The sequence below is a fragment of the Sitophilus oryzae genome, unplaced genomic scaffold, assembly GCF_002938485.1.
Source record: "Sitophilus oryzae breed Bouriz unplaced genomic scaffold, Soryzae_2.0 scaffold_154_pilon_pilon, whole genome shotgun sequence".
NCBI classification, from domain to species: Eukaryota; Metazoa; Arthropoda; class Insecta; order Coleoptera; family Curculionidae; genus Sitophilus; species Sitophilus oryzae.
Window position 1 is genome coordinate 1,488,979 of NW_022146225.1, and position 72,089 is coordinate 1,561,067.

The 72,089-nt window shown below is 31.9% G+C and overlaps 6 protein-coding genes and 2 long non-coding RNA genes across 12 annotated transcripts in view; 3 read left to right on the plus strand and 5 right to left on the minus strand.

Annotated features, from left to right (window-relative positions):
- Positions 1-10,590: 10,590 nt before the first annotated feature.
- On the minus strand, positions 10,591-13,271 carry LOC115878979. Its single transcript, XR_004049648.1, has 4 exons — positions 13,036-13,271; positions 12,215-12,346; positions 11,830-12,032; positions 10,591-11,099 (listed from the first exon to the last, which is right to left on the minus strand). It is a non-coding gene; the product is annotated as an uncharacterized LOC115878979 (long non-coding RNA).
- Positions 13,272-14,890: 1,619 nt separating this feature from the next.
- LOC115878959 lies at positions 14,891-15,584 on the plus strand. The gene is made up of 3 exons (XR_004049646.1): positions 14,891-15,030; positions 15,084-15,290; positions 15,353-15,584. It is a non-coding gene; the product is annotated as an uncharacterized LOC115878959 (long non-coding RNA).
- Positions 15,585-15,587: 3 nt separating this feature from the next.
- LOC115878956 lies at positions 15,588-24,345 on the minus strand. The gene is made up of 11 exons (XM_030895562.1): positions 23,955-24,345; positions 23,562-23,821; positions 23,314-23,503; positions 23,075-23,258; positions 22,869-23,014; positions 19,981-20,211; positions 19,712-19,916; positions 18,248-18,403; positions 17,926-18,112; positions 17,527-17,778; positions 15,588-16,567 (listed from the first exon to the last, which is right to left on the minus strand). Exons 1-11 carry the CDS (start codon positions 24,213-24,215, stop codon positions 15,730-15,732), a joined length of 2,910 nt encoding a protein of 969 aa, XP_030751422.1. The 5' UTR covers positions 24,216-24,345; the 3' UTR covers positions 15,588-15,729.
- A 327-nt stretch (positions 24,346-24,672) lies between these two features.
- LOC115878957 (protein germ cell-less) lies at positions 24,673-30,902 on the minus strand. Its single transcript, XM_030895563.1, has 8 exons — positions 30,412-30,902; positions 30,194-30,350; positions 29,915-30,135; positions 29,707-29,858; positions 28,810-29,107; positions 28,543-28,744; positions 28,256-28,474; positions 24,673-27,192 (listed from the first exon to the last, which is right to left on the minus strand). The coding sequence occupies exons 2-8, from the start codon at positions 30,328-30,330 to the stop codon at positions 26,958-26,960; spliced, it is 1,464 nt and encodes a 487-aa protein (XP_030751423.1). The 5' UTR covers positions 30,331-30,350; positions 30,412-30,902; the 3' UTR covers positions 24,673-26,957.
- An 86-nt stretch (positions 30,903-30,988) lies between these two features.
- Positions 30,989-32,677, plus strand: LOC115878958 (cytochrome c oxidase assembly protein COX18, mitochondrial). Its single transcript, XM_030895564.1, has 5 exons — positions 30,989-31,675; positions 31,734-31,905; positions 31,964-32,236; positions 32,295-32,411; positions 32,464-32,677. Exons 1-5 carry the CDS (start codon positions 31,227-31,229, stop codon positions 32,626-32,628), a joined length of 1,176 nt encoding a protein of 391 aa, XP_030751424.1. The 5' UTR covers positions 30,989-31,226; the 3' UTR covers positions 32,629-32,677.
- Positions 32,678-32,711: 34 nt separating this feature from the next.
- LOC115878961 (TP53-regulated inhibitor of apoptosis 1-like) lies at positions 32,712-33,523 on the plus strand. Of its 3 annotated transcripts, none has more exons than XM_030895567.1 (3): positions 32,712-33,027; positions 33,087-33,173; positions 33,231-33,523. In XM_030895567.1, the coding sequence occupies exons 1-3, from the start codon at positions 32,881-32,883 to the stop codon at positions 33,249-33,251; spliced, it is 255 nt and encodes an 84-aa protein (XP_030751427.1). In that variant the 5' UTR covers positions 32,712-32,880; the 3' UTR covers positions 33,252-33,523. The 3 variants fall into 3 exon arrangements, with proteins under 3 accessions (XP_030751427.1, XP_030751426.1, XP_030751428.1); XM_030895568.1 differs by having other exon boundaries at positions 32,714-33,027; positions 33,087-33,167; XM_030895566.1 differs by having other exon boundaries at positions 32,713-33,027; positions 33,087-33,523.
- On the minus strand, positions 33,506-35,151 carry LOC115878960 (UPF0046 protein C25E10.12). The gene is made up of 4 exons (XM_030895565.1): positions 34,433-35,151; positions 34,114-34,375; positions 33,802-34,028; positions 33,506-33,753 (listed from the first exon to the last, which is right to left on the minus strand). Exons 1-4 carry the CDS (start codon positions 34,704-34,706, stop codon positions 33,626-33,628), a joined length of 891 nt encoding a protein of 296 aa, XP_030751425.1. The 5' UTR covers positions 34,707-35,151; the 3' UTR covers positions 33,506-33,625.
- A 10,618-nt stretch (positions 35,152-45,769) lies between these two features.
- LOC115878963 (Krueppel-like factor 7) overlaps positions 45,770-72,089 on the minus strand; it is a 441,498-nt gene continuing 415,178 nt past the window's right edge. For all 3 annotated transcript variants that reach the window (XM_030895570.1, XM_030895571.1, XM_030895572.1), the window contains one exon: positions 45,770-49,282. In XM_030895570.1, coding sequence (XP_030751430.1) covers positions 49,101-49,282 — 182 coding nt within the window. In that variant the 3' untranslated portion in view covers positions 45,770-49,100. The remainder of the gene's footprint in view (positions 49,283-72,089) is intronic.

A 72,089-nucleotide genomic window follows, 5' to 3' on the forward strand; every position in this document is an offset into this window, starting at 1 on the left:
AAGACCTGAAATACAAAAAAGAAGAAGAACGCTAGTGGCGCCATTGTGAAAAAAGTGAGAAAATTTTGAACTAAAGTATTTCCAAGGTTGCCGAGATATTAGCGAAATCCTGAAACTGATCTAAATCGATATTTTTGTAAGTCTAAAATGAATTGAACCGTTACGAAATCATGATAAATCTAATAGAAATTTAATAGAAACTGTCATTCAGTAGAATAAATAACATATTTTCCTTTAGCTGTGTATTAATCGTGAAGCAAAAAATGACTTCTGTTTTACATGTGTTCAATCTGACAACGTTGACGTCCGACATTTTACGTTGTTAACTGCAATTGGTTATGTCGGTCTTAAAATTTTTCTGATTTTTTGATAGAAAAAGTGATTTTTCTGTGCACTATTTGAGTTTATTCTGTTTCTTAAGGCTTGTTTAATGTCCTGAAAATGTAAGTACCCATTATTTTGCCTGTTTTCTATAGGTTTTTTCACTTTGAAGTATTTCAATTACATCACCATATATTTTCCTAATTTTCATCATTTTTCTTTTCAAAATCGGGTATATGGAAATATAGATACATTCCTTGATGTCTCTATTGTGTACATATATTGTATAATAAAAATGAAGTTACTTAGAATATTTTGCTTCATACTTAGAAATATTCCTTATTTTTTCGGCCATTTTGGTAAAGATGTTTTTTTGTTTTTTATTCCTAAAGATAATTTTTTAGGTGTTTGTTCCTACTTTTCTAGAATAAATCAGTGTTAGTCAAAGGTGTTAGTTATGGGTGTTAGTCTCTGGTGTTAGTATACCCAAAGGTGCCTCCATTCTCCACAATTACATTATATAAACAAGGATAATAATACTTTTAACTGCTTTTAGATTCATATTTAGATTAAAAAAAAACTTTTTCTGTTCTAGTATTCTAATCTGTGGTTAGTCTATGATAGTCAGATTTGCTGATGTGTTTTGTCGTTATGTCGGTCTTAAAATTTTTCTGATTTTTTGATAGAAAAAGTGAGTTTTCTGTGCACTATTTGAGTTTATTCTGTTTCTTAGGGCTTGTTTAATGTCCTGAAAATGTAAGTACCCATTATTTTGCCTGTTTTCTATAGATTTTTTCACTTTGAAATATTTCAATTACATCATCATATATTTTTCTAATTTTCATCATTTTTCTTTTCAAAATCGGGTATATATAGATACATTACTTGATGTCTCTATTGTATAATAAAAATGAAGTTACTTAGAATATTTTGCTTCATACTTAGAAATATGGTGGAAATATTCCTTATTTTTTCGGCCATTTTTTTTTGGTAACGATGTTTTTTTGTTTTTTATTCCGACGTTCGACGCTCTCCTCAGCCTGAATGTACTTTTTAAGATAATTTTTTAGGTGTTTGTTCGTACTTTTCTACGTCTTTAGAATAAATCAGTGTTAGTATACCCAAAGTTGCCTCCATTCTCCACAATTACATTTTTAGTACTTATACGCTGTCGTATATGTTAGTCAAATTTGCTGTGTTTTAATATAATGCTTTAATTATAATTTTCTTTTTTAGGAGTGTTATTAATAATACACACCCATCCTGCAAAGACCATTTAAATGAAGAGACCTGTAAACATATTTCCTGTCTAATGACTCATCAATCGTATACAAATAGCAAAGGCTGGACCGAAAATTTTTTGCACCGAGCTTACAGAATCCCACTGCTTGGTAACCCCTTATATAATTCGGATGTTTGGCTATCATTCTAGTTAACAAGATTGGTTTTACGTTATCCAGTGAAAAGTAAGTTTATTATAAAACAATTTTAATAAATTTATTAACTGGCTAACAATATTTTTAGGTTATATTTAGTATTAATATGAAACAAAAAAAAACAATTATTATTATAGCATGCCTAATTAATAAATTATAATAAAACGTAACACTATTTATTTTTTTTACAGATTTTCCACAACAGATCGTTGGATGCTTACAGTTCCAGGGCAGTACATTTATTCTTTTGATTAATATTATCAACAATGCATCAGGACTTATAAGTATATCTAAAATTTTATTCCTTTTGGCTAAATAAATTTTTACTGGTTTTTAATGTTCGATCATATCAGTGGATTTCTTAATTTTTACATTTCATTAAGGAAGGAAAATTTTCTGTTGAGTCTCTGAGATATATTTTAATGGTTCCTTATTATCATTGACAATTTCAGACCATCTATTTTTTACTTAGGCCAATTTTTGGCTTTTGGTCACTTCTATTTCTTCTTTCTTCTTAATAGAATACCATGTACTTAGAATTTTACTTCATGTGGTTTTTGGTTTACTTTGGTTTCTTTATAATAGCTTGACTGCCATATTTCCTCCATTTTGTGAAGAATATCATTTTTCGATTCCATTGACTGTATTTTTATAAGTCTTTTTTGTATTATTTTTTTATTGAGTTATTTTTCTAAAACTTTTTTGGTTGTGTAGTTTCTTCTACAGAGATAGTTTTGATGGATTCCTGTTCATCTCATTTTTCTCAAACAATATGCCATGAATTGCCATAATTTTACGGATTTTGTTGGTTTGGTTTCCCTGTGTATAAATATAATTAAAAAACAATAATAAGGACTAATTTTCCATCAATTTTTTGCTCATTCGCCATTTATTCAAAAAGCCTTACTCGGCCACAGATGATGTCATTTCTATTTTTCCTAGCATCTTTTTCCAATACATTTTCCTGAGTAACATCGACTCCAGAGCATCATAGCTAGCCTCCCCTAAGAGGAGGAGACCCGGGTCGCCCCCTAACCCTGATGTTCGGGCATCGATGACCTATGTAGCATGCAAAGGTACCCAAGGGAGTCACCACCCTCTGGTTTACGAGCTAGGTGTTCTAACGCTAGAGGCTTCGGCCGGATACGACCTGGCACCCGAGCTCCGAGACTTCTTCGTGCACGTATTCCGTGACCCTCGAAGAGGCAGGGGGCGGGATATCGGACACATTGAAGATGATGAGGGGGGTCCGCCTGTAGGGGGTTCCGGTGGTTGTCCGCTCGATGGGTGACGAGGGTGACCCGAGACGAGGCTGCTTAGCTGGGATGGGAACTGACTGGTGAGGCTTAATCGTCGGCCAAGGGTCAAATCTGATGAAGGGGGGCGAACTTATATGCTCTGGAGGATTTTTCTTTATGTGCTTGAGTCAAATTTTGACTAGATATTCTTTGGAGGTGGCTAAGCATTACTTTTTGTCAGTTTTTCTATTGACCACATCCTTCTCTATTTTGTATTATCATCTAATACTTCTTGCTTTTGGCCTACCTCGTTCTATTTTTGTCTGCCATGTTTTCTTTATTATTGGAATATTATTCATCAATTCTATATATTATGCACTTCTAACGACTGACTTATATATTTGTTTATTTTTATGCAATTTTCACCCAATTTATCCTTCATTTTCATGCCATTTTTTCAATTCATCTTCTCTTTCTCTATTTGTCTCCCATATTTTCTTCATTATGGGGATGCCATCAGTTATCAATCCTATTAACTCTTCCATTGGTTGTATTTCTCTAACTTTTTATATATATTTGTATACATTTTTTATGTCATTCTTCAGAGACTCTTCTAAGATATATTTCGCCATTTTTATGACTTGTATAGAATATAGTTTTTTTAATTTATTTTCATAAAGTAAATAGTTTTTTAAATAATTTTCCCAATGCATCATATCTCCATTTCATTATTTGTCTCCCGTATTTTCTTCTTAGCTTTATTTTTCTCCCATATTGTCTTGATTCTGGAGGGGTGCAAAGCTAGTTCGCCTCCTCGTGGTGCACCCTGGATAACGCTAAATGAACTAGCAAATACTGGCAGTCGACAATCCCCAGATTTCCTGACCATAGGACACATTTCACAACGTTTCACTTTTCTTTAAGAGATATGATGCTATCAAACAAGGATAACAGTGTTTTTCTTTATTATTTTCTTCCAATTGATTGTATTTCTAAATCTCTTCTATTATGTGTATTATTGTTTATTTTACTGCTATCCTTCTAAGACTTTCAAGTCTTTCATTTCATTTATTTTGGTGCCTTCCTGGAATAGTATGGTTTTGAAGTTATTTTCTAATTACTTTCTTTCTATTCCGTTTCTACTTCTTTCTAAAATTGAGTTTTTCATTGGGATATTGTACTGCTTTGGAACAAGGATTTTTTGGAAGAACTGTATTCCAAGTAGACCACCCTCACCAAGATGACATTATGTTGATGAAATTCAACATTCAAGAGTGGAATGAGGATGAAATTCATCATTGAAAAGCACCTAAATAATTTGAGGTAAATGATACTAAAAGTTTTTTTAATAATTAAATATATCTTTATTAAATACATATCTAATATTACTGTGTTTTTGTAAAATATGTAGATATAAATTATAATAAAACTTAATGCTATTTATTTCTTTTTTACAGATTTTCCACAAGTCGATGGATGCATACAGTTCCAAAGCAGTAGATTGTAGATTTATCCGTTTGATGATGTTCCTTCTGTTCATCAGCGGATTTCAAAATGTTTACATTTAAGCAAGAAAGAAATTCCAATGAGCCTCTGAGTTATATTTTAATGGTTCCTTATTATAATTGACTATTTCAGAGACCATCTATTTTTTACTTAGGCCAATTTTGCTTTTTATCTTTTTTTTACTTAGAATTTTACTTCATGTGGCTGGTTTACTTTCATTTCTTTATAATAGCTTGACTGCCATATTTCCTCCATTGTGGCAAGAATATTTTTCAATTCTTTGCAATATTCCATTGACTATTTTTGTAAGTCATTTTTATTTGTATTCTTTTTATTGAGTTATTTTTCTAATACTTTTTTGCTTGTGCATTTCCTTGTACAGAGATAGTTTTGGTGGATTCATTTTCATGTAATTTTCAGATAATATGCCATGAATTGCCATAATTTTACGGATTCTGTTTCCATTTTCTGTTGATTTGGTTTGCCTGTGTGTCAATATAATTTAAACACAATAATAATACACTTAAAAATCTCCAAATAAACTAATTTCCCATTAATTCCTGGCGCATTCGCCATTCATTCAAAAAACCTGATGTCTAATATGTCATTCTGTTTTTCCTAGCATTTTCTCCAATACATTTTCCTGAGTAACATCGACTCCAGAGCATCCTAGCTAGCCTCCCCTAAGAGGAGGAGACCCGGGTCGCCCCCTAACCCTGATGTTCGGGCATCGATGACCTATGTAGCATGCAAAGGTACCCAAGGGAGTCACCACCCTCTGGTTTACGAGCTAGGTGTTCTAACGCTAGAGGCTTCGGCCGGATACGACCTGGCACCCAAGCTACGAGACTTCTTCGTGCACGTATCCCGTGACGTCTCGACAGTAGAGGGGGCGGGATATCGGACACATTGAAGATGATGAGGGGGGTCCGCCTGTAGGGGGTCCCGGTGGATGTCCGTCCGACGGGTGACGAGGGTGACCCGAGACGAGGCTGCTTAGCTGGGATGGGAACTGACTGGTGAGGCTTAATCGTCGGCCAAGGGTCAAATCTGATGAAGGGGGGCGAACTTATATGCTCTGGAGGATTTTTCTTTATGTGCTTTAGTCAAATTTTGACTAGATATTCTTTGGAGGTAGCTAAGCATTACTTTTTGTCAGTTTTTCTATTGACCACATACTTCTCTATTTTGTATTATCATCTAATACTTCTTGCTTTTGGCCTACCTTGCTCTATTTTTGTCTGCCATGTTTTCTTTATTTTTGGAATATCATTCATCAATTCTATATATTCTGCTCTTCCAACGACAGACTTATATATTTGTTTATTTTTATGCCATTTTCCTCAATTTATCCTTCATTTTCATGTCATTTTTTCAATTCATCTCCTCTTTCGCTATTTCTCTCCCATATTTTCTTCATTACGAGGATGCCATCATTTATCAATCCTATAAACTCTTCCATTGGTTGTATTTCTCTAACTTTTTATATATACTTGTATACCTTTTTTATGTCATTCTTCAGAGACTCTTCTAAGATGTACTTCGCCACTTCTATGACTTGTATAGAATATAGTTTTTTTATTTATTTTCATAAAGTAAATAGTTTTTTAAATAATTTTCCCAATGCATCATATCTCTATTTCATTATTTGTCTCCCGTATTTTCTTCTTAGCTTTATTTTTCTCCCATATTGTCTTGATTCTGGAGGGGTGCAAAGCTAGTTCGCCTCCTCGTGGTGCACCCTGGATAACGCTAAATGAACTAGCAAATACTGGCAGTCGACAATCCCCAGATTTCCTGACCATAGGACACATTTCACAACGTTTCACTTTTCTTTAAGAGATATGATGCTATCAAACAACACTAACAGTGTTTCTCTTTATTATTTTCTTCTAATTGATTGTATTTCTAAGTCTCTTCTATTATTGTTTATTTTACTGCTATTCTTCTAAGACTTTCAAGTCTTTCATTTCATTTCTGTTGGTGCCTTCCTGGAATTGTATGGTTTTGGATTTATTTTCTAATTACTTTCTTTTCATTCCGTTTGTAATTCTAAAATTGAGTTTTTGATTGGGATATTGTACTGCTTTGGAACAAGGATTTTTTGAAAGAACTGTATTCCAAGTCAACCGCCCTCATCAAGATAACATTAGGTTGATGAAATTCAACATTCAAGAGTGGAATGAGGATGAAATTCATCATTGAAAAGCACCTAAATAATTTGAGGTAAGTGATACTAAAAGTTTTTTTAATAATTAAATATATCTTTATTAAATACATATCTAATATTACTGTGTTTTTGTAAAATATGTAGATATACATTATAATAAAACTTAATGCTATTTATTTCTTTTTTTACAGATTTTCCACAAGTCGATGGATGCATACAGTTCCAAAGCAGTAGATTGTAGATTTATCCGTTTGATGATGTTTCTTCTGTTCATCAGCGGATTTCAAAATTTTACATTTAAGCAAGAAAGAAATTCCAATGAGCCTCTGAGTTATATTTTAATGGTTCCTTATTATAATTGACTATTTCAGAGACCATCTATTTTTTACTTAGGCCAATTTTGCTTTTATCTCTTTTTTTCTTAGAATTTTACTTCATGTTGCTGGTTTACTTTCATTTCTTTATAATAGCTTGACTGCCATATTTCCTCCATTGTGGCAAGAATATAATTTTTCAATTCTTTGCAATATTCCATTGACTATTTTTGTAAGTCATTTTTATTTGTATTTTTTTTATTGAGTTATTTTTCTAATACTTTTTTTCTTGTGCAGTTCCTTGTTCAGAGATAGTTTTGATTCATTTTCATGTCATTTTCAGATATGCCATGAATTGCCATAATTTTACGGATTCTGTTTCCATTTTCTGTTGATTCATTTTCATTCTGTTGATTTGGTTTGCCTGTGTGTCAATATAATTTAAACACAATAATAATACACTTAAAAATCTCCAAATAAACTAATTTCCCATTAATTCCTGGCGCATTCGCCATTCATTCCAAAAACCTGATGTCTAATATGTCGTTCTGTTTTTCCTAGCATTTTTCCAATGAATTTTCCTCAGTAACATCGACTCCAGAGCATCATAGCTAGCCTCCCTAAGAGGAGGGAGACCCGGGTCACCCCTAACCCTGATGTTCGGGCATCGATGACCTGTGTAGCATGCAGAGGTACCCAAGGGAGTCACCACCCTCTGGTTTACGAGCTAGGTGTTCTAACGCTAGAGGCTTCGGCCGGATACGACCTGGCACCCAAGCTCGAGACTTCTTCGTGCACGTATTCCGTGACCCTCGAAGAGGCAGGGGCGGGATATCGGACACATTGAAGATGATGAGGGGGTCCGCCTGTAGGGGTCCCGGTGGATGTCTGTCCGACGGGTGACGAGGGTGACCCGAGACGAGGCTGCTTAGCTGGGATGGGAACTGACTGGTGAGGCTTAATCGTCGGCCAAGGGTCAAATCTGATGAAGGGGGGCGAACTTATATGCTCTGGAGGATTTTTCTTTATGTGCTTGAGTCATATTTTGACTAGATATTTGGTAGAGGTGGCCAAGCATAATCTTTAGTAAATTTTCCAGTTTTTATTCACCACATACTTTTCTATTTTTTTAGTATCATCTAATACTTTTTTCTTCACCTTCCTTTTGGCCTACCTCTCTATTTTTGTCTGCCATATATTCTTTATTATTGGAATATCATTCATCAATTCTATATATTATGCTCTTCCAACGACTGACTCTTCCATTCTGATTACTTCTGACTACTCTTCTAATGACTGTCTTATAATATATCTGTATATTTTTTGTGATTCTATTCTATTTTCTGTCATTTTACCCACTCTCCACCATTTATTTATTTCACTTTTTTTTCTCACATATATTCTTCCTTATGGGAATGTCATCTTTCAATTCTATGAACTCTTCTTTTGATTGTATTTATAAGTCTTCGTATAGTATAATTGAATTTTAATTCCCCATACCTCTAATTCTTTTTTTTCTACGATATTATCTTCATTCTATGAAAATTATTATTTTAAGTATTTCTGAATTATCAATTATCATTTACTTGTATCATCTCGTTGTGTCAAGACTTCTCCAAGGTATTTTATCTGTATTATCATTATAGAATTGTAATTTTGGAATCATTTTCAATCACTTTTTTCAATTAATCAGACCATACAGAGTAAAACTTAATTATTCTTAAATGTAATTTATTATTTGCCTTTTGTGTTTGTACTTATAAATCTCTTTATTTATATTATTGTTTATATTACTGCTATTCTCCCCCTAAGGATTCCAAGTCCTTCATTTCTATTGATGCTTACACAGAATTTATAATTTTGGAATTATTTCTAATTGATTTTCTCTTCATTTTGTTTCTAAATCCATTTAAAATTGAGTTTTTGGATGCGATATTGTACTGCTTTGGAACAAGGATTTTTTGGGACAGCTGCACTTCAAGAGGCCATCAGACTGATTAAATTCAAGATTTAACAGTGGAATGAGGATGAAATTCATAATTGAAGAGGAAACTAATTAATTTTGGGTAAATTACACTAAAATGTGTATTTTTAAGGTCGAATATGTTTAATAAATACCCAATAATTATTGTCTTTTGTAAAATATGTAGCTATAAATGTTTAATTTTAAATAAAATATTTTGGCGCACAATTTACTTTAGTTTTATGCAACTGTAAATACATTATTTACATAATTTTTTGTTTTAGGCAACCAGAAATACCTTAACGTGTATATAGAGTTGCCTATAGACTTAATTTTTAATTTAATTTTTAACTGTTTTTTAATTATTTTAACGAAAATATTTCTTAATTACCAATACAACTAACTTAACCATATTTTTTTTTGTTAAGTTAAAAGTTATACCGTATGATCGAAAATACTGCGTTCGGTTGGTTTGGAAATGATGATTGATGACATTCCCCATATAATTTTACATAGAAGATGACAGCAATCTTCATTTCATAGCCATCGTTGACGCCGTTTTTTTTTCGATCATGTTGTAATCAATTAATGTTAATTATTTCTTTATTTTTTCTTACAGATCCAAGATTTTCCACAAGGGTTGTCGGAAGATTTATTTACCTCAACATAGACATCAGCATCTCCATCAAGACCTGGGATTTTAATATAGTTAATACAAACTAATATGTTAATAAAGAGTCGTTAAAAATAAATGAGTTTTATTCAAAAAATATATTCGAAATACCGTCTAATCACGTAACAAGTTGTTCAGGAATAGACAGTATTTTATATAAAAATAATAGCTACTTTTACCTCCTCACTCTTATGCACTCCTAATACAAATCCCTGGTATTTCAACCTAGCAAAAATTGCATGAAAAATTTAAAGTATATACCTCTTCGCTCTTATGTACTCCTGATACAAATCCGCGAAAATTCAGCTTTTAACAAAAATTTAACGAACATATTTAATCCTTATTCAAAATTATGATTTCTATCAGGAACATATAAGTGTGAAGAGATAATATTTACCTAGGCGCTCTCATGTACTCCTGATACAAGTCCGAGAAAATTCACTTTTTGACAGACTACACGAAAATTTTTAAACCGGCTCAAAAATCGCCGATTTCTATCAGGATAGCATAAGCGTGAAGAGGTAAAAAGTAAATTTAGTAGCACACCTAAATAAAGCATTAATCAACGATTTTTCTGCTATCTCTAGCAATTCGACCTCGTTGGAAAAATTCAACCCCTAATATCACGGAAACTATAAGGGTTGGAGGGGAACGGAACAGCGCTATCGATAGGCATTTCAACCCTCTATAAGGGCGCAAGATGAGGGCGAGATCGGAAACAAAAAAAATTTTTGGCGAAAAATGAGGTAAGGGGTTAACCTTCCTTCATTTTTGCCGAGAAATTTTTTTTTGCTCCGATCATCCCCTAAATTTGCACCCTTATAGAGAATTTAATTCCCTATCGATTGCCGGCTTCCGTTCCTCGATATCTCTTTTAGTTTAGAAGTTATGGCCGTTTTTCCAAAAAAATCTAACTGTTCGAGCTCGTTGGTCAGGTTCTCCAAAATTTGCTGGTCAGAAATTATTTTGGGCAACTTTTGTTAAAAATGAGGGATCTGGAATTATTTTCAGCAACATATGAGAGCGAGGAGATATATTTTGATACCAGGGAGTAAGCAGTTACATTCACCATTTAGTTGAAAATTTTTGATCTAAATATCTGAGCATTTACCAAGTCAAATATGCTCTGATAAACTTTCTTTCGATCTCTCAAATGTTGGATTTTGAAGGGTAGGAATAGATATTATAGAATACTGTCCACTCCAGAACAACTCTTGTTAAGTAGTTTAGTATGAGAATATATTATTTATTTATAATTGTGATAGTTAAAAGCATTTTCGATTTGTTCACGAATAGACAGTATAATATATTTTAGTCCAATAAAACTCATTTATTATTAATTATTATTTATTAGTATATTATATTTTATTAACAACAGTAATATTAAAAGTGTCTTCAATCCAAGGTCTTGATGGACATGCTGATGCGTATGTTGAGGTGAATAAATCTTCTGGCCATACTTCTGGAAAGTCTCGGTTCTGTAAGAAAAATAAAAAAAAATATAATTAATTAATTGTTCACTAACAAGTTTGATTAAAAGCTGTTACATCTATGACTAGTTAATTGGTAGGGACATAGATAACTAGTTAATTGGTAGGGAACATGTAGAATGTGGAATGAGTGGGAGTTATAACTCATCATATACGGGGATTTTCATGTTGTAGGGGGGACAGGGTATTTCCCATCCTCCTCTTACAACAGATGTTCTCCCTCCAAGGAGTGGACATCTACCTCCTCGGAGGGTAAACATCATTTCATGATGGGGATTGGCCATCCGAGATCTTCACAATCCAGAAGCTTATCTCCGGCTGAGATACCCATAAGCTGGAGGTTGGAGGATATGTCTCCATTTTCTCCACCTCTTTAACTTGGTCTCTCCTTAGACCTGATACCGCTGTTATCCCGCATCTATAATAGAGGATATATCCCATTTTCTCTATGAAAGTAACCTCCTTGGAAAAAACTTGGTTAAATTAGCTGTTTTTGTAATTAAGAAATATTTGAATTATTATAATTAACAAACTGTTACAAATTACAAAATGTTTATCATCTTATAGGCGATACACAGTTAAAAGTATTTATAGTCGCCTTAAACTAAAGAAAATCAGATGATAAACTATAATTATTTGAAATTAATCATATATTTTACAAAATACAATACGAGGTTGAATATATTTGTTAAAAAAAACACCCTTTATTACAATTTACCTAAAGTTATTTAGTTCCTCTTCATGATGAATTTCATCCTCAATCTACTGTTGAATGTAATCAACATAATGGCATCTTGAAGACAGAGTGGTTGAATTGAAGTGCAGCTGTCCTGGTGCACATTGTTGTTAATATGATATTCACCAAAAGGATAAATGTACTGCCTTGGAACTGTATACATCCATTGATTTGTTGTACAAAAGCTGTAAAAAAGAAATACATAATATTACATTACATTTCATTAATTAGGTATGCTATAAATTGTTTTTTTTTGTTTCATTTTAATATTAAATATATCTTAAAATAGGGTTAGTCTAGCGGTTAAGAAAGCCTAACCAGTTAAGAAATTTATTAAAATTGTTTTTAAATAATAAAATAAACTAACCTTTATTTGGATAATGTGAAATCAATCTCGTAAACTGGAATGATAGCCAAACATCAGAATTATTTAAGAGGTGATCCAGATCTCTTCTATTTTAGGTGGTCTTTGCAGGATGGGTGTGTATTAATAATACTCCTAAAAAAGAAAGAAATTAAAGCATTATATTAAAACATAGCAAATTTGACTAACAGATGACACAGTCTGTGCAGATCACGATAGTGATATACTTATATACCGTATGATCCAGAAAAAACGGCGTCAACGATGGCTATGAAATGAAGATCGCTGTCATTTTATATGTAAATTTATATGGGAAATGTCGTCGATCGTCATTTCCCAGACAACTGGACGCCGTTTTTTTTTTCGATCATACAGTATTTAAAACTTAAAAATGGTTTATTAATCTGAAAGTTTTACGGGTATTAGTAAACGTGGAGAAATGGAGGCAACTTTGACTATACTAACACTGACTTTAATCTAAATGATGTAGAAAAACTTGATTGTCTGTAAGGTCTGTACGAACAAGGTATGAATTAACAAACACCTAAAAAAATTACCTTTAGGAATAAAAAGCATCTTTAAACTCTACAGAGACATGGCTGAAAGAATACCAAGTACCTATTTCTAAGTATGAAGCATTAATCTAAAGTAACTTTACTTCTATTGTACAATAGTGACATCAAGGAATTATCTATATTTCCATATACTCGATTTAGAAGACGAAAATTATGAAGATTAGAAAAATAAGCTTTTAATGATGATGCAATTGGAATATTTGAAAGTGAAAAAATCTATAGAAAACAGGCAAAATAATGGGTACTTACATTTTCAGGAGATTAAACAGGCCTTAAGAAACAGAACAGACTTATATAGTGCACAGAAAAATCACTTTTTCCATATAAAAATCAGAAAAATTGTAAGAATGGCATAACAACTTCCTCTAAAAAACGGAAAAATGTATGGCGCCAACGTTGTCAGCTTGGATGCACTTGTCATTTTTTGCTGCATGAATAATGTCGTGTCTAAAACAAAATATGTTATTTATTTTACTGAAAGTACTGAAACAAAGTTTATATTAAATGTTTATTAGATTTATCATGATTTTGTATCGATTCAATTCATTTTAGACTTACCAAAATATTGATTTAGATTAGTTTCAGGATTTTGCTAAGGTCTTGGCAACATTGGAAATTCTTCTTTTCCGTATTTCAGGTCTTAATAGAACCGTAACCACAGAATCAAAATAAAGTTTCTTCTTCTTTTTTAAATTTAAGGCTTAAAACATCTACAACCACAGATCTGGCATATATTTCCTCTTCTTTAATTTTACATGGCTTGAATTGATACGGGTCATCCAGCCAGTGTCCTAAAAAAATAATTAAAAAGAGAGATTCCAGAATATAATCTATGGTTAATTATTAGACAAAGACAACAAAAATAAAGAAGTACAGCAACATGGTACAAAGAATACAAGGTATGATATAGGTATGATCGATAGCGGCTCCAATTTCGTTCAGTTCGCGCATACCACCTGTGACGTCACCAGGAAAATAATGAATAAATAAAAAATAAAGAAAGTTGACAGGAGATCTGCATTTTTTAGGGTTATGGTTAAGAATTGTTTATTTTTAAAACTTTTTAGTTCGTTTAATTTAATAATTACTAAAACCAGCAGTTCCAAAAATATATTTAAAAATAATTATCTATTAACATGGATTTGGACGATAATAGGTAAGAATACTGAATTTATTTCTATATTCGGTATAAAATTGTTTATTAGGTTTTTAGTTTGCGATGTTTATGGTAAATAATTTTCATGTTCATTGCCTCTGAATTCACATGAGGACAGAGATGAGGATATCTATGGAAAAGTAACCACAAGAGGAATTGTTACATCATTTAAAAAATGTTGGGAAGTTGAAGTTTCCCATCGAAAAGTAGAAAATGCCAATGCAGATGAATGTATTGTAATTGTGATAGAAGTAATTCCAAGGGTGAAGTCTATTATAATTAGTGACCTGTGCTTCTTTTTATATGTAGATGTTTCAGGTTTTGAGAATAAATCGGTTGAACGAAACCCAAAATTTAGAGGAAGTATTTGCATACCCAGAATATGACCATCAAGGATTATATAGCTCAAATTTCCTTTAATGGTAGGCAATTATTCAATGCAAATTAACTTTTTAAGTGACTGAAATATTAAATAGTTTACAATATGGTATATCACTAAAAATATATTACTTTTAGGTACAATTAGTGCCCGATACATTTCAAAAAGTAGAATATTATTTTATATTAAATGAGGTGTTGTACCAACAATCAATTTATATTAATACCGGAGATTAAAAAATAACAGAATAAATAGTTCTTTTTTTTATACTACAAAAATAAACTATAGAATACAACAGTATTTAAAAAATAAATAAAAAGTTATGTCCCGGCCGAGATTCGAACTCAGGTCTCTCGCTTCCTAGCCCGACTCCTTACGCACTGCTCCACAGTAACTTGCTTAGCGATAATTCAATGACGGTACATAAACAAAAAAACAGGTTTATAACAATATCTTGACGATTTGAACTGGCGCGCGGAGAGTGCTGACCAATAGCGCCAGTTATCACCTGTGACGTAGCGACCAACCTGCGCAATATCATACCTTGTATTCTTTGTACCATGGTACAGCAATAGTAAATAAAATTCAAATATTTCTATTTTCTATCCAGAGACCAGCCAGAGATTTCGAGATTACTGAAAATATTTTTGGTTTACAAGCTAAAGAATCCAAACCTTTTATATGAAAAACGCTCAGGATTCAAGAAAAAGTATTCACACTAGTTTTATTATATCCTTATACACACTAATGCTGCATTTTTAGTTCACTCTTACGGGAAATAATTTGGAGGATTAAATCAGTTTTCAAAAACAAACCCACTTACTGCACTAAATAAAATGGAATGTTTGTTGTACGTTGTATAGAGGCAGATAGAGGATATGATTGGAAATGCTAAAGCATAATGCCCTAAAATGGAATGTTATTGTCAAGGGACAAAGAAAGCTCTTACTGATTTATTAGACAGGACTCGTAGGAATTCCTATACTTTACAAAAATATCTAGAATACACTAACAAAAATTATATATTCTAGGTTTAAGTTAGTAGAAGATACAGAGGTGACTTTAACGAATTTATAGCTAATATGGTCAAAATAATGGCATATCTTTAACTGCTTTTTTCGATAGAAAAAATAGCTGAGATTTTACAGGTTCATTTACAAACCTTAGAAGAAATTGAACTTAATACTGAACAAATTTGTGGAATATTAGAATTTTTGTTTATCGCCATTTATGTATAACTTATGCAAATATATGAAAGAATATTGATAGAAATTTATTATTTTATTAGAATTATTTTATAGAAATAAGTCATTTATACGTCAATATACACCTAAACAATTACTTAATTTAAACTATATCATATCACAGACTTTAAAATAATTATTATTACACAAAACACTTACAATTACTAAACATACTCTTTCAGCAGCTGGTCTCTCATCCGATCCTTCATGTTTTTCCTCTTCCCATACAAATCCCTCACTCTCTGGTTGTAATCGCTCAATGTCAGGTACCTCACGAGCAAATTTTGCATGTCTTCCAACAACTGATCCTTGCAACCCAACCGAAACAAATTCTCGAACATCGAGAATCGTTCTTTCTCGTCAACTCTGACTACCAGAGCGTAGGCGACGCTTTCCACTCTTAGGAGGTTTGTAGCGGACACGACACTCCAATTGTAGATCATTGGAACTGTTTTGGTGGTTATCCGGTACTGCTCCACTGAATCTGTGAGCGCCATACATAGTTCTGTCAAAAGAAACCGATCGCACAGCATTATAACGTCCAGCAAAGCGTCCAAGTCCAAATCTATCTCGATCGTCTCAGTTCTATCGACGTTCTCCAACAAATGCAGCAGACATTTGAAGCTTTTCGAGTCGACTTTGGCCAGTACCACCTCGGACTCGGTACTTTCCTTGAAATGTCCGTTGAGGAGACCGTTAAAAAAGTCGGATTTCGCACTGAGGAAGTCTCGGTCGGCTTTAACGACACTTTCATCGTCCAAAACGAAGCTGACGATGTTCTTGTGCGGTTCCGGAGGTTTGTATTTGTTGGCGACGATTTTCGGTTTGTTTAGGGTGTTGGACAGTTCCCTGGGATTGGCTATTAAGAGCCTGTGGCTGGCCATTTGACACAGCGTCTTCAGGCTGCGTCGATTTTCTTGTTCGTTTCTATGACGAAGCATCGTCATGAGGATTTCAAGACCGCCACAGTTCAGCATGAATTTGCCGAGAATCGAACGATTTCTGTGAAAAAGTAATAGAGATTAGCATGTTTCCCTGACTATTATTAAATAAACATCCTCAAAAACGCCTTTCGTCATTTCTATATCCGCAAAATTTATGTAGCAGTAGTAGCACCACTTTGAATAAGAAGACTAAGGAAGGAGCGTAATGCTATCCATGTATTCATGCATGGTGGGCGGAAAAAGGACTCTAGGGTGGGGATCCTTGACAGTTCTGTTTGACGATTCATTTGACACATTTAAATTTGATTTGAAATTTTGTGGATTTGTCAGTCTTTAAGGAGCTTATTTTATATTATTTATTATTTATTCTACTACTGATAGTTGTATAAAGGTAGGAAATCTTGATGGAAATTGTGGCAGAACTTAAATTAACAGTGACACTATCGCGGTTTATCGAAAAAAACTGTAAAATAGTTGGTTGTGTAGCGTGCGGTAGATCTCGGCAAAAATCGAGTGAAATAATGGAACAACTTTTCGCTAGTAAGTGACTATATAATATACATACGTGTAGTAAACCGATCATTTATGAAATTCACTTAAATTAACTAATTACATATTTTTTCTTGCATTTTTGTTTTTATTTAATCCTTGTCAAAGATTATATGTCAAAGAATTTAGATACGTCAATTTGACTTACCTGCTTCAGTAGCGTATCGGATGTTTATGGTTATAAATAATTATTATAACTTATCTATTTTTATTTGAATTTTATATTTTTATAACAATTTTAATAACTACCAACATTTATTCACAACGTAAAATAAAAAAAAACATTGAGTCTATCCTACGTCTACCCTACAACATAGTTTTACATTTTTTAAATAAAATTAGAACGGCACTGATAAACCGGAATTTAAGTCGGCCATATTTGAGGCCCATCGCGGTGGACCTAAGATTTTTGATATGCCTCTTCCTTAGTCTTCTTATTCAAAGTAGCAACAACATAACATAACCTACCTTATGATGTAGGGAATGACCATGACAATTTTCTGTTTCAATTTGTTGTCGCCCCTCATCAGTTTGTGCGCGATCTCACCCCTACCCGCTGCCGATTCTGCCACCTCGGATATTTTGTTCAAAATCGATGCGGTCACGTGGTTATTTATTGAACATTTGAAGCAGAATTCATGAGCTGGTAAAGAGTCTCTAATCGAGCATATGATGTGGACGAAGTCGGTTTGCATTAGAGGAATGATATACTCGTGATTGCTGCAAGATATAAATCAAAATAATAAGTAAACATGTATATCGCAGTATACAGAGATCTAGCAAAATCTGATATTTAATGTAGTGTTTATCATAGATAAGAGATCAAGACATATAAAATAGGCATCTTTGAGAAAAAAATTAACTTACCTGAGAAGGTCGCAAAACATTTCCAAGTCGTAGGTATTTTTTAAAGCGCACTTAGTGAGCTGCATGAACAGATCTAGGTTGACCAGTTGAGGAACTGCGGGCTTCAGCTGAATGTAACTCTTCACGAGTTTCATTATTTCCATCATGAGTTCGATTTTTAAAGTGTCGCACACTGCCTGGTTAGATTCTGGAAGTAAAGAAGCACTTATATGTGAAATTAAATATTTTAAATATTCCATGTGAAATAAAAAAATAAACCCTAAATTTTTGATTCAGAAATATCAAGGGATAGGACAAAAAATACAAGTGACAAATATCTTACCTTCAACTTCTTCTAAAGTATCGTCATTGTCCATAGAATCGTCCAAATCTGGTACAGGAGGCGCTGGATCTGAATAATCATCCAAAGGATTTGGTAGGGGAAAATCTCTTTCGTCAGATTCACTACATACTGGTGAATAGTTATCAGAATCTGATTCTGGAAAAATTCAAAAGAAAAACAATAAAAATAACTATTTTTTAAATATAGAAATCGACTTTTAGCGATATTTAAAAAAATCGATATCGATAATTAAAAATCGATATCGATATTTACTATTTCGATATTTTTGTACAACCCTACTATAAATTAACGCAAATTACTTCAAAAAAAGATATTTGACAAAATATAGATTGGATATTTTTTATAATATTTTAACAAATTTAATTACGCTGAATTAAAAAAATCTATATTTTGAATAGGAATGGAGAAGTAAAAATTTCGGTGTTGAAAAAAATCGATATCAACATTTAAAATATCCATATTTTTGCACGACCCTATTATTTTGTATCGCGAAATTACTTAAAAATTCGATAGTTTCATATGGAATTTCTTTTATATTTTAACGGATTTGACAAATTAAAATTATCGATATTTCAAAGAACGACATCTTTGCGCGTCTCTATTATTTAATTACACCAATTTGAAAAATAAAAGTTTTGATATTTAAAAAAATCGATATCAAAATTTAAATATCGATATTTTTGCACGTCTCTACTCTTTAGTAACGCTAAATTACTTAACAAGTCGGTATTTTAATAACTAGGGACTAGATAGTTTTTTATAATATTATAATCGATTAAAAAAATATCGATACCGATATTTTAAAATCGACATTAAAATATATAATGACTATTTTTTATATTTTTGTTTGATTTAAAAAAAAATACCTACACTTTCGAAGGCCGATATCGATATTTAAATGTCGATATATTTGTACGTCCCTCCCTATTTAATTACGCCGAATTGAAAAATCTATATATTATGGAGAAATAAAAATTTCGATGTTTAAGAAAATCGATATCAACATTTAAAATATCGATATAGACTGGATATTTTATATTTTCACAAATTTGACAAATTAAAATTATCGATATTTCAAAGAACGACATCGATATCTAATTTGACGACATCTTTGTGCCTCTCTAATTATTTATTATTTAGTACACATAGACATTTTTTCTAATTATTTAATTACGCCAAATTGAAGAATAAAAATTTCGATATTTAAAAAAAAACCGATATCAAAATTTAAATATCGTTATTTTTGCACGACTGTACTATTTAGTAACGCCAAATTACTTAAAAAGTCAGTATTTTAATAACTAAGGAGTAGATAGTTTTTTGTACAATATTATAACGGATTTAAAAACATTTGAAAAACAAAAAAATATCGATAACGTCGATATCGATATTTAAAATATCGATACTTTTGCACATCCCTACTATTTATTATCCGCAACTTACCGTCGACTAGGGAAGGTGCAGGACTGCAACTAGAACTAGCTTCGCCCCAAGACAGCGGAGGATTACCGTCGGAAGAATTCGAACAGGAACTTGGACTTCGGTCGTACCGGTTGCAAATACGATTCAAAAACCTGTCGTACAGCATATCCGTTTCATCGTCGCTCGAAGATGGCGATGGAGACTTTAGAATGCACTCCCTAGGCAGCTAAAAAAATAAAAAAGAAGCCAATAAAATCTATTTAAATTGCAATTTTTTTATTTCTGCTTACATCACCCTCTATACGCTTCTTTTTAACTTTAACTATCGGACTGCTGTGAGCGTAATACTTCCGTTTTTTCTCGCTGAGATGTTTCAAGTTCAAACTGTCCGGAGCGCCGACCAACCAGGTCAATTTCTCGATCAAAACTGGCACAATGCCGTTTTGTAATTGGTCCAGTAACAATTTCGGATCGTACTTGAATTTGTTCAGCGTATTCAAAAGCATAACACAAGATTCCACCTAAAAAAAACATTTATTTTATCTCTACTAAGTAAGGTGTCTCTACACCTTGAGTAATACCACAGAATATCTAGCTACTCTACAGAAGCCTCGTTGCATGTATAAAATTGTAGGTAACAAAAGGAGACAGGCTTTAAAAGCCTGTCTCCAAATCAGATATTTTGATGTGGTAGTTTCACTACTACATAATAGAGGGCAATAAATTTAAAAGAAAGCAGTTTTCTACAAACAAAATTTAAAAGAATTTTGTGCAGTGTTGCCATTGTGTAATTCATATCGTAATACTTCCTGATAAAGCCTACCTTCAAATTTGCTACATCATTTAAACATATTAAAATAGATCAGGAGCTGTTTCATTGTAATTCGGCGACAATATAATAAGTATTGTTCTACTATTATGATACCACTTCCTGACGTTCGATTGTGTTACCAAGTTCATATCGTACAATCGGGAAAAAACGGCGTTAGCGATAGCTATGAAATGAATATCGCTGTCATTTTATATGTAAATTTATAAGGGAAATGTCATCGATCGTCCTTTTCCAGCCAACTGGACGCCATTTTTTTCAGAAGCATATCAAGTGATACCATAATATAGTAAGTACTATATTACGATACATGGCGTTCGATTGGGCTTAAACTTGGTATACTATATCTTCAGTGACATTGTAATATCATGGTACCATGGAGCATATAAAGTGGTACCTTCTATAGTACCATATAGCAATATTAGGTACATGGCGGCAATAGGGCTTAAACTTGGTATACTACGTATTTTCGGTGACATTGTAATATGATGGTACTATGATGCATATCATCTGGTACCATAATATAGTACCATATTATGTACATGGCGTTCGATTGGGCTTAAATTTGGGATGCTACGTATCTTCGGTGATATTGTAATATTATGGTACCATGGAGCATAATAAGAGGTACCATAATATAGTACCATATTACGATACCATTTCCTGGCGTTCGATTGGGCTCAAACTTGGTATACTACGTATCTTCGGTTACATTATAATATGATTGAACTATGATGTATATAAAGTGGTACCTTAATATAGTACCATATTACGATACCATTTCATGGCGTTCGATTGTTCTTAAATTTGGTATACTACGGATCTTCGGTGACATTGCAATATTATGGTACCTTAAAGCATACCGAGTGGTACCATAATATAGTACACTATTATGATATTATTTCCTGGAGTTCGATTGGGCCCAAATTTGGTATACTTGCGTTTCTTTATAAAGATTTGTTTAATTAATAATTTTAATTTATTTTACGAATTTTAATTTATTGTTCGATGCCGTGACAGCAACTTTTATGCCCAACTAATATATTATTAATTGTACCTGTGTCACTTTTTAAAATCTACCTAGGTCTATATAAATAACGTGGCAAACGGAAGAAATTTGTTATTATAGTATTTTTAGTCAGTTAACATTTTTTGTACTGCATTTTAATAAATTATTTCCATTATTATTAAACTTATATTTCATTACTAACGTTCCTGCATTAATAAATATCACTGCCAATCGCCCTGTATGTTATTAATTTTAAAGGTAATTAAAGGTATTTTCTTAGTTAACATTATAAGGTAGTGTATATAAAAAATGTATATGTTTTGTAATAATATACTTAAAACTATTTTAATAGCCAAAGGAATAATTAATATAAGTGTATCTGACAAGAAAAGAAGAATAGAAAGAAACACATACTTTATTATACACAATAAAAAGAATGGGATGCCAATTTAAGTCTTTTTGAATCTGGCAACTGTGCATATTTAGCCGAGCTATAAGGCCGTCCACGAGCCGTCGATCCAAAACCGAAAGTTCAAAATTTCTAATTATATTCTGATTATGATATTGTCGCGCCATCTAGTATTCTATTTGTGCAATTTTAGCATTTCGAGTATTTTTCTGTTGCGTAGCTAGAAATTCTGTGGTAATACTCTTAAGAGTCCATTTCACCAGTCCGAAAAAGTATCAAAATAAGCGTTCGGCATTTAACGTTTTATGTAAAACTGACTAGGTATTTTTTACACAAATAAAGAAGGAAATTAAAGATAAAGGATTATACTATATCCGTATTGTAGCACATTTTTAGACAACTTCTTTATTTTTAAGATTTTGATGGTCAAACATCAAAAAATATTCCTTATGTTTGTACTAAATTTTCTCGAAAATAAAGACATAATTTAAAATTTTGTTACAATAGTAAATAGGTTGAAATTTTGTGATTACAGTGATGTATAATTTATATGGTTTTGTAACAAATTGCTCGCTATTTTATGGCAAATGCTGAAGCTCTGCAAACCTTAATCAAGCCTTAATCAAAGCACGTGTGCTTGGAATTTCGGGCGTGGCTTAATACGACAGGATCAATATAATAAGCAAAAATAAGCCTTAGCCAGATTTCTGAAATATAATATATATTTCCTTCAGCCACACATCCCCTTTACCCGAACCCTGAGAGCGACACGAACAGTACAACGTAATAGACTCTTAAGGCCCCCACAGACGTTCAGTTTTATCGCTCAAGTCGCCTGTGCTAGCCTGGTTTGTGCAGGTACCATACGATCGAAAAAAAAAACGTCAAAATGAACTCTCTAAGAAAAAATTTAAACGAAATTTCGACTTACCACATTATTTGAGGGTTGATCTAGTTCTTTAAGGACTTTTATTAGCAACGGCACAGCCTTGCCGCATCTTTCGGCATTTCTATTAGCGGGATGGTCGAGTAATAGGCAGAAACACTGCAAGTATTCAGTGTAATTACTAGGAAGCTCTGTAAAAAAAAAGAGTATTAAAATTAAACTGTTTAATAAACTACTTAAGACATTCTTACCCTCTGTAATCGAATGATTTTCTAAAACTTCAATGAATTTTGTACATATCTCATTCACTGGTAGTTCAGACTTTAACTGGCAACTCTTTATGAAGTTCATAATTATTTTAACTATACGTTTCGGTGCCAGAATCAACACCGTTGTCAAATGGAGTAGCGAATCCCCTCTTTCAGTATTCCTCATCTATGTATAAAAATGTCTTCCAAAAGGTACATATTTATCAAATAAGACTACTTACCTCTAATATAGAGTGATAATACTTATATTTCGAATACTCATGAATTACTCGAACAATATCCAAAACTATCTTCTCATTTGTCTTGTTTTCCCTCCAATCGTTACTGTATTTTATAAATAAACACCCAACAGCTTTCAGAACACCCATGTTCTTAACTAAAGTCATTACCGTATTACAATTAAGCAATTCCCTAAAAATATTAACAATTAAATTTCGAGAATATATAAAAAAAAGGTAGAGAGAAATACCTAAACACCCTTAATGAAGTGATAATAGTCGCTTCAGATATTTTGTCACCTTCAGAAAGTTCATCTTTAGATGCTCGATTAACTATATCAACTGCATTCACCACCAATGCTGGTTTACGGTCTATAATTATATTAGCCCACTGATCTCTATGTTGACACATGTTGCCTATGATTCTTAACGTTCTTCCATTTATACTGTCATCCTTCGGGTATTTTTTAAGCAGTTGGTTTAAAACAGATAAAATATTGTGTTGTGAGCCCTACAAAAAAAAACAATATATTTTACGATGTACCCTCGTATTATTAAAGTCCTTTGCAACGTTGTCAAGTTAAACAAATAATTCCACATCTGCGTCTTTTAAATACAGTACAAAAACATGTAAATAAACTTACCACTTCGCTTGTACAGGCTCTGTCCATCAGGCAATTTCCTAAAATACTCAACGACGTGTCTATACAGCTTTTATGGGGAGATTTAACCAAAATATGCGTAAGTTGTTTCAAGCATCCCTTCGAGCGAAGTATGGCAACGTTTTCTTGACCTCTGGGCCAGTCCACTTTTTGTCGAATCAATATGAGGGCATTTAAAACGTTTCTTGAAGTTCCACACACTTGCAGAATGGAAATCGCACTTTCTAGTTCACTTTCGGACATGTTTTCGGCAGTATTTTCGAAGATTTCACCTAATTTCGTTGCATTTTATATGCGAAACTCTCGTCTTGTTTTGACAGATGGCACGAACTACGTCACTTCGATGACGCGTCGATCGATGAAAGTTCTTTTACGAGGGGCCATTAAAAAATTATAAGAGGGATAATTTTTATTTAAAAATAATCATTTAAATAAGATTTGGTAAATAGACATGGATAATGTCGGCGTTCTTGACGATAGAACGAGTCTAATTGAGCTGTCCTTTTGGGGGGTTTTATCGGTTCAAAGTATATAACAGAGCTGTTGGTAATGGTGGGAAAATGTCTTTTCTGGGCCCTTTTCCAATCATGCCTGGGAAGTTTTAAAATCGAAGTTTCTTGATCGTAAATGTCGATTTTTTCTACAAAATTAAGACGCAGAATTTGTTTAAAGGAAATATTAAAGGGTTTATATAGTTTACCTCGATTTCTTGCCATTGCATGACAGTGAATTTGACAGAAAAACGATCAGAAACTATAAATTTAAGATATATACAGAGTGGTCTAGTTTTTCTTAATTTTGTTACTTTGTGAAACCCTTGCTAAGCCTAATTAGAATTTACACAGAGAAAAAAACATAAAGATTATTTAAGCAGGGATGTGAAAGTAAAACACTAGTTCTTAACGTGTAAAAACTATTTTCTACGTGTAAAAATAGTTTTTGACGAAATATGTATGCCAACGAAGAGAAACGAAGTGAAATATTCTTGTTCTTTTTTTATTTTTTACATTTTTTACGGGTATTTTGAACAAAAACGTAAAAAAAACAAGAACAGGCGCATATTTACGCAACCCTGGTTAGGAAATATAGAGATTTTATAATCTAAAAAGGGGGTAGTGAAGCAAATAAAACAACTTATTTCAATTACCATACTTTTATTATTAACAGTGAATATAAGCGTTAGAAGACTAGTTATAATAAGAGCACTTATATATACTTTTTAATAATTTTATCCGTTACAAAAATAATATACATAAATTCGTATCAAGTACTTATACAGGAGTCATAAAAAAATAACACACCATAGCAATATAACTAATATGGTAACGTGTGCTTTGTCAAAACTTTTTCTTTCCTTTGGGAATCCAAAAAAATACTAATTTACAGATAATACTAACAAAATTTATCTGTATTTATAAATACAGGGTGTTTTTTATTACATATAGTAAAAAAAACGATAATTTTATACTTAAATTTAAGTGTTATTCCCCTGCCAAACAAAAAATGGCACTAAAAACCTCTTTAAAAAGAAAACTAAATTTTTCAACCCCAAAAAGATCAACCTACAGCTAAAATTATACCTATTTATACATTATTATGTATATATGTGAGAAATAAAGATGTGTATTATCATTTTGTAACATCAATACAATACAAACTTAGGTAATACAAGCTGTACAATCTGACTAGAACTGTAAGTGACATAAACAGAAATCTGTGTTTATGTAATGCTGTTTGCTTGGGTAAATGATTATTACAGATGTAGAGAACGTTTTTGCTAACGTTTTTAAGTTATAACATGCCACAATAAAGAGCTGTATAAAATAAAAATAAATAATTAATTGATATATAAAAGTTCCTAAAAAATTATAAACATATTTTGAGAGCTTATGTGATTTTATTTTTAAATTAAATTTAATGAAGTAAAAGTATACAAAAAGAAACGATTTTTCAAACTTATTAAAGCTATTTTCTCGCTATTTTAACTTGGTTTATTTAAAAAAAAATTAGTTGGATGAAAAAATCAGTAGAATAGTTATATATTTCAAAAAATATGAACATTTTTTTAGATATTTTCCTATAAAAATTGAGTAGGTAATCTATATAGTATAATAGGAAATAAATATACAACAAAAAACTATAAACATTTTAAGTTTGGTTAACAAGTCGGGAAAGATTTCGACAGATGACATTGAAAAAAATGACAGTTCAACTGTCACTGTCACGGATACTCCTTTTGGACATACTATAGGTAGTTTTCTAATGTTTATGTTTTTTTTCTCTTTATTTGTCTCCTATTATACCTAGATTTAGTTTGATAAAAACAGAAAAAAAATTAAAAATAAATTTAAATACATATCTTTAATTCTAATAATAATCCTAAAGAAAAAAAAATATACAAAGTTGTCTTATAAGTATATATTTATCTTATTTCATAAACAACTTTGTATTAGCGATAAAAGAGTTCAAGAAATTAACAATTATTTTCTGAAATGTTTCAAATTTTTGAAATTACGTAAGAAAAAAACTCCAATAAATTTTTTTTGAAAAAAAAATGGTACTTAACATTTACCTTAATTTATTTATAGAAAAAAACTTGAGAAAAAGATATGTTACATTTGATTATATTTTATCGAGAAAAAAAAACGGCGTCATGTTAGTCTTCGAAATGTCACTCACGCCAATCATTCACACTCAAATCCGTTGAGTAAAAACTATTTTTTGAAAATAGCTCCATATTAATTAATAATTTTTGGAAATTTTTACGTCAATTTATAACAAGTGACAGAAATAATTTTAATCGTAATTAATTGTAATTTCAAAGTCTACCGTGACATCATTTTTTTAAATTTCTCGATATTACGGTATTTCAAACACTATCTCTTACTAAACAGCTTTAGAAGAAATACACCGAAAAATTATTTTTTTTTCAGAAAAAAAATTAAAACTAAAAAAAAAATTTTAACCAAAAACATTCTCTAGTGATCAATCAATCGTGCCCCCACCCTCTCCCGTTTGTGATGACGAATTATCACTCTGATTCTGTTCAGTATCTGGTGATGTGTACATAATATTCGCTGATATTATAATAGGGTATACCAAATCCTTATCAAAGGACATAATTTGGATTTCCTCACCCTTTGAAAGACTTACCTTCTGTATCTTTGATTGTTTGGTGTAGATTATTTGCTTCTGTTCGTTCAGCCTTACCACAGTAACCCTATTTGATCCGACATAAAAAAACGAATGTTTAAAATTAATTTACATGTAACAAATTAAAAAAGTTTCTAGAAAGTTTCTTATAAATGTATAGTCTTCAAATTTTTTCCTCTATTTGTAATGGTAACGGTATTATTTGTCAAATTTCATAGTTCTGGGTCAACGGAAAATACCCAATAAATGTTGATTCCAAGAGTGCCCAAATATAATTTTTGGCGGCATAAACATATCTTTTTTTACGTTAACTTAGAAGTTTGATTTTTCACAGCTTCAAGAGACTGTAAACCTGAGTAAATGGTTTTAATTTCAACTCGATAGGTCCACGCGTTCCCGAGATAAAGGGTCTGGATCAGGGTTGGGTAACGACGCGTAGAAAATTAATTTTCTACCTGTATGTAGAAAAATACGTAGAAAATGTATAAAATCTGAGAACAGGTACAAAATTAATTTTGTACATTTAAAGCCGTTTTTTCACACTTCTAAAATCTTCTTTTCGTTGTTCCTTTTTTTAATTTTACCATAGAAAGCCTGTGGATTCATAAACTACATACATATAATAATAATTATTGTAGTTTTTAGTTCTTACTTTCATTGTGTTAGATGTTTTTCTTTTGTTGTTCTGTTTGAGTCTTACCAAAGTTCACAGAATTACATAGAATTGTTATGTAAACTTTGATCTTCAATTGAAAACTTTTAAGATATCTGTAAACTTCGACTATAGTGTGTAACAAATAAATGTAAACTCAAAAAAGGCTTAGAATATACAAAACTAATTTTCTACGTCCGGACATGTAAAAAATGTAGAAAATTAATTTTCTACGTGTAGAAAATACGGTAGAAAATTTTCTACCTACCCAAGCCTGTCTTGATAGAATAACTTAAAAAAAATGATTCAGATGAAGTTCAGAAAAGTCAAACAAATCAGCAAAATTCCAAATCAAATTCAAATGTGCCAATTGAAAATAAATAAAACACAAAAGAAAAAAATAGAGAAAAAAATAAAAATTAAAAAAAAGTTAAAATATAATGAAAAAAAATTCTAAAAATAAAAATAATTAATTTACCTGATGGCCACATGTCGGGTGGTTTGGAAGCTCAACAACTGCTCGAATTCAGATCTGTGGTTCCTCTTAATGGACAGGCTGGATCCATCAGTGATCATGAGCAAATCCATGCCAAAATGAAAACCTGTCCACCTCCATATATGACGATCTTTCGTGTTTATCACCCTCCCACATCTCAAACTGTCTTTCAAGAAAATTTCGTCGGCTAGATCGTTTGGACTAAAATAAAAAAAATTGTATTTTAATTTTTTAAAATATTTTGAGGAAATTTATTTAGTTTTTTGTACCCTTTGTCATCATTTTGATTGACCCTCAATACAGTTTTCCACTGCTGTAGAACAACGGGGTTTAACCAAGACTTTGGGATTATATTGTCCCTCATGATTAACAAGACATCAAGCTGATGTGAGATAAGATTTTGTAATCTTAGACCTTGAAAAACTGGGATAAAACATCTGCCATCGATTGAGTACAAATACGGAGTCTTATCTAAATAATAAAAAAAAACATTCATTTAAAAACAACCATATAGAGTGTGTTAAAAAAGTCCTTACCAGTTCGCGAACAAAAATACTCATTGACACTGGAAATACTGGGTTCATTTTCATCCATGTGATGTATGAGGTACATCCAGTATTTCAGCATAACATATATGGAATATTCCGTCTGGATTACAAACAAGTCTGGATGGCTTACTAACTTAGTCATTAAAGATATGGGGATTGTCTTGAGTTCGGCGTGGGAATGATTGAAGTAGTGTGGCATTAAATTAATTAAAAACCATCGAAAACAAGCTTCTTGAAGCTTACGATCACCATATTGGCAGGCTGCGTTATAGTAGTCAAGTGAAGTCTAAAAAAATAGTCAGAATTTATATGTATATTTATTTGGGACACCCTGTAGTTATAATCAAAGTTACAGAGTTATAGAAAGCTACAGATTTTTTACTAATTTTTAAGTTTAGTATTGTTAAAAATTATAAACTTATTTTCAGCACCCTGTAAATAAGATATATAACTAATATTATGACGCACCCTGTATACTCACAATTTTTTTCATGATATATCATACAATGGAAAAAAAACGGCGTCAGCGTTGGCTACGAAATGAAGATCGCTGTCATTTTATATGTAAAATATTCTTAAAGTGTAAAATTATATGAGAAATGTCATTGATTGTCATTTCCAAGCCAACTGACGCCGTTTTTTTCTTGATCATATGGTATTTCTTCCATCGAAGAGATTTATAATCAAGCTTTGACTCTTAAAAAGCTTGCACCCCATATAATTTTACATATAAAGTGACAGCGACCTTGATTTCATCTCTGACGCCGTTTTTTTTTATCACATTGTATTAAATTTAGTTTAAAATTTCATCAAGCCAAGTGTGTAAAATAAAACTTTTTGATGCTTTCAAACATGAGATAACAAAAATCAATAGAGTTGTCTTACCTTAGGGTTGATTGTCTCCATCATTACTTCAGTACACTGTTCGATTAGCCCATCCAGTTGAAACATTGTGGCTGTAGCTAATATAGGTACTATTTCCAATGGATTTAGGGCTATGTCTGAATTATATAAAGATCCGAACACCACCTGTAAAGCTATTTAAAAAATAAATAAATAATAGGTACTAAACAGGAAATAAAAAAATACTAACAATCCTGAGTAATGAGTGGATCAACTATATCAATTGTGATATATTTCTGAGTTGTCTCTAGCCACGATCCCAAGAACATACTGGCAAAATATGGACTCTGGCAGAGATAGACTCTATGCAAATGATGTTCTTTACCTAGAGCACAGATTGTAATGTCTGAGTTTTTTCCTTCCAAAAATAGTGCTTGGTATATGTACTTTGCAGTACATAATAACTTCTTCCTAAATAAGAGACATAATCTTATGTACAATAGAAAAAAAAATTGGGTAAAAAACATACCTTTTAGGAGTATGTAATGCAATTTCAATCACTTTATTGACCTCTTCATCCTCTGATTCAGAATGTTTCCTTTTTCTTCCCGTTACGAAGTTTGTCACATTGTCAACGATATTTTGTGTTGATATTCTACCACCCATTGTATCAGAAATACGATTAACTAAAAATATGAACTCTATTAACAAAATAACAACAAACACTACAAATTAAAGTGTATTTACCTTTAGGAGTACAAACTAGTCTAATAATCCTAGAGCAATAACAAAATAAATGACATGCAATGAGAAATTACTAGTTTTATTCTTATATAATTAATTTACAAACAGAAAACGAAAAGAATCACTGGCTATATCCTTAAATGGAAGTTAACTTTCGTTGTTTATACACAGGCCGTCCGAGTAAATCATGTTTTATCTCATTATAACACTTTATCTTGTTTTGACAACTATTTCACCAGATACTTCAGACACAAACTTGAGTTCGAACTATTCCAAAATGTGAGAAAATTTGCTTTTTTAGGTAAAGCAACGAAAAAAACGTCCAGCAAAAACAAACAGATTCGAAACTACGCCACTGAAAACCCATAAAAAATCGCAATAACCGTCAGAAATGTAGGTTAAACGTTCCCTCTGTTGCCAAACGTTTATGCTTTAAGCGTGCTTTAAGTACAGATTTTTATAAATACATAGTAGATTTTTAATAACTATGCTTGTTGATCAATACAGTATTTGTATAAAATTACAACGAAAACGTTCAGTTACCATTTCTTTATGAATAAACTACGGTTTTCGTATAAAAAAGCATTTAATTTGATTTCAAATTAGGGTTTTGACAACTTCCTTAACTACTTGGCAACGTGGACCACCTACAAAAAATTGTAAACAAGCAGTACCTAACCTAAACCTTTACGTCATCTTCCAAAATAGAGAAAACTTGCTGCCTGAATATCAAATACATAATTTTAACTGTTTTCGTATGTGGTAATCGACGAAGAATGTCGTAATACACGCCTGGATCGACTCCTGTGTTTACCAAGATGCTTAAAATATACCGATCGAGCCTTTCTACAAAATTGCAACATCCATTCATAGCAAATATTCCTTTGAAGATCAATCTTGAGAGTTTTATAGATGAAAATAGGAATTTAGGACGTGAAGAGCACTGTTTACCAACTAAAAATGAGAAAACGTTACAAGCAACTAAATTTTCTTCATTAAATAATGTACAGAATAACCGAAAATGTAATTTTTCTCCGAATTTGTTAGGGCAGCAAGTATTAACCTTTCATGGACTGAATTTATCACAAAAACGAAGCTACTCAGTTCAATCCTCAATTGAATCATTTGCTCAAACCCAATCTGGAATTTTTAAGTTGCTTTCGGAAAGTCCCCCGGTTGAATATTGCCAGAAGTTTTTACTGTCCATTCATGATATCACAGGATTACCATGGTGGGCTAGTATAATTTGTTCTACAGTGCTTGTTAGGTACCAAATTGCTTTACCATTTATTTAATAACAACAGTAGATAATAAAACTATTTTAGAACAACTATAACTTTACCTTTAGCAGTATATCAACAATATATTTTAGCAAAATTAGAAAATCTAAAACTTGAACTACCTGATTTGGTGAAGGAACTTAAAAAAGAGACTGCTATAGCAGTTAGATTATATGGATGGGACGAACCGACAGCTAGAAGGGCATATTATAAATCAGTATGGAGGAATATCTTGTAAAATTTATTAATTACTCATTCAATGTGTTTGTTTTTAGCTGAGGAAGTTGTGGAATAATCTGATCATTAGGGATAACTGTCATCCACTTAAAACAACAATATTGTTGTGGTTTCAAATACCGATATGGATATCCTTATCTGTGAGTTTGAGGAATATGGTTTATATGTTACCAGTGCCAGATTATCATGCTCAATTGATATTTACTGAGTTTCAAGTGGGTGGTTTTGGATTTATACCAAACCTGACCATTCCAGATCAATCATGGATATTTCCTGTAGCCCTAGGGCTTATAAATTTACTGATTATTGAGGTAAAATTTTCTATTACGTTTTCGTCAGTTTAATGTAACATTTTAATACAAATTTTAGATCCAGCAATTGTCTAGACCTCCGAATTTACCAGTGAGTGGTTTCCAGAAGTTTGTCACAAATGCTTTCAGGGTTTTCTCTGTGATTTTAGTTCCTATATCTGCCAGTGTCCCATCGGTATGATTTCTATAGATTTTTCTGCATTAGTATTGTATTTTTCTTATTCTAGTGTTTGGTTCTCTATTGGACAACGTCTAGTACATATGGATTGTTACAAAATTTGCTGTTAATGTCTCCAAAAGTGAAAGGATTTTTGAGAATACCGAAAACCACAGCGGTAGATCCTTACAAGACTCTACTGTCTAACGTTAAAACCAGATTTAAAATAAGTTGACAAGATTCAATAGCATATTTAGGCATTATCTTAATTTAATGAAATATATTTGTTTATAAATTTTCAAGAACAATATGATTTTAAAAAAATAATGGTATATGATTCTGATTCCTCTGAAAAAGAAGTTCCATTACAGCCTTAACAATCATTAGCCCATCATTTTGTTAAGAAGAAGATCGTATTCTAACCTCACAAATTTGAAAGAATTTTTCCAGTTTTATTTTACGAAATTTTTCCTAAATTCTAAGTAAAATGAATAGTATAGGCGAAGCCTGTACAGACCTAAAAAAAGAATACGACGATTGCTTTAACGCTTGGTTCTCGGATCATTTTCTAAGAGGTAGAACGAACGATTCAATATGCGCACCTTTACTTAAGGTGTATCAACATTGCATTAAGGTATGTAATAACTTTAAAATCAATATTTTATTAACACACAAGATACGTATTTCTTTCAGAAAGCTATGAAGGAACAGAATCTAGACTATGATGAAGTGAGAAAAGACCTTCTGGGTACAGAAAAGGAAAAAATACCGCCTGTAGAAGCAAATAAAAAATCGAAATCATAACTAAATAAAATCAATCACATCTCTCTTTTGTAGATCTCACAATCACTCCTCTAATTTTACTATACTGAAAAGTAGGGCAAACAGTCACTAAAAAGTGTGTGTTTAGTTCATTCAACCAAAGAACATCAAGCACAGCAAGTACTTTGCATAAAAGCGTGCAGATTTAAAGAAATGTGATTTCCTCTGAAGTCTCTATGCAATTAAAGACACAAAACGTTATTATTTATTGTTGTTAATGCTACCTTAAGTTATTTTAATACAAACACTACTAGTTAATTGTTATGTGTGAATGTTTGTAATAACGTAAATAAAGTTTGTTGATTTTATTGTTACTTTGATCAAAATATATACATATAAAAAAATAGAAAACCTTTCGCAATAAATTAAAGTCCTATATCTACACAGGGTGAATGAAATATTTAAGTCATTTAGCCTTTTAAATGACCTGGAGGTAACGGTATGTCAAATACTACCGGTAGATTATTTGGTATATAGTTGATGTCGCATGTTGAAGCGTTAACAAAAATTATTTTACCATCTGATGTTACTCCATAGCCTAAAATACATTCTTTAAATATAGAAAAATAAAAAACCCATTTAGTACCTTCATGTATATGACCAAATATATGGTATTTCGGTTGAATCCTTTTTTGAACTGTGTATAATAATTCTGTACATCCCGCCCTAACACCAGAGCAAACTAAATCACCATGTCCTAAAGGGGGTGTATGAGTTATAAGGACATCAGTATCAGAAGGTATTCTGTTCCATTTATTTAAACATTCTGAGCCTCGAGGTAAATTAAATGCCCAATTCCCAAACTCTGGCTGCCTGAATATTTGTAAAATATCATAAATAAACTTTAATAATAACATTAAATAGTATTTCTCTTACTTATTTCAATAAGTCCACTCACCAGGGCGTTCCATATATTTTTATGCCACAAATTTCTAGGCCTGAGTCTTCTAAATATGTACAATTTGTTAGATATTGTCTGATATTTTCAGTGTTTACTGCATCGTTAATGTTGTCTTTCGTTTTACCATAGTGAGGTACTTCATCAGTCATATCTCTTGACTGTGACTCAATTTTCTTCTTAAAAAGGTTTGTGAATTTTTCATCAAAGCTTAATTCGTGATTTCCAGCTATTACAATCTTGTGTTTGTGTGGTAACGTTCCTAAAACACAGAAAATACTTTTAGTTCAACATAACTTACAGTGTAAGACATATTTACCTATCCATTTATCAAAAGAAAGAACCTCATCTTTTTGGCCACACTTTGTAAAATCTCCGGCATGAATAAAGACATCTCCGTCAGGTATATCAAACATTATGTTACGAATTAAGGAATGTGTATCACTCATACATACAAACCGTAGTTTGTTCGGTTCAACTGGTTTTTGAGGAATTTTTACGTTTAGTTTGTACATTTTCTGGGTTTTGCTTATTTCCTTCCATGCCGCTGTAGGCCTATCGGATAGAGGATGCACAGATACTTCGTTATCCATAATTTTCTGTTAGAATTCCAATTTTTGTTAAAGTATTTCTGATCTATAACCTGTGCAGGAAATGACAAGCATAATATGAATTGATTTTTAATTCCCTCACTTAAACTATAGATAAAATCCAGGTTCTAGTTTTTAAACACTTATCTCTTTAACTGTTATATAATAGAAAAAATGTATTTCTAAATGTATCATAGAAAAAACATGGAAAATCATAGAGAGCTTTTCTGAAATTTCACTCTGATTTGATTTGAGAGATTTGAGAGGTTAACATAGGTCAGTAGCGGAGAATGTGTGTTTTTTACACTTTAAAATATCTGAATTAATCAATTTTTTTATGTAATTACAAGCTGCAAGTCATTTTTCACATAACAGACACTAAAAAAAGATATTAAATTGATTAGATAACATCATTTTTATCAAAACAATAATTCACACACGTTATGCAATTTTGTTGACGAAATGGTGAAGGTATTTTTTTAATAAATGTTACAGTTTAATACTTATGCAACTCAGTATACACAAATTAATTAGGATTTTTTAAAATCAATTTTTCTCTGTAGATAGAAAGTTTTTAAAACTATTTTTAATAAAATAACCCAGGAAAATAATGTTTACAACTATTGATATTCGAGCTTAGATATGTATTTATTCTAAAAGTATATAAAATTTTACATAAACATGATAAGATTTATGTTTTAGTCCATAATTAATATATTTTTTAAATGGCAAATAAAGCAACTCATACTGTCTGGCCATTTTTAAGAAAAACAGTAATATCTCTTAAAATTTATAACTTTTGAACTTAGTAGTAGATATTTCCTAAAAATATATGAAATTTTATATAATCTACGTAGGTTTTAGATATTTCAAATCATTGTTAATATTTTTTTATACGATAAAAGACAAGTATAATTTTACCAGTTTTAACGCAAAATCTTTGGAAATACAGCTGTCTTTTCCTGGTTTTCCCTTAAAAATATTAATATTCAAGCTTAGATATGTATTTATTTTAAAAGTATATAAAATTTTACATACTACTTGATAAATTTCAGATGTTTCAATGCATAATTAATATATTTTTTTATACGCTAAATAAAAAAACTCGTACTCTCTGACCATTTTCAAGAAAAAGACTGATACCTCCAAAAATTTCTAATATTTGAATTTAATAGTAGATATTTCATAAAAATATATAAAATTTAATATAATTTACATTGTTCATAAGTACTTCAAACCACAGTCAATATTTTTTTAAACGGTACAAAGACTATATAGTACAACTTTACGGCAAAATCTTCGGAAATACAGCTGTCTCTCCCAGGTTTTCCCTTAAAACTATTAACATTCAAGCTTAACTATGTATTCAGTCTCAAAGTATATAAAATTTCACATACGTACCGCAAATTTCAGATGTTTCAGTCCATTATTAATATATATTTTTATACATTAAATAAAGAAACTCGTATTTTATCTGACAGTTCCAAAAAAATAATGGGATTCCTGATATTTATCCAGCTAAAATAAAACAAATACGGCACTCCCAATAAGATTTTAACAACTAAAATGACTTTTTTATGCTCAAATCTTATAATAATACCATCCATAAGACGATGAAATATCCGATATAAGAAGCTCTTAACATAAAATATGCATTTTCTCTTTTCTTTCTTTCCACTTTGGCTTTTTTTCCCGAAAAAAATTCTCTTAATTTTCCTTAAAAGGAAAAATCCTATCGTTTAAATCTAGCTTGATATATTTCTGGGACGACAGTGATTAAGTTCGTTGCATTAATCAGCGGGTAAAACGCGTACAATTTCTGTTAAACAGGCAGAAGAAGTATTATACAAAGTACAAAAAATGCTTAACGTAAAGCGTGCTTTTGTAAGAATGTTATCTGTGATTATATCTAATATTTTTCAAGTTAAATCGATGGTTTTTATATTAGTATTTTAATAAAACACGGTTTTAGATGTATCAAAATTTAATAAGGGTAACTTTATCAAAATACGATTATTTGTTCGTATCAAGTCGTTCCGGCACTGTCCAACAAAAGACCTTATCTTGAAATGCGGGAGGTTTTGGGTTAGAGGGGGGTGTTCTCCCCCTATTAAATTAACGCTAGGTGTACTAGAAGTGGATATTTCCCATTCTGCACCTTCTGCATCGAGTCTGAAATCAACAGACGCCGAATCTTGGAGTGGTCTTGGCGTTATTCGATTACTTAGGATAGAACTAGTCAGAGTTTCGAGGGGCTTGTTAGCAATCTCTTGCAGGAAATAATAATTCAATTAACACCTTAACGCCTTGGATAAATGTTTAATAATGTTTATTTTCATAAATTTAGAAAAAATATTATAAATATAGATACATAAAAGGCGTCAAGTTACAAAAACCGCCTTATCCATTTAAAAAAAATGACCTAAACACATATAAATACAACCAAAGTTACATGGAAAAAATCACCTATTATTTTTCATAATCTTTGAGACGAATGAACATTTTGTGTTTATGAATAAAACCAATAAAACTCAGTCCTTACCAAAGACTTTACCAAGAAAAAAAAAACAATTCCCAAAATAAAAACAACGGTATTTTTTTGGTTTCTGAAACGAAATGAAATTTAAATTTTTAATTCTTCTTTTTGATTCTTCTTTTGAGCTGATCCCACAAGTTTTCGGTAAGGTTTAGATCTGGTGAACATGCAGGCCAGTCCAAAACTATGACACCTTCCTTTCTGGACATTCTCTAGTCACTCTGCTGGTATAGGGAGATGCATTATCGTACATGAAGTTAGAATTATCCCCAATTGCAGCTCTCCAAAGCCTATAACGATTGGTTCTAGCACTAAATCAACATACCTCCGAACCGTTAACGTTTGTTAAAGTGGTAACAATTGAGTTTTTGCTCCCAGCATATAATACCTCCCCAGAACATTACAGCTCCTCTTTTATATCTTGGTACAGATTTTACAGCGTGGAATCTCGCTCGTCTTCCTGGAGCTTTGAGAACCAGAATTCCATGGTCACCTGATCTTAGGCCAATTCTGTCCTGAAAAATAGGCCAAAGTCCTGAAAAGTTTCTTCGAGTGCCTTAGATTGTTTTCTTTCTATCTCTTGGTGGATCTAGTACTCAACTCATGTTGCCAGATTATCAAGATATTGTGTTTTTTAAGAGAAAATTCGAAAAAATTACAACTATTCCAAAAAAATCGCGAAAAAACATCATAAACGTGTCCAATGAATCAAAAAATACCACTTCTAACTAAAAATAGTCACAGTTATTTAAGACCCACCCTGTATAAACAATCGTGGTTTTAAAAGCGACTGTTTCAGAAACCCTGATCTAACAGATAATTGTTTTCTTTATAAAGAATAATCAATGAAAATCATTTTCCTCAAACAAGAGGGAAGCTTTCCCTATCAGGACGCTTCACAGACACAGACACTGGCTTTCCTGAAGGAATACCCATTATTCCGTCCAGACAATACCCGCAATTTATTCCACTTGTCCAGGATTCACACCAGGGAACTGTGCAAGTCGACAAGGGCCCACTGTTTTTCACGCGCGCACGTGGAAAATCGACTATTGTTATGAGGAAAACGCGTCCCTGTCGTCGATCGACAGAAAATGGAAATGTTTTTCCGTTTTTCCTCTCCAAACAACGCGCGTGTCATTATCAGAAGCCAGAAAACTCGGAAAACTACATATTATATAACTCGCACATCGTTTAATTGTTGTATTGTACGAGTATATGGAGGTTTTTAAATGGTTTGGGATTTTAATTTATAACATATTCTGTAATATAAAAAGCTTTATTTAATTGAAAATGTTACATGTTAAAGACAACCAGTAATAAAGTAGGTCTCAAAACGAATTTAGCAAGAACTAAAGTAATACACAATGAACTGATAGACAGAAAAGATATTCTAATAAATAAAATACAAAATTGGAAATAGTAGAAGGATATACAGGGTGGTCCGAACTGTATTCCAGAAACTTTAGCAGCATATTCTGCAGATAAAAATAAGTAAAAAAGTTCGTATAAATGTATGTCTTAAAATGGCTTCGTTTCGGAAATACAGGGTGTAGAAATTTCATTTTTATTTGATTTTTTTGAAATAATTTCTCAAGTAACGTCAATATTTGGATGAAAATTACTGTCTTGGAGTTGATTTTGATGTCAATATGACTCCTAGTTGTAGAGGGCGCCAGCTACATATACTATCAACATCAACTGACAACATCGAAATCGAAATAAAAATGAAATTTTTACACCCTGTATCTCCGAAACTAAGTATTTTAGGACATATATTTGTACGAACTTTTTTACTTATATTTTTCTTATTTGATGAAAATTATATTGAAAATCATAATAATGAAGACTAGTTGGTTATGCCCAATAACATTATATAGACCGAATCCTTTATTATCATCCACATTCTAAATACTTTATCTCTAATAACAACAAAAATAATCTTCCCAGATTTGATTTTCTCCATGTTTTTCTTGATTCGGGTTTCCCCTAACGATTTTCCAGCCGGAAAATTAATTTAGTTTCCACGAAAAACCATCTTAGATTATTTTTTCCTCTTCGCTTCCTCTTCTATTACTGAATCGCATGTCTGAAGGATATATCAAATCTTCCACTACACACACAACCAGATATCAGCGTTCTGTAATAGAATTTATCTTGTAAAAAATAACAAGCTTAATAATTTCTTTCTGATTTTTCCCTGTCAGAGAGACTTTTTTTATAACAAGGTTTTTATTTAACTTTACTTGCTAGCTAAGGGCGCTCCACACACAACGACTTATCGTACAATTTGCTTCTTTTTATGCTCAATACTATACAATGAGGTGTTTTTCAGAGTTGTACATTTTTTGTATGTCATCTTCTGGGAGTTGGAGTAGTGGAATTTGTAGAGTTTCCGTCAATGACCATTCTAATCATTGTCCTCTTCTTCTTTTTAAGGTGCCGTGCAGATTCCTGCGTAGGCGTTCATCTTCTTTCTTCCTCATCAAATGGTGCTATTAACTGCAGCGACTTGGAGTGCTTGGAAGTCCTGTATGCCTGTCCAATGACGAATATTTCCCAGCCAGGATAGCTTCCTTCGGCCTGTTATTCCCCTTTTGACCCCCTCGATTTTACCCTGGAGAATTAGACGCTAAAAATGATAGGGTTCTCCACGTAGTATGTGTTCCAAATAGTCTATTTTCCTCTTCTTGATGATTTCGAAGAGTTCACGTTCTTCTAGACCAGCTCTTCTGAGAATGTCTTCATTTCTCACACGGTCGACCCAGGACACCCTTAGCAATCGTCGTAGGGTCCACATTTCGAAGGCTTCAATTCTGTTTATTGTTGCTACCTTCAGTGTCCATGCTTCCACACCATATAACAAAACGGACGCAAAAAAAGTACTTCACGATTCTGTATCTAAGGCCGAAGTTTCAGTTCCTATCTGTGAGAAACCTTCAAAGTTTTAGAAAAGTTGTTCTTGCTTGTTCGATCCTGCATTTAATTTCCTCTGATCTGGATCCCACGTTTGGTTAACTTTTTTTTATAATCATTATCGCATTGGCATATCTACAGATGGCAATGTACAGTGGTGTTAGGTCTAGAATGTCCTCCACTGATGCTGTTGGGGAGGTTCTCGATGGCTTCTGGGATGTAGATGCATATGCCAGTCCTTGCACTTTGCACAGGGTTTGCTTTGATTTGGTACGTAAAGCACAAAATATTCATCATAAGAGAATTTGTAGCTTTGCTGGAAATGTTCTTAGTATGCTTGCTCCATAGAAGTTTACTCCAGGGTCCCAGATATTTGACTTCTTGTGATTGCACTATCCCTTTTGAATTCTTTTCAAGTTTTTCAGACTTCGCTGTCTAATGTCTCGCATCTCCTAAAGGAAGGTAGAGGGGGTAAATAAATAAAACAATTGGTCGTTTAATTTTAACAGGAACGTCTTTATTTGTTGCACTGAGCAGAAATACAAGCTAGAGCGTACTTATCTCGCCTCTCGTGTTTTTTAGACAAGAACATCCATTGAAAACGTCACATTTAAACAGAAATATATTAAATATAATTTTTTGTCGTCGGGAGGCATTGAAAAACCATCAGGATTCGTTAATAAGATAATCAATTACTTTTGAAAAATAATTGATTACATTAGGTTGAGATTAGAGTGACGTTAGGTAGTATGCAACCAGTAATACACCGAATCCTAACACACTCCTTTATATTTTTCAATAAAATTTTGAAAAAAATGATTATTTCTTCACATATAACTTGTTATCGCGATTCAATACTCAAAAAACTAGATTGGTGTACTTCAAGCAGTTGAAATTAAGTAGGAAAATCCTTAGGATTCAATGTAATATTGGTTGCATACCGGCAACGTTGTCGCTAATCATATTCTTCTGATTTCCCGTCTAACGGGTACTCCACCAGAAGATGGTACCTCGGAATCCACTCGTTTCATTCCTCCCAACAGATCACGATCATGGTTTATATTAATATAGAATAGTTACATATAGATTTCAATATTTGTTTTTTTTTTCAATCAAATAAAATATTTACATTAGCTAAACCGTATCACTTTTGATGAATTATTTATTATTAAGATTTGGAGAAATTGCGTTAAGAGTGTTTTAATATTTTTTCCCTTTTTTTACAGAAAAATGTAAATATACTACTCAATCTACTTAACATAAAAATAAGACATGTTAAAAATTGAAAAAATAAAATAAACAAAAAATAAACACAAACAAAATAAAGGAAAAAATGAAATAAGATAAAAAGTAAGAAACAAATTCGAAAAAAAATATTAAAAATTCCACGCAATTTGTTTTTTCGCAAAGCCTGGAGCTGAAATAAGTTCTTTGCTGTGTTTGGGTATCTGTTTTTGAAGTAAATCACTCAAAAATACATTAAAAATTATCCAGGTCTTTTTATAAAAAAAAAGAATAAATGTGAGCAACTAAATTAAAAAAAAACAGCTAATTTTCGTACAAAATATTGCTCTATCGTTGCGATACAAATTTGAATGTGCTAAAACTTTCTTTACATTGTTCAAAAACTAAACTTTTTTTGATTTGCTACAACAATAAACTATATAGGGTAATATATTTTCGGTGGGTTATATTTTGAACAAATTTGATGTATACCATATTTTGAAAAATCGAAATAAAAGGTATAATAATGTTCTTGATAGTTTTTGCTTGAAAAATTGAACTAAGCAGTGTTCAGTAGAGTAATCTTGTAAAATAAAAATTTATTTATACATCTGTGCAGTATTTTTTACGATTTTTATTATTAGGTTAACTACTCTTGTGAACATTGCTTAATCTTATAATAAGCATTTAACTACTATTTCAATTTTCAGGACCAAAAATACAGAAAAAATTATTTATTGTAACGTATTATTTTTACCGAAAATATACTTTTGTGTTGTGTTGTGCGCGACCTAATCAATTCAAAAATATTCTTTAGAAAAATATGGAAACCTAATCAATTCCCTATTATACAGAGTGTTTCAATTTATTCCTCGACTCAAATTGGAAGAACTTTTTTAGGAAAAAACGGCTCAATAAGCAGCGGCGACATTAAAAATAGCACGGGATAAAGACAAAGATATTACGAATATAAATATATTTATCATTTTTTTTCCAAAAATTTGTAAGAAAGAGAAACATTGAAAAAGACGAAAAACTTTGTAAAAAATCGGCGCAATCCGCCCCAAAAATTCAGCAAAAAGTATAAAATATTTAAAATCTATGGTATCAATATATTAATTATACAGGGGGTCACTAATTGAGCTTGCATTAGAGGTCTCTAGAAATCTACAATTTCTTATTCCTTTTTCTATACCGATCTATACAGGGTGTATATAAAAATAGTGTATCAAACTTCAGTGGAAGGTACTACAAATAAGAATAAAAGAAAAAGTTTCTATGAACATATGCCCTAAAATGGCTCTCTGGAAGTTACAGCCCTTGAAAATGTTTACGGCCCTTACAGATCTTGTGAGCTGTTTTAATACATTCAAACACTTATTGCATTACATCACTAATTACAAAACAAACAAAATATATTATTTTTGGCAGCCCCTTAGGGCATATGTTCAAACTCTTTGTTTTATTTTTTTTTTGTATAGAATCACCTACTAAAGTTTGGTGCACTATTTTTTTTCACCCCGTATATGGTAGTTTTCTAGAAATTCCAATGTCAGCTCAGCCAGGGACGCCCTGTATATACTCTGACGAAATATTATTATTACATATACACAATTACACATAAAATATTATTAGCTATTTATTCATTTATTTTTCTCCAATCTTCTTCTTCGTTTTTGAAAAATGCGGAAGAACAAACAATTTATATATAACACTCAATAATGTCACATTCGTACAGTTTACATTCATGTTTAGTACCGATCGTACCAAGTACAGTACTTCAATCATTCTATTTACTATGATTTTGGTGAGTTAGTAATGAAAAATAGTCGATTTTGTGTCAAATTTCATTTTAAAGGTAGCCACAGACGCTCAGTTTTTTCGCAAAGACCGTCTGTACAAATCTGTTTGAATCTAGCCTGCGCAAACTTTGAAACATGAAATTGTGTGTCTTCGTTCAGTCCATAGACAAAGTTTAGTCTAATATTCTTCAATAAACACTTATATGTCAATTTTATTATCGAATTATAAAAAAGCTTGTGATTTTGACAGAAAATAAAAAGTAGGAAGAACAGTTGACAGGATTACAAACATTTCTCTGCAAAAAATGTGCTAAAACTGTAGTACAGATTAAACTGCGCAAACTGACCTGCACAGTTAAACTGTGCCAAATAACTGAGCCTCTGTGGGGGCTCTAAAAGAGCTCTTTTTGTTGGGAATATATTAAATTAATAGAAAATTTGAAGTACCATCCTTTGGTACGACATACATTTATCTTAATATACCTAACTATTTCTAAAAAGTCCTTATCGATTATTCAACATAAAGCATGCATTTTGCTGTACAAAAATGATTTTTACATTTTTTTCCTATTTCTTATTACATAGTTTATTTTGTTTTACATCGTTACCTTATATACTTTACACATTATATACTTACACATGTATGTTATGGCTTTTGGCATTAACTAATCTTAGCAAATACGAAATGAGAACGAAAAAAAACTTTATGGTTCTGATAGATAGGTATTCTATTTTGGTTTGTTAATTTTTTTTATTGTGTGCGGTTTTATTTTATTCGTACGAAGCATTCTGGTAATGCTTCTCGAGAGGAATGTGCATGATTTCGAAAGAACTACTCTTTGGATGGATACTTTAAGAAAAAAAAAATCAAACTTGTATACAAAAGCTAAAGTTTCATAAAACAATCCTAAAAACTAAAAAAAATCTATTTTTGAGTTTGAAGCTCGTTTAATTCAAAAAATTTATTTGTAATAACTTTATTTTAAAGTTAACACAAAATAAATCAGTAATATACGATAATATATAATAATAATGGTTTAGTCCTGACCTCACAACATAAAAAAGAAAAGACAGTTTAAAATATATTTTTTTTCAAACGGTTACAAAATTATTAATTTTTGCGATGTGACTGATAATATAAAAAGGCATTTTAATGCCTAGGCATAAAAGTAAAGCACTTTTACGTCTAAGCAAAAAAGTACGAAAGTATGTTATTAAACTTACATAATAAAATAAAAAATAAAGTGTCAAATTCAACGAGCGTAACCATAGTTTTTCGATATATAATTACAGAAGGTATTACTATTAAATTTTGGATATTATTTGGAATGTTTGAAATTGTTTAAAAAACTATTTGTGGCGTTTGAAAAAAAATAGCATGTGTATTCGGAGTAAAAATGACCTTTTGTGCCTCTTCTGTATGTCAAAAAGTATGATTTTTACTCCTAATAAAACAATATACTATTATTTATCTACAGTTGCCTGTAAGAATGTCAAAAAGTGTCTAAAGTGCCATTTTTTGACTGTTGCATGATAACTAATAATCTCATAACACTTTCGTTAAAAGTAAATAATTTCTCAAAAAGTGCTAAAACTTTAGTTAATGTATACAAGTTATATTGAAATAAAAAAAAAATCTGACTCATTTCTTTTCAAAATAATTTTCAAAAAGAATGTAATTAATTAATATATACAAATACAGCTAAAACAAATAAAATAATTTTGATTCTTGCTCGTACGTCTTTAACAGTGTTTTTATTCACAGGAAATATGTGTATTTTTTATTCACAATCTTTAAAAAAATTAAACTCTATATAGCTGTAATAATCAACAAGATTTTTTGATTTGCTATCTTTATTTTATCAAAGAAGTTCTTATAGTATCCATCCAGTTGATATACAGTTACACTGAAAATTTTTCTTCTTAAGAGGATCACAAATTTCAAATAATTTTAAAAAATGAGGGATTTACTTAGAAAATCTAACACCCTGTATATTAGAGACTTACAGCCATGTTAATTGTTATTATTACTGTGTATTTCGGGTCAATTTTATTAATTTTTAAATCTTCACTGTAACTGTAAATATATAGAAATCTATCTTTTGAAAAAACAAACTGAAAGATACAGGATTGTTCAACGTAACAAATTCATGAAAAGTTTTTTTAGCATATGCAGGGTTATTCACCTCATTGTAGCCACACGATTAGATTTTTAGCAATTGTGAGCGATGCGATCGTTGGAGGACTACCAAAGCTACAATTTAAAATTATTTTCAAAAGGTACAGAGTGTCCCAAATAAAAAAAATATCAATGTTGTACTTTTTTTAAATCGAATACCCTGTATATTACTACGTTTTTAGTTTCAACGAATAAAATAAAGGTGAATTTAATTAAGGTTTACCGCACTTTCTCTTACCGCACTTTCATCTTACCATTTTTAAAATATTTACGATTTTGTTAAAATGCAGTAACAAATTTAATGCTTCATTTCTCCAGGCGCATTTGAGTTTTTAAAATCAAATATTGTACTGAATTTTCTGTACTCACAAAATTTTGTGTTGCAATAATCAAAAGTATACTACCTTATACACAGTGGCTAAAAATTTTTATTAAATAATTACTAGCTTTAAACGGCAATAACTTTTTTAATTTAAATGGAACACCCTGTATTCAGATGCACAATTTAATTGTATATCAAATTGTGGAATACATGGTATATTTTTTTCCTATCTCTTCAAGTTTTCGTAGAAAATGTGCATTTTTTAATAATTTAGCACCTCATTTATTAATATACCCATGGAAGACACTCTGTATCTTTTGAAAATAATTTTAAATTATAGCTTTAGTAGTCCTCTAATGATCCCATCACTCACAATAAGGTGAATAACCCTGTAGTTTATGCATATTTTTCAGACATTTATGTTTCTTCTATTTTAGAAAATGATTTTCCCTACTTCGTCGGTTTTTTTTAATGTAAACGCCCATTTTTTCATGATTTGGAAATAACTCTAACTCGAAAGATCAATTTTTTACCAAAGTTAGTTTAAAAAAAACTTTTAATGACCAAGTTACACCTGAAAACCCCTGTATATGTATTAAAAAAGGCTATAAATGCAAAAAGGTTTGAATTTTCGGTTGTGTATTAATAGAAAAATTGCACCTGTACAATACCTAAGTCGTTGCATTTTGAAATTTTCTTGATTCTCTCAAAGGTCACTTTCTTAAAAAGAATACGTTTCTATTATTTCTTTTAAATAAATCTACTTATTTAGTTCATTTTCCTTAATACTTTTGCCGAACTTTTCATTAAAATACCCCTATATTTTTCCTTTTTTTTTAGAAAAAAAAACAGGGATATCTTAGTTAGGTAAAATTATCCTTAAAAAAAAATATCGAAATTATGGCGCTGTTTTTCGCCAGCCCTATATATGCACAGTCTTTATTAGTTTTTAATACTTTTGACACAAATGTACTAGCTAGAATGCTAAAATCTACCAATTCCTAAAACTAACCAGGCTAAATCCTAAGTTCAGATCGCCATATTTAAATTCCTTGCAAACTTTTTTTAGTCCTACACGATATATCTCGATAACAGTCAACGTAAAGCATATCTATACATATCTCATCCTCATCTCATCATATAAACTCATCCAAAAAACATAACAAAATCAATAAAATATCTCTATATATCTCTCTCTATTTTATTTTTGTTCAACAAAAAACTTATTACCTAACCTAATATAATTATTTAATGTTATTAAGCTTAAGCTAAAAGTCCCTTAATAATTATTAATATTTTGTTTAGCTAAATAAAATATAAATTAGTTTTTAACTGGTAAACAATAAATATCTTGATAAATATAATGCTATAATCTATATAGATTCTTAATTTATCTAAATTCAATTATATTTAAGGATACTATCATCCGTTGTACTTTGAAAAAATATAAAATAATTTTAATGCCCAAAATAATATGGTGGATTTCTCAAATATAATTTTTCTTATAGATTTTCTTACAGATCACCAATACAATATCAAAATTTTGCTGTACTTTTTTTAGTAATTTTTCATATGTTAAATATTTAGAGTGAGTTCTAAATAAGGGCACGTATTTTCAGAGTTGGTAGATCTCGATAAAAGAAATATATTTTCTCTTTACCGTTTTTCAAATAAGTCCAAAATAACCGAGTTATTCATGTTTCAAAATTTAAAAAAAATAATTTATTTTTAAAAAAAACTTGAGAGCCACAGGATTTTTTTCTGCATTTGCATCCCTTTCAGTGGCGTAACCATGATGGTAATATCAGAGATTAAGAAATTATAACATGGGAAAGTTTGCAGCAGTTCTAAAAAGTTTTCTAAAATATACAGGAAAATTTAAAAGAAAATGCACGATTTGCAACATCGTTTTTTTTTCAAAATATACCATCCCTAAAAATATTTGCACTTAATTAAAACTCACCCTGTATAGTTATGTGTGATCCACTAAATAGATCAATGTTAATACCACCCAAATATGAATTTATGCCCTGTTTAGGTTCTATTACTTTTCGAATACGCACTGTATATTGCACAAATTAATTTTCTTCATCTGTAGTGGATATGTAGAAGAAATTTCTTCGAAAAATAAAAAAAAAAACGACGAAAAGCAACAAAAGCAATGTTAGTTAGCTATAAGAAGCAGCGTGTTGAGACATTTCATAATAAAAAATAAAAAAATCATTCTATCTAGCACTATATCTCAATAACTTTCATCCATTTCCTAGTAGTTTATACGAAAAATCAAATATGGCGATCTTTACATTATACCATAACGTGTGATATACCGGTTGGAGAACTTCGAAAGGCAAAAAACCTCTTTTTTAATTTAATTTGGATATGTTACTATAACAAAAACCAGTCTCAAAACCCCGTATATTACTTTAAATATCAATCGATTTCTTAGTTTTTTCCACCCGGTATACGAAATTAAGGAAAAAAACACGAAAAATTACTTATCGTAAAACGCCCTGTATATGTTTTTTTGCGTGTTTTTTCGCAGCATCTAAACGATGTGTGTCAACAGCTGAGAACTACCTATATACCTTTCTATGAAGATGTATAGCTCTCTGTACTGCTTCCACGCTATAATCACAGGTTTGAACATTATTTCAGGAGCTAGAGTATGAACAAAAACACTTTTCCAAAAGATAGTAAAAAAATGTTCTGTTATATTCCCCTAGCTCTTCTACAATATTTTCCTAACGTTACTTAACCTCCTTACCTACGTTTTTTTTAATTAAAATTAAATTAATCTGTCAAATAACTAAAAGAACCAACGAAGAAAAATTATATTAGTCGGTATACGGGTCGGGCCAGAAAGACCGGTGTCCTTAGAACTAGTCCTAAAAACGGAAAAAACGTGTACAAAAGTTAATACTTTGTCTCGGAAGCCCGCCCCGTATCTCGTGACATGTATTTTCTATCTTACTCTGTATATTTACATTATATTAGCGGTAACTGGCAGTGGAGGGGGTCGAAATAACCACCCTGACCTATAGAAGACCGCCTCTTAACTGGGTCGCCCGTCATACCGCGACCGACTCACATCTTCCGATCGTTTTTGGCACTTGGGAGCGGCATACAATCTCTATTCTCCTTTTTTTTTCAACAAAACCGCATTTTTTTCCTTCGGGTAAATGTAATATCGAAAAATATCATAATTTTAACACAGCCGCCCTTTAATTTTGACAAAGTCGCCCTTTTTTCTAAAATTTAACATAGCCGCCCTTTTTTTAGCACGGTCGCCCTTTTATGTTAAAAAAGCCTTACTCGTTTTTTGCCTCTCTCTCCCAAGTTTTGGCGGCGTCTTTGGTATTACGGTGATCGGTCACGGCGGGTGACGGGGTCGCCCTTTAAGTGGCCGCCTTTAACACGGTCACCCCGAGGCGTGGCGCTTCATGTGTAGCGCCAGGTGGTCGGACCGGCTGAAGCAGCGCTCGCAGTGGCGGCACTTGAACGGTTTGGCGCCGGTATGCTTGCGGTAGTGTCTGGTCAGTTCGTCGCTCCGGGCGAAGCGCCATTCGCAGCCTTCCCACGAGCAGTTGTACGGCTTTTCACCTGGAAACAAAGAAAAAAAGGTATAGTAAAATCGCATCATAAATATTTTAATTATTCTTCAAAAGTAATAATGTTTATGCGTGAATCTCGGCGCTTATTGTCTCATTTTTTCTAAGCTGGAACAATGAACGCCGTGTGGTACAAAAAAAGCGTAAATTTTTTAATATACGGCAACGTTAACACAAGGTAATAAAGGGAGGAGAGAATACGACGTCTGTGGTGCTTTTGTAGATGTTCTGATGACCTGTGGCTATTTTAATTTTCTTCACAGCAATACAAAACGCAACAATACGCATGCAACAAATTTCTGACACTATAATCCGCTTTCAGCCTCTCTGGTATTATATATTAAAACGAATTTTAACAGAGAAAATAAGTTTTATTTGTTTTTTCTTCATTTAAAAACTTAATTTACACTGCATAATTATTGTAATTGTATTTGTGGCCATTATTTGTTACATATATTAAATTTGAACTTTCAATCTATATTTTGATGCAGATAGTTATACAAAATAATGATATATCACGAATGTCCTCCAAATTTATCATAGTTTTACAGAATAATTCAAAATTGGCTCTGTTACCAACTGAGAATAAAGAAATTTTTCCATGATTGGGAAACTATTGGGATGCTTTTTTCTTCTCAGAAAGTTCATTTTTCAGTAATTTCACTTATATGTGGGCTACTAGCTTCCAGACTATAAGTTATATATTAAATAAAAATGAATGAAATGAAGTAGTAACGAATGATATGGATTACAGAGATTTGACCCAAAACAAACAAAGAAAAAAGAAGAAGTGGTTATCGTACATCTATGAATTATGCATTCGGTCGTTTTCGTGCGCTGTCGACCGACCGATCTCCAAATTAATTAATCCGTTGCCGGGTACTTCAACTTCACCCCAGTTTAACTCTCGAACCGGTTCAAAAACCGCAGCTGTCGAAGTTCCGCAATTTCCAGAGCTGGGCTCGTCATACTCGTTCGAGTACCGTATGTAATTTTAGCAAATTTTTAATGAATTGGGTACTTCACGGGTAGTAGGGATGTGCCCGTTAATAGTCCGTTCGATATCATTTTTCAGGAATATATTGGATTGTTACTTCTGTCAATGTGAAGACAGAAACGACAGAATATATCTTGTGTCAGTGTGACAGCATAGTCACCAAGGGATTGATTAAACATGTACCTCATAAAAAAAGACTTTTTTTCTATAGCAACTGTTAAAATTGCCTTATATCTATCAAAAATAGTACATAAAATATTACTTTAACCTCAAGGGTAGATTAAATGATACTTTAACTCTCGCACGTTTTTTAATTTTTGAAAATATATGTATTCCTTTTCATAAGTTATTCGGGATTTAAATGGAAGTAGTTTGGATATGGCGTTTGTCGCCTCAGCCTGAATATCTGTTGGTAATTTACTTATTTCGTTTCGAGTCATTTCTGGCTCCAATTCAATCAGCAATCGACACTAAAGAGACTTAAAAAATATTGACTCAAAACTGACAACTAAAGAGACAGCTTTATTTATTTGTCAAATTACATAGAAACCGACGCCAACCCAGCATAATATTTTTCCTACTCGTAATAAATTCCTTGAAATCATAATTTCTGAATATTTTTTAAATCGCAACTCGCTATGGAAAAAAATATTGTTTTATACACGTCTTGTATAAAAAATAACTATTATTTATTGTATGACATAAGAATAAAGTCTAGTTAAGAACATAAAAATAATTACAATTTGTATAATAAAACCAGCTCATTTGGGTAGTTAAAACAAAGAAATAACATTCTAAAAATAGACGATTTCCTTTCTGTAGACCTTCATAATGTTTTCTGGTCCCAAACACGCAATAACAGAAAAAAAGGAATGTCCCTTCGGCTCGATAACATGGACAAAATTCGAGAAAATGTATCCTTTTGGGGTAATTAGACGAATTACATAAAAACGACCAATTCTGGACTGAGTTTTAGTTATTTTTGAGTTTCCCTAAAGCTAGTTAAGGCTTATTAGACACAGATGACCTTTAACACTCAAAAAAATTGGAAGAACATCTGTATTTTGATAAAGAAACCCATGATGGGGTAAAAATTATGACACTGTCTTGTTTTTAGAATAAAAATATATTGAACAAAAGCTTAATTTAATAAATGATATATCTCTACCTATATTTAACGTGGGGCTTTTTACAGGACATTATCCCCTCAATGAACGTCTCAGTAGATTGAAGCTAAGAAACAACTCCTAAAATCCTAGCTTTAACATGGAGGCTTTAAAACAAATTAAATGAACTCCTATTTATATTGTTCAATTTTCATAGACAGAAGGATTACAATAAAGTAAAACAAAGTTATCTTTCGTTCAAAAAACTCATATATTATTCAAACAGATTTTTTAACAAAAAAACTATCCGTTTCTTTGGCTAGAAGCGCATAAAATATTCTCGAATCTTACCCAATGTGGTTTGCACAATCAGTCCTGATGAATCTACCTCTCCCTACTATTACTGAAACATCTCTCGCGTCAAATAAAGTTACTAGAGAGAATTTTCGTTACTCCTCTTTTACCCCTACTCCTCTACATCCACCCAGTTTTCCTCCATATACCCCTAGGTCTCCACGAAAGTTTGCTTTCCTCAACCAAACCTAATTTAAGAATCCCAAACGTATTTAGCTGCTTCTTCAAGCCGTGTAAAAGGCTTGCGGATTTTGCAATTTTCACACTGGCAGAAGAAAAACGTGTTTTATAAGGAATAAATTGTATTAAAGAACAATATATTAGATGCTGGGTCTTAAGATACACTGTTCTTTATACAAATTGTAACAGAAAAAAAGAGATAATATTAGATATTATATTCTAAACTAGTAACTAATTTTAGTAGTATATTGTTTTATTAGGAGTAAAAATGATGCTTTTTGTGACGTTTGACATATAGTCGAGGCACAAAAAGTAATTTTTACTGCGAATGGAACATGTTGTTTCTTTTCAAACGCTACAAATAATTTTTTAAACAATTTCAAACGTTCGAAATAATATAAAAGGATTTAGAAGCAATACCCTGTATCTAATTATATCGAGAAACTATGGTTACGGCTCGTTGAATTTGACACTTTACGTCAGTTTAATAATATATTTTCGTACTTTTGTGCTTAGGCGTAAACTAGGCGTTAAAATGACTTTTTTATATTGTCAATCGCATCGCCAAAACTAATATTTTTGTGACGTTTAACAAAAAAATACTTATTTTTTATACAAGAGATGCAATTTTATCGTCGTTATAAAACAATAATTTTTTCCAAAGAGAGTTACGTTTTAAAAAATATTCAGAAATTATTATTTCAAGGAATTTATTACGAGTAGACAAAATATTGTGCTGGGTTGGTGTTGGTTTTATGTTTGACAAATAAATAAAGCTGTCTCTTTAGTTGTCAGTTTTGACTCATTATTTTTTAATTCTCTTTCGTGTCGATTGCTGATTGAATTGTAGCCAGAAATGGCTCAAAAACGAAATAAGTAAATTACCAATAGATATTCAGGTTGAGGCGACAAACGCCATATCCAAACTACTTTCATTTAAATCCTGAATAACTTATGAAAAGGAATACAAAAAGTTTCAAAAATGGAAGCAACTAAAAAACGTGCGAGAAGAAATAAAGCTTTTAACCTATCCTAGCTGTTAAAGTATCTTTTAATCTACCAGTGCAGTTAAAGTACTATTTTATCTACTATTCTTGATAGATATAAGGCAATTTTAAAAGTTGCTATGGAAAAAAAAAGAATATTTTTTATAAGCAATGGCATTCGCTTTTTCTTGATATTATTTGTATTAGTTTTACTAATAGTAACACAAGACCATACTCCTGGAGGCTCTGCGAGATCAACGCGATTGCAGTTGGGCTCTAATAAATATTTTGGGTCAAGTGCACATGCACTCGTACGGAGATATACATGCAGACCAGAAACCAAAAGCATTTCGGAATTTGTCGTGTTAGTTCGATGGGCCGAACCGCAGCCTATTCCAGGCCAAATTCCGGAACAAACTCCAAACCAACTGTTACTACACGCAGAAAAAGCATTGCCGAAGTCGAATTAGTTGATTTTGTATGAGAAATAATATAACATTTCTATTTTTCTCTCAACTTTGACAAAAATCCTGCATATTTAAAAAGATTTTTCCCTATACTTATAGTATAAAGCTTGATTTTCATGCATCCGTTATCCGACGATACGATATTAATTTTATTGGTTGAATTTGAAGACTTCGACTGGTTAGAGAATTACGCAGTCTGTTACTACCACGTTCCGACAGTTGTATTTAATTCTATTGTATTTGCCGGTCCCCGACTATTTTACCGGATCGGAGTACATGTGAAGGAGCTAATTTATTTTTATTGCAATCGATTTTAGCTCCGGCACCGGCACCGATTTTGCTGGCGTGTTTGAAAGCGCTCTAACGTACGCATGAAAATCAAGCTTAAGATGGTATTACTTGTCAAACTTCATAGTTCCAGGTCCATGGAAAATACACTATAAATTTTAATGTTCTTGAGAGTGTCAAAATATACATTTTTTTGTGGCATGAACGGCCGTATCTTTTTGTATATGGTTTTAATTTTAACTCGATACCTCCACGCGTCCCCGAGATAAAGGGTCTTGGCAATCCATATAAAAAGGTTCAATTTTTCAGGTACAGAACCCTAAAAAGACACGAAATTCCAAAACCAACTTAATTATAAGACTCTTTGAACCAAAACACTCTTTTACGTTGCCTATCCAATTACATAAGCGCAACCTACTATTTTTATCCTTCTTTCTCTCTCATATTTATTAAAGGACGAGACAGGAAAAATATCGCCGTCTTTTGGGGAAACGACCAAAGGAACAGATGACGGGGCGGCAAAGCCCTGAATATTCAACGAAACGGTGGCTCTCCTCTGTAGTTCCTTTGTGCATTGCCGTCACGTTCTGGAGGGACTGAAGAGGGGCGTCGGTGGAGAATTCGAAACGCCGTTGTCGTGAAGCTCCCGGCGAAAAACGACACCGCCATTAATTTACAGCGACACCGACTAACGGGCTCTCTAGTCGATATTACGCGAAACTTCCTCTCTTTGCGCCCTCTCCGTGTCATCCCTCACTGTGTCTCCGCCTCTGGTGTATCCAGTTTCAGACGACCAGCTTCTGGATTGATACGGGCTATTTAGTTTGCGAGACTCCCTAGCCATGAAAAATCGTTGTTTTGCGTGGTCTCCAGCTTTGGAAGAGTAATACTAACAATTTTGTAATTAAAAAAGAGTTCTGTAAGACTTACATTGCCTTACAGTACCATACATAATTCATAGATGTACGATAGTCATTTCTTCATTTGATGTTTGTTTGTTTAGGTCTTTAAATCAAATGCTATCCATGTATTAATGCATGGTGGACGGAAAGAAGATTCTAGAGTGGGGATTCTTGACAGTTCTGTTTGATGATTCACTTGACACGTTTGAATTTGATTTGAAATTTTGTGGATTTGTCAGTCTTTACTGGGCTTATTTTATGTTATTTATTATTTATTCTACTACTGGTAGTTGGATAAAGGTAGTAAATCTTGATGGAAATTGTGGCAGAACTTAAATTAACAGTGATACTATTGTGATTTATCGAAAAAGACTCTAAAATAGAAGGTTATGTGGCGTGCAGTAGATCCCGATCAAAAATCGAGTGAAATAATGGAATAATTTTTCGCTATTAAATTACTATATAATATACATACGTGTAGCCAACGGATCATTTACGAAATTCTCTTAAAATTAACCAATTATATATTTTTCTTGCATTTTTTGTTTATATTTGCTTTTATCTTTGCGTTACTTATTTGGAAAAAATTCGAAATAAAAATAAAACTTTTACACCCTGTATCTCTAAAACTAGGAGCCCGGTGGCGTAGAGGTACAGGCTCTCGTCTACCAATCTGAAGGTACTGGGTTCGATTCCCACATTATTTTTATTAAAATAAAAATAGTTTGGGTACCTAGGTCGACTCAGCCTTAAATGAGTACTTGAGATTCACAATCCTGAGGTAATAATAGGCGGTTGAAGCGTAGTGCTAGCCAAATCACCTTCCTTGTATACCGAACGGCTCTAATATGCCAAGCTGTACCTTGCTACTCCCAAGGCGTTAAACGCTATATACGGGAGCTATTATTATTATTATTATCTCTGAAACTAAGCATTTTTACCTGTTCTCATCTGCAGAATATGCCGAAATACAGTTCGGACCACCCTGTATATAAACAGACCTAGATTTTTGCTCCTCTGTCTTACTCATTCATCCCTGTTGGCAAAATAATCCCCTTCTGGCAATTAAACGTATCTCGTAGCGTGTTTTCAGAACAAGAACAACAGCAACAACATCCGCTGCTGGCTCGCATCAAGTGGAATATAGAGAAATACGAGTGCCAGCCAGTTTGGAGGACCTGTTGAGCTTTGCGGTACAGCCGTAACGGTCAGAGCTCGCTCTCTCTAATTGGCTAATCCGGTTAGGGCTTAAACAGAACAGGGCGCTTTCGTCACCCTGTTCTCCCTTTATCATCCCTTCCCTATTATTTGGCTGCGAATTTGTAAGGTTTGTGTTGGCACCTTTCTGCAGTGTCACACATAATTCTATGTCAATGTTTGATTCTTTCGTTTTAGTTTGGTTTTTGGCCTGCACTGTTTCCTCGCATTTGAATCAATCAATAGGATTTTTACCGTGCTGGCAACTGTTACTATTGGGTCGGCATTTACATGTGTGGAAGTAAATCGCATAGGGATCTTATTAAGTCGGAGTGAGAGAAATGCGACCGACTGACGCGACGCGCGACGGTGTGCTGTTGCGGCGTTGCCGATACGCCTTTCCCTATCAAGTGAAGTAAAATCACGATCGCAAACCGCTTATTTTTAAAAGACTTTTTTTTCAAGAGATAACTAGATAAAATCATTAGACATGTTTCTGAGCATCTGAAATGGAATTATAAGGATATCATTAAGGTGTCATTTTTTTTATAACGAGAAAACGTCAGTAATCGCGATAATTTAAAAGCTCAACTTTTTAACACATAACAGGCCATAACTCAAGAACCACTTTAGATATTGAAACTTTTTTTTTATTTTTTATAAGAAAAATTCGATAAGGTTGTTTTTTCCATTCAAAAATTGTAAACAATCCATCCATTTACTTTTAGAGCATAGCAATTTTCAGCAATCGTGTAATTTTTTTATTGATAAAGATTTTCACATACTGTCTACAAAGAAAATACAGCAGAAATATTAACAAAGTTCTTGAAAAAACTACAATCTATTATTTCTAATAGATTTCGAGATATCGATTTTTCAATTCAGAGTTCTAATAGCGCGACCACTATCGAACACCCACTCAATTCCACTTATTTTTACCAAAAATGCAAGTGTTTCTAGCTTGCACTTAAAAAAATTCAAGCTATGGGGAAAATTACAACGACTCGTTAATAAATAAACAAATTAAGTATCACGAGACGTAATTAAATCGTGCAGCTGAACGCACCTTTCCCTAGAACTTTAAGTACTGACAGAGGTATTGATTGGGTTGACCGGTCAACTGCGACAAATCTGCTATATCCCCTTCCACGTCTCTTACCGATGTGCACAGTTTCTCGGTTTATTTCATACGATTGGCAACGTGTTTACTGTCCTCTCTTTGTTCAGTACATTATAAACGCCATTGTAATCTTCTTATATACGGAAATCTCGACCCAAGACTAACCTTTGCCGGCCCTTAGTATAACATACATAAAGAACACATTCCCATCATTTTTCCTATACGAAGGGTTCAGAAGTGAACTGGATAAAGTCCTAGAAGATAATTATGGAAAAAATAAGAGTTAAAGTTTTTTAAAATTTTACTTAGTTAAAATAAAACAATCAGAAAAAGAAAACTTGACACAATGCTTTATTATATTTTAAATTGTATAATTGCAAACTAAAGTAACTCAAAATACAACTGCGGTCATTTTTAAGAAGGTTTGTTTATACTTTCTTGGGGACTTGAACCATTTTATCTCTGAAAACATTTGAAATTTTAGATTTAAATACATTCTTCTTCGTTATTAAGGGATTTGTTGACTTCACATTGTCTATTAATAGTGTTTTCTCCGATTTTGATAAAAAATTATGGTATATAGGCGGGATAAAGCTTGAGACCGCTAAAATACTCATTTTCCTCGGCTAGCTCTATATTATATCATATAAAAAATATATATATAAATTATATATCATATATAATTTATATATGATATCATATATAATTCACTATCATAACTATCATATAATGTTCAATGTAATACTATCGCTGCATTTTCTCCAGAATACTTGTCTTAAACTTACTTAGACATATCTTAAAACCGGATATGGAAGACTGAAATCGCATTTTCTCAGATTTTACGTCGTCAATGTAATCAGCTGGAAAATCTCGCGAGTTTCCTCTTACTCTCACCCTTCCCCCTTGCCCTCTCGGTAGATACTTTGCACCCATGCGAGATGAGCGGTTTAATTCGTTTAGAAAAGCTGGCACCAGAGGGCGTGAAAGTGCGCGATAATCGCTAATCTCGAGTCGTAAGAAACGAACTTGTCGAGAGACTAGAGAGACTCAGCCGGTTACTCGATGATTTCGGGCTAAATCAAAACTTAATGACAGCGATTAGAGAAGGCTAAAGTAAGAAAAGTGAGTTATACTCCAGTTAGAGCGTTTCAAAGTTTCGGAAGCTGAAACTTTATTTCAGTCTTTCTTCTTGTGATAGTTAAAAATGGATTAGGTTTGTTATATAGAATCTGTGCTAGAGTAAATGCCCACAAACAATAATAATATGACTTTTCAATGGCAATGTAATTTTGAAGAGATGCATCTATTTTCAGTCGCTTTGCAAAATGCCTAATGAAGACTACTGAGATTGCATAAAACATTTTACGCGGGATTGGTATAACTCACCTAAATTTATCCAACGACATTTCTTGAACTTCAAAATTTGGAAATAATGGCACAAAATTGATAATTCTGAGTGTGGTTGAGGATGATTATTATAAAGACCTAAATTCATTTTATTTTAAGAGAAAACAAAGTTCTACAAAGATGCAGCCCTGTACACAGAATCGAATTACTGCCTAATAAATAAAAAATCGTTATTTTTCGTTTCCTTCAGCCTCACTTCAGTCGACTTTCAAAAATTTACATTTTCAATCATTTAAAATTAACAGTGTATTTTGAACTTTTTTACTTAAACTCACGAAGCCATAACATTAATTCACCAGTCTAATTATCAAAATCTAAAACTACTCAAACTCTTCAGCCTGATTAAATGAACATTTGAGAAAGAATGTAGAAATACCTCACGTCAATTTGTCATCGAAATGAAAACGAGCAGAATTTTCATTTTCTCTTCAATTTTCAGCGATCATCGGAAAAAAATTAGGGAGGATTTAACTTCAAGCGAATCGACATCGGACAGACAGTGTGCGCTAATTTACTTTCTGGCACTTTTAAATACGAATTCTCTTTCAAAATTCCTCGATTTATATTTTATCTCCTCCTTCTCTGTGTCCTAACTTATACCTTTTTGACAGTTCGATAACTCCAAATGAATTAGAGGGAGAGGGGGGTGTAAATTCCTTCCCTTTTTGGGAGGACTGTCAAGTACGATAGGTCATGAAACTAATTTCTACAAAATAATAATCTCCAGTAATAATTTAATATCTATATTAATATATAAAATCCTTAAGTGACTGACTCACTGATTAATCACGATCCTGCTCAAACCACTCAACGTAAGAAGCTCAATTTTGGCATATAGGTTTAGAAGTTTAATAAGCAGGGAATTTTTCGAAATTCCAGTTCCAAGGGGGCGAAACTCAAATATTACAATATTTTTTATTTAAAAAACGGTAAAGTTTCCGAAAAAACGCTTAAACACGTATATTTTATTGTTTTTTTATATATTTTAAGATTTTTTAAAAATGTTTACAGGGTGTTTCGAAAAATCTAGTCATAGATTAATCACGATCCTGCTTAAAGCGCTTGACGTAAAAAGCTGATTTTTGGAAAACGGATTGACTTTAGAGTCTAGAGGTACGATAAGAAGGGATTTTTCAAAACTCGAATTCTAAAGGGGTGAAACCACCCCTCAAATATTATAATAATTTTTATTTAAAAACCGGTGAGTTTTTCGGATAAACTCTGAAACACGTATATTTTACTTTGCTGTTTTACATATTTCAATTTTTTTTTAAATTTATACAGGGTGTTTCAGAAAATATGACCATCGAGTAATCACGATTCTGCTTAAACTGCTTAACGTTTAAAGCTGATTTTTATCAAACGAATTGACTGTGGGGTGTAGAGGTTCGATAAGGAGGGGTTTCTCGAATCTCAAATTCCAAGAGGGTGAAAACGCCCCCCAAATATTACAATATTTGTTGTTTAAAAAACAGTTAGTCTTTTGGGAAAACTCTTGGACACGCATAATTTATTTTGTTTTTTTACATATTTTGAAATTTTTTAAAAAATCATACAAGGTGTTCCAAAAAGTTGGGTAATTGATTAACCACGATTCTTCTTAAACGTGTTCTTTTTTGAAAGTCAAATTCCAAAGAGATGAAACTACCCCTCAAGTATTACCAAGTTATATAATAATATCGCCATATTGTTTTTCTTCATGCTGACATAAATGTGAGTAAATTTTATCCAGTTTATGTGTTAATGGAAATTCTTGCTTTGCTTTATCATCACCATTACAAATGATTAATTCGACGCGAACGAAGTCGCGAGTACACGCTAGTAAATAAATATATTGCTTAGGTATCTGTAGAGGTTAGTAATGTATGAATATCTTTCCTTAATTTTAATAAACATACAAACATACTGTGACGACTTTTCTGTCGTTACCCAAATAGAATGAAAAAAGAATCTGTTGCTCAGGGTTAGAGGAAAGCTGGTTTCGTAGGTAAGGCTTCTGACTCACAGTGACTTTCTAATGTTGTTAAAAAAATTAAAAAAATGATAATATATAGGCTGCAGAGATTTTAATATTGATGTGAAGAATTCAAATAGGTATGGTCAAAGACAGTGAAAAGGGCGCCACTTACTTTGTTTATGAGAGTGGTAAAGTAAGAAACCAATAAGAAAAATACGATATCACAACATAGCTAAAATAAAGTAATCAACAGCATTAAGGGTCTATTATGTTTATCAGGAATAAAAGTCAGAAATAACTATCCTACATTAAACATTTATTGAAAACGAACACAAGTATCATCAATTAGTCACAGTGATCCCAATAAAACCGCAAGTTATTTTAAATAGATTCGAATTTAGTAACTGTATTCTTTGAACTAAGTAAGCTACTTAATATAAAAACAGGTGAAATTTATGTATGTCTCAATACGATGATGTTTCGAAACATGTCGTGTACAAAAACCTTTAAAATGAATAGGTGTTAATAATTTTCATATAAAATATCATAGCTAAGCAAGAGTATACTGTACGAATCAAATTATAACTTATAACGTTAAATAAAAATAATTTTGACTACAATATGTGGGATAAATAGTGATAATTTACCAGGTTATTAAATCTGTTGTCTAAAAATTATAAAATAAAAGCGTACCTTGTGTATCAAACTTAAGAGACTTATCTGTATATAGTTTCTTATGATGTAAACAGGTAGGTAGGTATTCTCCAGACTGGAACAGAAGTGGATGCAGATGACTATGGCAGGAGAAGTCTTCGATATCAGCCAAAAGAACGATTGTAATGTCAGGAACACTGTCTTAAGGTCTGCATAGGTCCACACAAAATGAAAGTGGGTGAAACATACAATAATTACGGCATTATAACTGCATACCATGTGGTAATTACTGAGTACCAGGTGGTAGTTACTGACACTCAGGACAGATACTCAATAAAAGAAACAACTTACGGTCTGAAAATCAGCTTTGCATAAATATATTCAAACCATATGCCGATCCAAACCAGTAATTAAATACTCAAATAAACGAAATAACAAACGGAAATAACTGAAATAGAATTTAGTTAGATAGGGCTATATAAAATGGCGGATAAATTTACGGTGATCATTCCAGGAAGAATCCCAAAAAATACGATCTATACTCCGGATTGCATACTTTACAAGGTTTTCAAATCTCCAAATCGGATACCCATGCAATCGAAATCGAAAAGTGGATGCAGAGTGCTTTTCACTGGAAAATTTGTCGGACGCCGAAACACGCGTCTTCTTCAGATCCAAATTCCCAGAAAAAAAGAAAAAGAGAGAGAAAAAAGTGATATCATATGATCGAAATCATTAGAACAGAAAATCGCAATCCACAGCGAAGTGAGATTCAGACAAGTGAAATGCAATTAAGGAAGTTTGGCATATAGCGAATAGATGCGCTAATAAAAATTAAATATCGAAACAAGTGAGCTGTAACAAATGGAGTTTGGTATCTTTGGCATCTAGCAAATAGATGGCGCCAATACTAAGAAATTTAAATATAAATAGATTTTTAAATTCAATTTTATTAAAGGAAATAAAAAATGCTACAATACCACAACATAAGTAAAAATTAAAAACAAACCAAAAAATCATATAGAGAATTTTCAAGCTTTTTGATTTACCTTTTAAATTTTTGAAGTTCTTACTACTTACTTCATGTAATATCATGTTTGAACTCAAACTAGTGGCGTTTACAAAAAGTTACTATTTTATTTTGTAGATCTTCTTCCAGTAGCGACACCCAGAATTCTCTTCAAGAAATGTTCCTTATGATTGTATTCATTTCCTCACCCCTTATATGCCTTCTGCACCCTCGAGACATGTTTCTTATCCCAGCACAGCGCCACCCCTTTAAATAAACCAGATTTCCCTGGTAATAATTTCGTTAAACGTTTCGTGCCTTTGAAGCCACCCCTCGCAGGGCGGGGGGTGGGAAAGTTTGGTTAGTTTGAAAACGTCTGGAATGATGTATCGCTCGACATCCACTACCATTCATCCTCTTTACCCTATCCCATTTCCGGGAATTATGTCTGGAAATGTTGGAACGTGTTCTTAAATTGCTTTAGAATTTGCCTGTTTATTCAATTTAAATATCGTTTAAGTTATTCATCAATTAGGAGATATACAAAATAAGTTGATTTTATGATAAGACTTAAGATCTTATACATCTATAAAAAGAGTCTATTAAGGCTGATTCATGGTACACCGTGACGGGCCGGGGCCGTGCGACGGTGAAGGCACGGCCAAACATTGTCAAAAGTTATTTATACTTATGCATTCATGCTAAGCCGAGCACGGGCCGAGCTTCGCCGGAACGCGTCCGTGCCCCGTCCGAGAAATGTCGGTGTACATTTTTCCTCGGATCCGCTACGGTCCGGCCCCGTTGCGGCAAACATAAATGAGTCGCCCGGGCTAAATACTTCGTTCATCTACGGGCCTATAGCGGCTGTTTTCTAGCAGTGTTGCCGCACCCAACTTTTAGCGCGTACCACATTATAAACTAAAAATGTACCACTTTGGTACAATTTTTTAAAGCACAACAAAATACATCTGCATATGACTTTAACCGGTTTGGTCGCTGTGAATTTCTTCATAAATTTCTACATAAAAAAACTTCCTGGAGAAAGACACAAATCGAGACGAAAAACATGAAATAGAAATTCAGAAAACCCAATTATAAGTATGTATAGGTTGAAGAATTCTAAGTAATTCTAATACTACACACAATACTTGGAAAACTTAAATTTTATTTAAAAAAAACGCAAATATAGAAGCATGTTAGAAACAGTAAATTTTCAAGTTTTTTCTTCGGGTTATTTAATATAGGCAACGCTATAGACATTACAACGTTTATAATACGTCGTTAATTAATGCGGATTTTCTCCGAATGGTATCGGTAAGCGCGTTTAATGCAATATCAACGACAATAATTATTAAATATCTATTCATTTTCGGTGCGCGTGGAAAATAATTATTGTACCAAATCATCCTGGATTTGAAAATGTAGTACCACTGTACCAAATAGAATTAAAAGTATCAAATTTGGTACAAATGTACCACTGCGGCAACACTGTTTTCTAGAATATAATCGGCACGGACATGATCCCCGTTGTCCACTCGGTGTAGCATATATTGAAGGCCCGGACGTGGCTCGGTGTCTACTTTACGGAACGTGTCCGGCTCGGGTACGGCCCGGTGTACCATGAATCAGCCTTTACGCTGTACTGTTTGGGTAACTCTGTACGAGTAAGGTAACGCTGTACTCTCAGGGGTCGGGTAAGGCGGGTGTGTGGCTGAAGGAAATATATATTATATTTCAGAAATTTGCCTAAAGCTTAGCCCGATCCTGTCGTGTTAAGCCACACCCAAAATTCCAAACACACGTGCTTTGATTAAGGCTTCATTAAGGTTTGCAGAACTTCAGCATTTGCCATAAAATAATGAGCAATTTGTTACAAAAACATATAAATTATATATCACTGTAATCACAAAACTTCAATCTATTTCCGTATTGTAAGGGAGTTTTAAATTATGTCTTTATTTTCGAAAAAAAAAAGTCCAAACATAAGGAATCTTTTGTTGATGTTTGACTATCAAAATCTTAAAAATAAAGAAGTTATCCAAAAATGTACTACAATAGGGATATAGTATAATCCTTTATCTTTAATTTCCTTCTTCATTTGTGTAAAAATACCTAGCCAGTTTTACATAAAACGTTAAATGCCGAACGCTTATTTTGCTACTTGTTCCGATTAGTGAAATGGACTCTTAACTATCGGGTAAAATGACTCCTTATTTTTCCGAAGTTTCCTTGTTTCAAAGACATAAAAAATCATCAGAACTCTTTTATCCGTTTGTCTTCAACGCATTTTTATACATACTTTCATCTACCCGAAACTAGGAAAAAAGTAACGAAAAACATTAAAAACCTTTTGCCATCAACTGTTACCATGAATACCATTAAGCCCTTAAGAAGGGCGTCACGACGATGCCTTAACGACGTCGTTTAAAAGGGCATTAGGACTTTATCTGGACAGGGAAACAGAAAGAGAGAAGAAGGAAAAACAAGCGGCGCGCCCTTTAAAACTACAAAAGGGCCAACAAGAAACTGGCAGAAATGTTTTACGGAATTAACGTTAGTTTTTCTCTTAGTTAGATAGCGTTCTCTGGCGTGAATTATGGCGCGTTTCGTTGCTTTTTATCCATCTTGACTGGTCGTTAGAGAGTTAGAGAGTTTTAAAGTAAATAGAGCCATTTTGGCAGTTTCGTAAGATGTAAGGATGCACCTTAATAGATAAAGCCCTGTTATACAGGGTTGTTCACCAAATACGACAGGAGTCTTGTAGCCAAACGATTAGATTTTTACAAATTGTAAGTTTTGGGTTCGTTGAAGGACTATTAGATCTTGTAAGATCTGTAATTAGAATTTTGTAATATTTTTACAAGATACAGATTTTTTAAATGGAACTCCCTGTATATTAGTCTATTTTTAGATTCTACGATTAAAATAAAGGTAAATTTGATTAAGGTTTATCACACTTAAACCTTACCGTTTTTGAAATATTTTCAAATTTATGAAATTGCAGAAAAAATTTTAAGGCTTCATTTCTCCAAGGGTATCAAAGTTTTTAATACTAAATATTTACTGAACATTATTTATTGATCAGATATTGTGTTGCAATAATAAAAATTTTACAACCTTATACAGAGTGTCCAAAAATTTATAATATTTACTAGCTTTAAACGGCAATAACTTGTTTAATTTAAATGGAACACCCTATATATTTTACGTGAATCAGATGCACAATGTAATTGTCTATCAAATTATATTATACCATTTTTTACCTATCTCTTTAAGTTTCTGTAGAAAATGCATTTTCTTATAATTTAGACCTCATTTATCAATATACCCATGGAATATTGACATTTTAGATTATTTTTAAAGATGTAACAAATTTTCAAAGAGTACAGATACTAATATTGTTGATATAGTTTGCTTATTTCATTAAAAAATAAAAAAACTGTTTATTAAATATTTTTAGTGAAAGAGGACCAATTAATATGATCCCAGTATTCAAACTATATTAATTGACTGTTTACGCTGATTAATAATAATTGCTCCAAATACTAAAAAACTAAATTTTGTGGTGTATTAGACAGTGTGGTAAAAAAACACCTTATAAATTTTACTTCATTTTTCGACGAATGCTTATTTATAAAAACAGAGACGTTCATTTTCATAACTTATTATTATATTGATTTTTGAGTCAAATCCACATTAATTTAGAATACTTTAATATTAATTAAAATAATTGAAAAGTATGTAATTAACTAATTTTTGGTCGGAAGTAATGGTGGTATATTTAATTGGTATACTTTTGGTACTCTTTTACAAAGTTTTAAATAGTTTTTTTGGACTTGCAATATTATCACCTGTACATTTTACACAGGGTGAGTCAACGATAGAGTAAAGTCCATTATCTCATTTGTTTCGAGGTTTACAAAAAAATATTAAATAAAAAAGTTATAGAGATGGTTAAGATACACATTTTAAAATTATTATACAGTATACAGGGTGCTTCAAAAAAGTGTGGCGAATATAACATATGTTTTTTTAAATGCAATACCCTATTTTTTATTTTATTTTTAGATTCTGCGTAAAATTCCATTACTTTTTTATATATAATGTTATATACCTAAAATTAATAGTTTTTGTTATATTTAAATTTGTTTAAACAAATGTTAGATTGCAGTGGGTTAAAAAATTGTCAATGATGGCATTGATTCTGAAGTTGGACAACTAAAATTTGGTAGGAGAATTTTATAGAGATATAGAAAAAGACCTATGTAAAGATATTTTAGTTAGATGTTACAGGGTGTTCAAAATATATTTAGGAATTTCAACTAATTAAAATTAAGGAATTTCAATTTTTTTAAATGGTACACCCTATATATTATCATTTTTTCTGATAGATTTTACCAAACTCTTCAACTTTTGTTAAGAATGTCATATACATATTTTTATTAGTTTGCGATTAATTCCTATTTTTTCTATTTTTACCCATATTTTTAATACAATGGCGCTATAACATCATAGTTGCCATGACAAAAAGTAATAATTATGACAATTTCATGTCTGTTAAGCAAGTTAAGAACAAAATTTGAATTCTAGTTTAATTTGTTGTAATAAGTATAAATGGTAGAGATAACAGATTTTCTTGAAATGAATTAGTCAATGTGAATGATATACACGGACAAGCTTAGAAAACCACATTTTTTGGTTCAGTACTATTTATTATATAGTACTTTGCTAACTACTATAAGGATAGATGTATATTATTTAGAAAACATCTTCAGTGTGTAATGGGACGGTTTCGTGGCAGTAGTAATATTGGCTTTACCTAATGAATCATAAATCAGAATTACTACGAGAAAAAAACTATACTGTATGTCGAAGAAAATTCATATATCAGTAGTATTTAGCAATTAGGTAATCTAATATTACCCTAATCTGTGGCTATTCGCCCCGACAAAAAATCCCAAGTGTCATCTTTCATAATATAGAAATACACCAAGAAATTCACTAGTGCGATTTAGTTTATTTGAGTAAAGTTAATTAATCTTAACTAATACCAGCAATTGTAACTAATTATGAAGCTACTTGTTAAAGGTAAGTAATAAATAGTTTTGTTTTGTCATGGCAACTATGATTTTATAGGGTAATTGTATTAAAAATATGGGTAAAAATAGAAAAAATGGGAATAAATTGCAAACTATTAAAAATAGGGATATGACATACTTAATAAAAGTTGAAGAGTTTTGTCAAATCTATCAGAAAAAATGATAATATATAGGGTGTCCCATTTAAAAAATTTGAGATATTTTAATTTTAAGTAGTTGAAATTCATAAATATATTTTGAACACCCAATTGTATCATTTAACTAAAATATCTTTACATATATCTATGTTTTCATCTCTATAAAACTCTCCTACAAAATTTTGGTACTCCAACTTCAGAAACAATGGCACCACTGACAATTTTTTACCATACTGCAATTTAACATTTGTTTAAATAAATTCAAATATTACAAAAACTAATAATTTTAGGTATATAATATTATATATAAAAAAGTTATGGAATTTTACGCAGAATCTAAAAATAAAATAAAAAATAGGGCGTTGCATTTAAAAAAACATATGTTATAGCCGCCACACTTTTTTGAAGTACTTTGTATACTCTATAATAATTTTAGAATGTGTATCTTAACCATCCCTATAACTTTTATATTAAACATTTTTTTGTAAACCTCGAAACAAATGAGATAATGGACTTTACTCTATCGTTGCTGTAGAAAAATCTCAAATGGCAATATTCCCACGATACAATATTCCGTGTCGTATGTGGTGGACAACCCTGTATAGGAAGAATTTGAAAAAAGGACAAAAAAGTTCTCTAATGTGCTGTTTTATACGAAGCTAGGCTTATTTTGTTTAGCTATAGTTCATATTTGCAATCACTATTTCTCTTGTATTGATTTTATAGGCTTTTAAAATTCATATTACAGATAAAATGGTTAAATAAAGCTCATCAATACCATTTATAGACTCAGAACCATAGATAAAAGACTTATACTATTAAATAGATAGGCAACTTATAATACATTTCAATTTTATTATACAAGGGCGCCTCTGGTAGATGGAGGAAGAAATACTATTGGAAGAGTGGGGTGCGGGGAAGGGGGGTTGTTTTAGTTAATTTAAAATAAATTTAGACATACATGTAAGAACACTTTGTGTGCTTTTAATTAGGTCGAACATATTATAAACGATAAATCAACTGAATTAAAAGCATACAAAGTGTTCCTATATGTCGGATATTAATTAAAAAATATATTAAAAATACTAGAAATAGTATATATTAAGTTGTTACAGTTATAATTTAATCTTTGGCGGTTTTCAGCAAATAGCAGGCAGTTTTACATAATTTTCCTCCCTTTGAAGTGAATTGGAAACGGCTAGGTATAGCTGAAATAATAAAAACAAATTAAATCAGATGTAATCATCTGCTGATCATGCTAATATAAAACGCGCGTCCTTAATTCCTTACATGCACCGTAAAAAAAATTAAAAAACTGCTCTGCAAGTAGCATTTATTAGCAGTACTAATTTAAAAAATCTATAACTGTAAGTAGATATATTTAATTTACTTACCATTGTATCCTTCGGAAACCAGGTGTACAACAATTAAACTCCATGATAAAAAATAATTAAGAGTTATTACAAAACACAAATTGTCCCACAATTTTTAAAAAAATATTGTCTAAAACAGAATACTGCCAAAAAATCTGAAGGAATTTCATTTTACAATAATTCGACAAATCAAAACGAAATCAAACCGTAAAATCACAACAAAAGCGTCTCTGAGTGACAGTTAAAAATCAAATTTTATTATTGTCAGATATTGACATTTGCATTGTTAATATTGACAGTTTTAATATTTTGCGCCTCTGCATCTTGGAGGAAAAACTATTTTTAATGAACTGTCATTTCCATTTAAGTTTCCCAGCCATGCTCAGAACACTTCTGAAGCAGTCACGAGAATGGCAGAAAACAATTAGTAGCCAACAAATTTATAGAATGGTGATCAGACTGGAGAATGTAACCTAAGATTTGAAAAGCCTACGATCCGATAGTCACCTCCCAAAGAATCTAATAATAGCCCATCTCTAAATGACTTTTCATATTGACAGAAAGTGGGAAAACATAAAACTTTTCCCCTTACTACTTCCACTAGCTAAACGAATTTAATTTTAAGCCTTAGTAGTTCTCGTTCCTGTCACCAGACGGCGGGCGGCGCAAGCTAGAGCCGTTCTGTCGATGACATTTTTGTTAATTTGTTTAAAAAGAATGGGGCGATAGGGGGGGAATGGGGGGAGGGTTGACGTCGGCCGTCTTTCGCTTCTGGTTTAATTGAAAACTGCGAGATGGCGCATTGGTCGATTCCTAGACGTCCTTTACGAAGTTTGTCAGGGAGAGTAGTTTTTGTTTTAGTTTCCTCCCTTCGGCGGGGGTTTGTGTAAATTTTGCAAAATTAATTAATCCAACTGATGGGGAAAATAGCAGCGTTTATTTTCCTTTTGGCATATTTAGCCAGATTTATTAAAAAATGAAGTTGAATGTCTCTGGATGAAGATGTAGATGTAAAATTGAATCGTTTAGGCTACTAGTTGTTAATTCAACCTATTTTTTTTTTATTTACAGTTTGAATAAACAAAAAAAACGTGTAATGTGCCATCGCCGTAAATCGCCCTATATTGTTAACAACAACTTAGTTGCAAAAAAACGCTTTAATTTACGCAATAAGTAATGTCGAGTATGCGTAAAAAAATGGTTGAAATTTTTCAACCAAAAGTAAAATTTCCTGTGATGAAAACCTGACCAAAAAAAAAACAAAATAGGGAAAGGGAGATTAAAATGCCAACTAAACAAAAGTTAAAAGAAACAGCGGTTATAATGTGGTCATTCCCACATAAAAAGCATATAAAAAGACAGATATATGTACAGAGCGAGAGAAATAAAGAAAGGCACAGTAAAAAATAGACACAGCACGCTGGTCCAGGTCCATTTACATAAAAGCAAAAAGCCCACTTTTTGTAATATCAATTTCAAACATGTGGGGGAAGGGTGGGAGAAAAGGGACGGGCCGACTATTTGGCGAAAAGGGTGCGGAAATAAATTTTCGGTAGAGATTTTCGCGGGAAATTTCTGGACCAGGCAGCGTTACGCCAGCGAGTTTCGCTAAATGTTATGTTTACGAAATGAAATTAGAAGGAAAAAAGTCAGTTAAAATAATTTCGGTGTTTTTTAGAATGAATATTATATTGGCTAGTTGGTGAGCAGTGACGTGCAGTGTAAATTAAAAACAGGGTAAATTGGCAAAAATTGGCCAAATTATAAAAATAGCATAGGTATTTAATTAAGTAATCAATATAAGTCAAGACTAAGACCAATTGGTCTTGCATTTGCTTATCTAATCTAGCTTATCTAAATAAAGATAATGGAAGTCCGAAATACTTTTAGTTTTAGATACAGGATGTTCCGTTTAAAATATAAAAGTTGGTTTTGGCCTTTGTGACATGACACATCCTGTATGAAATGTTTATATTTGAAAAACAGCATTTATTATTTTGATACATTGTATTTAAAGTCAATCTTTTGTACCTTTTTTCATTTAGGTGATTTTGCTCCCTTTCGCTGATTCAATGAGGAAGATGCATATATTTTATTTTTCGCCAGAAACTGTTCAATTTATTAGAATAAATATGCGTAAATGCAAAAAAAACTTTTTTCTTGAAAGCAGTACCACAATCTTATAAAACGGGCCATTAAAATACTATGGACAACGCAAACGACGCCTCGCGAATTGAAACGATATTCTATTGGTCTGACGTCACCCGCCGTTCTCGTCGACGCGCGATGGCCAGCAGCAGCCAGACGTGTTCCGTTTATGTACGTATTTAGGTGGCGTACTAAGACATTTTTGTTGCTTTTAGCGTTGATTGAAGGAGCTTTTTATGTTTTTTTGTGCAGTTATTATTTGTATGTGTTGTGTGTTCTGAGAATTTTTTAAGTAATGGCAGATTCCGGGTTTATAAAAGCACAATAAGATAACTTGCCAAAAGTCGATGCTTTTATGTTGGCTGCTTTTATAAATACAAATTCCCAATTTATTGGTGCTGAATTACGAGGAAAAAAACAGAGAGGTATGTAACATTTATTCTTTGTAGTACTGAGGCATATTTAAGTATAAGTAGGTACCTATACTGTTACGAAGTTTTATATAGTTATAAATATTAATGTTATAAACTTATTTTTCAGATCAGGTAGGGAGATGTATGGAGATAATGCTGTAGGTTATGTAGAAGTGAAAAGAGACAAAAATATTTGTTTAGTACGTGGAAAAGTAACTCCAGAGCATAGCGTGAAAGAGAAAGTTTATTTTTATATATTGACACCCCCTTACCTTTGTCATTTTTAAAGATTGTTTTTTTTAAGAAATTATAGGAAATAAATTGTTTATCAGTAATGAAAATATTATACAAGGTGTCCCATAAGCAAACGCCAAAATTAAGTTACTTTTTTAAGTGAAACACCCTATATATTTTTGGATTCTTCGGAAATTTCTAGATATTCTAGATATATTTCATGTATAATATCCTATACCTATCTTCAAATGTTTACGAAATATTGACAGTTGAAAAGCGAAAAATACCTACAATTTTCTGGACCACCTTTTTTGAGACACCCTGTATATCCAGAATTAATTTTAAAAGAGAGTATATGAAAAACCATGCAACTTTTTATTTAATGTTTTCTCGTAAAACTTGCAGTTAAGGCTGTATGTGGGTGTCAAAATATAATGAATAACCCTGTACATTCAAATTTCATATACCTATGTAAGACAATATACATAAATATATGAACTTACATCAAAATGATCTTCACAACAATAAATCGTAAAAATAGAGGATAATTTAACGTTTTTCTTTTCATCTCTTCTCATGGTCTTGGACCATTTTTTTCTGTTTTCGCTCATCCATTACCATTTATAAATATCACTAATTACTAATTATCTATTAATTAACCCAAATAACTAAAATTTTGACTCGGATTCAACAGCGTTTAAAAGCAAACTGTGTAAAATAAACACGCGCCTGGCTCCACTCAACCAGAAGAACGGCGGGTGACGTCACAGC

Excerpts from the sequence above, each read along its gene's own strand:
- LOC115878956 (XM_030895562.1), bottom strand. The coding sequence starts at position 24,215 with ATGTCCGAAAGTGAACTAGAAAGTGCGATTTCCATTCTGCAAGTGTGT. Across the intron at positions 23,822-23,954 it reads GAGCCTGTACAAGCGAAGTG|GGCTCACAACACAATATTTT; the intron begins GTAAGTTTATTT and ends TTTTTTTTGTAG. Across the intron at positions 20,212-22,868 it reads ATCAACCCTCAAATAATGTG|GTGGAATCTTGTGTTATGCT; the intron begins GTAAGTCGAAAT and ends TGTTTTTTTTAG.
- LOC115878957 (XM_030895563.1), bottom strand. The coding sequence starts at position 30,330 with ATGGGTGGTAGAATATCAACACAAAATATCGTTGACAATGTGACAAAC. Across the intron at positions 29,108-29,706 it reads TGGAGACAATCAACCCTAAG|ACTTCACTTGACTACTATAA; the intron begins GTAAGACAACTC and ends CTATTTTTTTAG. Across the intron at positions 28,745-28,809 it reads GTATTTTTGTTCGCGAACTG|ATAAGACTCCGTATTTGTAC; the intron begins GTAAGGACTTTT and ends TTTATTATTTAG.
- LOC115878958 (XM_030895564.1), top strand. The coding sequence starts at position 31,227 with ATGCTTAAAATATACCGATCGAGCCTTTCTACAAAATTGCAACATCCA. Across the intron at positions 31,676-31,733 it reads TGTTCTACAGTGCTTGTTAG|AACAACTATAACTTTACCTT; the intron begins GTACCAAATTGC and ends AAACTATTTTAG. Across the intron at positions 32,412-32,463 it reads TATCTGCCAGTGTCCCATCG|TGTTTGGTTCTCTATTGGAC; the intron begins GTATGATTTCTA and ends TTCTTATTCTAG.
- LOC115878961 (XM_030895566.1), top strand. The coding sequence starts at position 32,881 with ATGAATAGTATAGGCGAAGCCTGTACAGACCTAAAAAAAGAATACGAC. Across the intron at positions 33,028-33,086 it reads TGTATCAACATTGCATTAAG|AAAGCTATGAAGGAACAGAA; the intron begins GTATGTAATAAC and ends TATTTCTTTCAG.
- LOC115878960 (XM_030895565.1), bottom strand. The coding sequence starts at position 34,706 with ATGGATAACGAAGTATCTGTGCATCCTCTATCCGATAGGCCTACAGCG. Across the intron at positions 34,376-34,432 it reads TTCTTTTGATAAATGGATAG|GAACGTTACCACACAAACAC; the intron begins GTAAATATGTCT and ends TCTGTGTTTTAG. Across the intron at positions 34,029-34,113 it reads AAAATATATGGAACGCCCTG|GCAGCCAGAGTTTGGGAATT; the intron begins GTGAGTGGACTT and ends ACAAATATTCAG.